This window comes from Salmo salar, chromosome ssa14, assembly GCF_905237065.1.
Source record: "Salmo salar chromosome ssa14, Ssal_v3.1, whole genome shotgun sequence".
Lineage (NCBI taxonomy): Eukaryota > Metazoa > Chordata > Actinopteri > Salmoniformes > Salmonidae > Salmo > Salmo salar.
Window position 1 is genome coordinate 29,332,061 of NC_059455.1, and position 72,089 is coordinate 29,404,149.

The 72,089-nt window shown below is 42.8% G+C and overlaps 2 protein-coding genes across 3 annotated transcripts; both read left to right on the top strand.

Moving 5' to 3' along the window:
- The first annotated feature begins 2,348 nt into the window (after positions 1-2,348).
- On the top strand, positions 2,349-13,108 carry dusp22b (dual specificity phosphatase 22b). The gene is made up of 7 exons (XM_014140192.2): positions 2,349-2,604; positions 4,249-4,282; positions 4,464-4,546; positions 5,212-5,261; positions 6,448-6,522; positions 12,160-12,331; positions 12,589-13,108. The coding sequence occupies exons 1-7, from the start codon at positions 2,584-2,586 to the stop codon at positions 12,739-12,741; spliced, it is 588 nt and encodes a 195-aa protein (XP_013995667.1). The 5' UTR covers positions 2,349-2,583; the 3' UTR covers positions 12,742-13,108.
- A 4,532-nt stretch (positions 13,109-17,640) lies between these two features.
- On the top strand, positions 17,641-26,898 carry LOC106569154 (interferon regulatory factor 4). Of its 2 annotated transcripts, XM_014140189.2 has the most exons (9): positions 17,641-17,790; positions 18,252-18,451; positions 18,840-19,026; positions 19,849-19,934; positions 21,713-21,884; positions 22,345-22,437; positions 24,499-24,885; positions 25,366-25,478; positions 26,232-26,898. In XM_014140189.2, exons 1-9 carry the CDS (start codon positions 17,781-17,783, stop codon positions 26,604-26,606), a joined length of 1,623 nt encoding a protein of 540 aa, XP_013995664.1. In that variant the 5' UTR covers positions 17,641-17,780; the 3' UTR covers positions 26,607-26,898. The 2 variants fall into 2 exon arrangements, with proteins under 2 accessions (XP_013995664.1, XP_013995666.1); XM_014140191.2 differs by lacking the exon at positions 22,345-22,437.
- Positions 26,899-72,089: the final 45,191 nt, after the last annotated feature.

Here is a 72,089-nt window from a genome sequence, read left to right on the forward strand (position 1 = left end):
AAATAAAGGCGAAATAAAAAAATAAAAAAATAATGATAAACAAAAATGTTGAGTGAGTGGCTTTTACCCAAAATGAGTATGTATGTTGTGAAATTAGAATACTTTGTTTTGACACTAGAGAAAACAACTCTATGTCCATTCCTTCATTCATGAGTTGAGAGATTGTCACGACTTCCGCTGAAGTCGGTCCCTCTCTTTGTTCGGGCGGCATTCGGCGGTCGACGTCACCGGCCTTCTAGCCATCGCCGATCCACTTTTCATTTTTCATTTGTTTTGTCTTTGTCTTACACACCTGGTTTCAATCCCCCAATTACTTGTTCATTATTTAACCCTCTGTTCCCCCATGTTTGTTTGTGAGTAATTCTTTATTGTATTGCGGTCCGTATTGTGTGGCCTTGTATTTACGACGTGTATTGTGATATATTTTGAGTAAAACTGCTTTCTTTACTCTTATCTGCTGTCCTGCGCCTGACTCATCTCACCAGCTACACACAGACGCTTTACAGAGATCTTTGACTGTATGCCTATTGCCTATACAGTGGGTTCCAAAATAACTGGCAACCCTGACTGGCAATGCACAAACAATACTTTAAAAAATATAAACAAAATAATTATAGAGATAAACTCAAAATACCAACATGTGAGAAATACTGTACTTTATTAATGTTTCAATGGAACCCACCAAAATAATGTATTTATTTAATGATTTTTTGAATGATTTTTAAACAATGTGCGATGTTTAACAGTGAGAATCGCAGAATGGTGAACTTACTAAATGACTGAGAGTTTGACTGTGTGTTATTAGGTTGCTTCTTGTGTAAATATTTTCCGTCTGGATTTTAATTATTTTTTATCAATGTCCTCCAAATCAAGGTTTCACAATTAATGGCACCCTTAAAGATGATTGTAAATAACAAAATTAAACCAGGAATTAAATTCTACTTATTTAAGTTTATCTAGTTTATTGAGCCATTACATCACTTCCTGTTTCATTAGGGTATAAAAATGAGGTAACACGCATGCAATATCCCTTTGTCATCCAACACCATGAAGAAGACAAAAAAACTGGCAGTTCAAAAGAGACAGGTGGTCATAGACCTTCATAAATCTGGTAATGGCTGCAAGAAGATCCACAAATGATTGAATATACCACTGAGCACTGTCAGGGCAATTATTTAAAAAATATAACAAATATGGAACAGTTGAAAACCTCACGGGTAGAAGACGGAAATGCATTTTGCCCCCCAGGATAGGGAGGAGGATGGTGAGAGAAGCAACAAAATCCCCAGAATCACTGTGAAAGAATTGCAGGCCTTGGTGGCGTCTTGGGGTCACCAGGTTTCAAAAAGCACCATCAGACGCCACCTCCACAACCACAGGCTCTTTGGAAGGGTTGCCAGAAGAAAGACCTTACTGACCCCAAGACACAGACGCAAGCGCTTGGAGTTTGCCAAACGTCATTTAAATTATGACTGGAAGAAGGTGCTCTGGTCAGATGAGACCAAAATTTAACGGTTTGGTCAGATACAGCATCGGCATGTTTGGCGTCGAAACAGAGATGCATACAAGGAGAGGCACCTCATACCCACGGTGAAATATGGTGGTGGGTCAGTGATGTTTTGGGCCTGTTTTAATTCCAGAAGTACAGGGGCACGGGTTAAGATTGATGGCATAATGAATTCCACCAAGTATCAGGCAATTTTGGCTGACAATCTGGTTGCCTCTGCCAGAAGGCTGGGACTTGTCCGTAGGTGGACTTTCCAACAAGACAATGACCTGAAACATACTTCAAGATCCACACAGAAATGGTTCTGTGACAACAAAGTCAAGTTCTGCCCTGGCCATCTCAGTCGCCGGACCTCAATCTAATCGAAAACCTGTGGGCTGAGTGGAAGAGGGCAGTTGATAAGCACAAACCCAAGAATGTGAAGGATCTTGAAAGGATCTGCATAGAGGAATGGTCCAAAATCCCTCCAAATGTGTTCCTTAACCTTGTCAAACATTACAGGAAAAGACTCCATGCTGTTATCCTTGCCAGAGTTGGTTGCACTAAGTACTAAATGAGGAGTGCCAATAATTATTTAACCTTGATTTTGGTGAAATGTATTTTGTATTAAATAATTGTATGATTTTGGTTGGTTCCATTGAAACATTAATAATGTACAGTATTTGTCACATGTTGGTATTTTGATTTTATCTCTAATTATATTTTTTATATATTTTTATATGTGTTGCCAGTCAGGGGTGCCAGTCATTTTGGAGCCCACTGTAGGTGAAGCCTACCCATAGAGTCTATGGCATAGACTGTATAAAAATGGTGAATATAAAAATAAGCGTAGGCCTGCCATCCTTCATTTACAGAGACCATGCCTCTCTAGATAAGCAAAAACTACATATCCCAGGAAGCATTGAAAACATCGGGAGCTTTAAGGAACAGCGCTGCTGCAGACTGTGTGAGTCCTCGATCGTTCGCAATTTGGGGAGCTCTTGGGAAAGCCGTTGGAGACCTACTTCTCGAGACAAGAGTACAACAATAAATGCCGTAATTTCCATTTGTTGGTTTTACAGAATTCTTCGTTTAGAATGGGTAATGGGCTCAATAAGGTATGTTATTCGTTGATATACAGCCTATGCATGCGCTCCTAAAGCAAAGTTTACGCATGGTCGCTGAGTAGGCTACAGTAGTTCTGTAGACAGGGGGTTTCAATGAATATAGAATGTCAATCAAACGCGTGTAGTCAAATGTGTTTAATGCGTGTGTTCTATTGGTGTTATAAACACGTATTACATCTAATTTATATTGAATCGGTGCACAATTGCATAATACAATATTCCACTTCAGGCCATCTGCCGTAAGAGTGTCTGTTTGTCGCTGTATGTATGCTACTGTACACTGTACACTTTAATGACTCTAGCTGTCTATCAAAGTAGACACACCCGGTGTGTAGGCGTTGTGCTTTTACATTCCAACTCCTTGGCTACACATTGGACAGATTTCTGTTGAAAATGATCAAAGCATGCTACATTTGGTGATATTACTTGGGTGTAATGCATTGCTGTGTCTTATCACATACTGTAGGCTACATGTCATCATGGATACTTTAGCAAATGACCTTCTCAAATGTTGGCTTGGTACTTGGTGTACACAACAGGTGTCATCAACTGTTTTCAATTGGAAAAGCTTTCTGCACCTCTCATCATTGTTATTCCAGCTGGGTTTGAGATGGGGGAGGAGAGGTATGAGGGACACAGGCACACACACACACGCACACGCACACACACACGCACACACACAGTGGATGAAAAAGTACCCAATGACTCAAGTAAAAGGGAATGTTACGGATAGCCAGGGTCACACTCCAACACTCAGGCATAATTTACAAACAAAGCATTTGTGTTTAGTGAGCCTTCCAGATCAGAGGCAGTAGGGATGACCAGGGATGTTCTCTTGATAAGTGTATGAATTTGACCATTTTTCTGTCCTGCTAAGCATTCAAAATGCAACGAGTACTTTTGGGTGACATGGAAAATGTATGGAGTAAAAATTACATTATTTTCTTTAGGAATGTAGTGAAGGAAAAGTAAAAGTAGTCCAAAATATAAATAGTAAAGTAAAGTACAGATAACCCAAAAAACTACTTAAGTAGTACTTTCAAGTATTATTATGACATTTCCAGCTACAATAGTCATTTACAACATTAACAATGTCTACACTGTATTTCTGATCAATTTTATGTTATTTTAATGGACAAAAAATGTGCTTTTCTTTCAAAAACAAGGACATTTCTAAGTGACCCCAAACTTTTGAACGGTAGTATACACACACACACACACACACACACACACACACACACACACACACACACACACACACACACACACACACAGAGATCCTACATTAACATGTCTTATTATCACTATTATTTTGTGTGGCATCAGAGTGAACTGTGTCGGTTATGTGAGCTCACTCGCCTCTGGTATTTGGTGTCAAACTAAATATACAGTCTCTGCACCTCCATGTTGTCTTTCCTTGAGAACACAGGCTATATATTTGAGTTTCGTCTTTGCTGTCAATAGTGGCACAGGAGTATAGGCCCAGGGGCTTGTGTTTTAAGTAGTAATATGGTTGCTTAGCCTAGTTATTTGTGTAATGAATGAAATGCTTGTTGTAATTATGTCAGGTTTAAGAACACTGGTGAATGTAAACAACAGGTCACACAATAATATTCAATGTTTATCTTCCCATAGGTCCTGCCTGACTTGTACTTGGGAAACTTCAAAGGTAAGTGTTTCTTCCCAGCTATACTGGTCAAAGGCTTGAGCTAAGGATAAGACCAATGAAGACACCCCTTCACCATTTTCCCTTCCAGTACATTTCAGTGGCACATTCATATTTGAGAACATTCTATGAATATTTAATAGATGATTCATGTGTTTGTCATTCAATACTTGTTTTCCTTTAGATGCGAGGGACAGGGAACAGTTAGCAAGGAACAACATCACACACATCCTCTCCATCCATGACAGTGCAGCCCCTATCCTGCCGGTAAGAAAACAATTCCCAGTGGACCATTCGCTAGATCCAATTTAGATGGATGTTAATGTTACAAATCAAGATCCAATTTAGATGGATGTTAATGTTACAAATCAAGATCTGCATCCAAAAATGCAGACACAGTTTGGTTAAGTAAATAAATTGACAGTCCCCATGTCAGTCCTCATGACTGCTACAGCAGTATGGGAATGTGGCTTAGTGTGTAATATTAGACTAGGCCCCATCCCAAACAAAACAGGTTCACATTACATCAATAGAAACCATTTGTTGGAGCCTGTATGAGCTCTGTGGGAGGGTGTAGGCGGTAGAGAGGAGTATTCATTTTAGTTTCTGACCCAGTGCTCTGGCTCTAGCTTGTGTGGGATTTGGTGTTCTCATATTCTACTACTCCCTATAGAAACTAGGACAGTCTGTCCCATTTCTTTACTTCCTCACTACAGCTGCAGTCACCACATCAGAAACACAGTCTATAGGATAGGACCTGGTGTGTAAGCTTACATAATGGTTTTTATTGTTTGCAGACACACTTGTAAGACTGAGAGCATTATGTAATAGTGTGTTGTTTAGAGTGGTGTTTACAACGATCCTGCCGGCATGCTTTGCCTATTAGATTGTAATTGTGTTAGAGCATATAACAGTTGTCTGTTTTCCTGCAGGAGATTACCTATCTATGCATCTCAGCAGCAGACCTGCCCACACAAAACCTGTAAGTACCCCAACACACAGCACCACACAGTACACAAGGCTACCATACAGAACAGAACAGAACAGCACCGGACTGAAGCAGACTAGACCAGTCAGATCCATTCTATCCAGCACACACACTCTGTGTGGGCGTCTCTAGTTCATGTTCTCCTGATATGAAAATGATATGCTTCACATGCTCACCAGTTGACTGTGAATCAAAGCACTGAATAAATCACCAGCTAACTAGGCGATTCAGCTTCTTATTTCTCTAATGAGAAATCATGGAATGCTTTTTACTCATTAAGATTTAGACAAAAAACATGCAGAGATGTACTGAGCACCGACATATCAACATATACATACATAAATAGGTGGATAGATCGATGCTGTAAAACATGCACATATGCACACACACATTTCCTCTGGTTGAGTGCATAGAGTGCAGGTGGCCTGGTCCTCTATGCCGGAAGGAACAGGAAGTCTCTGGTTCTCTATGAGTTGCCTCGTCCGTCTGCACTGCGCCTCTATTTTTATAACACTCCCGAAAAAGACGCACGCACTCACGCACACACTAACACCCAGGCACCCAGATGTCACTGTCAACTCCCCTGTTACTCCCACACCTTGCCTCTCCAGCAAGGTGTGTGAAACCTGCAGGTGAAATGTTAAACTGGCCCTGGCTAGCCAGAGACGGACAGACACCACTTGCTCATCCTGGTCCTGTCAGGAGGATAGATGGATGGCCCTAGGGCCTAGAAGAACACACCCATGCTCACCCCTACGGCCCTCCCCTCACCCATACCCTTCACTGCTCGCACACCACAGGTGGCTGATGGCACCGTAATTGGGGAGGATGGGCTCATAGTAATGGCTGGAATGGAATAAATGCAATAGTATCGAACACATCAAACACATGGTTTCCATGTGTGTTTTTCCACCTTTCCATTCACTCCATTCCAGCCATTATTATGAGTCGTTCTCCTCTCAGCATTATGACTCGTTACCCACTCATCCCCCCACTTTCTATGACTGGGGTGGAGGGCCCGTTTTACAGCTTTTTTGGCGACTTTAATGTTACTTGTCCTATATGCTTTGTCTTCCACAACAGATACAATGTTGTTACCATTGTGGGAATGGTAACTGGTTTGTTATTGTGTTATGACCTGCTTATGACTGTACATAACCTGTATGTGTGTCCTTCTCAGGACACAGCACTTCAAACAGAGCATCATGTTCATGCACGAGTCCCGGCTGAAAGGAGAGGGCTGTCTGGTCCACTGGTGAGTCATAAACTTCTTCATTTGTCCATCTGTTACTGTATCTCTGGGTTAATCTGAGTGCTCACAAGTGAACCCATGTGTGACTATGGTAAGCAGCACATAGACAGATAAGACAGAAGGCTATTCTTGAACTTCCCCAAAAACAATCTTGATTTGAATGTATTGTGTTGTTAAATTATCTGAGGTATCTCTGGTGAGGGTCTTCTGAGAAATACAGAAGACCCTTCCTTTATATACATGTTCTAATGTTGCCTCCACAGCCTCTATCTTTGACTTCCAATTCAAGTAAATGTATTGTCTATTAATATGACCTGCTGATGTCCATGCCCTTTATCTCTATCATGGCCATGCCAGCCCCTATCCATCTCTCCCTCTTAAATTTAAAGTCCCCATATTTGGGGACCCTATTTGATTTGTTTTATTCAATTCAGGCTGGTATGAGAACGGTAGCCCCTATCTGCAAAACCAGGATGTCTGCGGAAAGCTGAGTATCTTGGCTATTGATCGGCGCCTTCAAATCTTTGGTGTGACTTATTACCATATATGGGCATACGAATTTATAACGGCAGGCCGAGCCGATAACCTCATTTCAAGATGGCTGCTACCTACATTCCGGTTAGCGTTGTGAAGCATAAAGGAAATAAACACGGAATACGTTGATAAACACCGAAAGCCGGGACTCCACAGATCATAAGGATATCTTATTCATCTGCCTGTGACCTACCATTATTGATCACCAGTGCAGAGAGTCAAAATGTTTATTTTACACAACGTTTTCATCAAACAAATCATAATCGAATCAAACTTTATTTGTCACATGGGCCGAATACAAGTGTAGACCTTACCGTGAAATGCTTACTTACAAGCCCTTAACCATCAGTGGACAAGTAACACCCCCTGTATATAGCCTCGTTATTATTATGTTATTGTGTTACTTTTTATTATTTTTACTTTAGTTTATTTTGTAAATATTTTCTTAACTCTTCTTGAACTTTAGCATAAAATGCTTCTCAAGGGGTAAAAAAAGGTAAAAACTAAGAATATCGAACAGAAACCTAAAAAGAAAGCAACTATGAATAAGTATACCGACATAGAAGCTTTGAATAAAATACTGGAGTCGGACTCGGATCAAGGGGAACGAAAATTTTGACTCGGCCGACGAAGATTGCTTTCTAGAAGGATTGGATCCACTTTTAGATCTGTAAGTAAATTATTTTCATGACTTTATATATTTACTATAGGTATTTCGTTTTTTACAAATTGTCTGCTTTTTGTGCTTTGGATTTAGTTACCATAGGCCTATGTAACAAGTAATTTCAATGTTATATATTTCCAAAGTAGTTATTGTCTATGTTTCATATTAGTTCACTGTTTGCTGTTTGCTGTTCTAAGTTTCATCCTTGTAACTTTGGAGAGGCCACTTAACTCTCATGGCCATTGTTTATTTGTGGTTGTCACCTCTGCCTTTGTGTTACTGTTTGCATTGTGTGTCCTTCACACCTTCTATATGAGAGTCACTGTACAGATAATGTTTAGGCTTGGTGTTTTTACTTTACAGTAATGTAGTTTTGTAAATTTTAGTCAACTGTAATTCTGTGTCTTACAACAATATATCCCTTTATTTTATTCACCACAGAGTGGAGGATGCAGAATATTTGGATGGTGACTTTTGGGAGCTACACCTCCCCTGAAAGCGCCCCCGACAGTCAAGGTTTTCACCCCCCACTGCTGTGTCAATCACCCTGTCTGATGATTCTACAACCACTACTCTGCAAAGACCCCACTCCTCTTCAACCACCCCCACTGCTGTGTCAATCACCCTGTCTGATGGTTCTACATCCACCACTCTGCAAAGACCCCACTCCTCTTCAACCACCCCCACTGCTGTGTCAATCACCCTGTCTGATGGTTCTACATCCACCACTCTGCAAAGACCCCACTCCTCTTCAACCACCCCCACTGCTGTGTCAATCACCCTGTCTGATGGTTCTACATCCACCACTCGACAAAGGCCCCACTCCTCTTCAACCACCCCCACTGCAGTGTCAATCATCCCATCTGATGATTCTACAACCACTACTCCGCAAAGACCCCACTCCTCTTTTACCACCCCCACTGCAGGCCCTGGCACCAGTTCCCTCTGTGCAAGTTCATCTGGAGGTGCGGGGGCAGGGAGGAGATCTAGGCCTCAATAAAGAAGAGGGAGAGACAGAGGGAGAGGCAGTGGAAGCAGCACAACAGAGGGAGAGGAAAGTGAGGACAGGTGGCATACGGTCTTTGAAGATGATGAGGAACCAGAACAAATTTGGTTTAAACCCAAACGACTGAAGGCCCACAGTTGGTTAGTGATGAAACATACTGCCCCTTACCGCTGTTTCAGCTCTACTTTATCACCTCTGTACTGGGAACACTAATTAGTAATACCAACAAGTATGGGGACAAGAAGCAGCAGGGGGGAAGGAAGATGTCCTGAAAACCTGTCACCTTGGGTGATATGCTCAACTAAACTTCCTTGGTGATTTACATGGGACTGGTAAAGGTATCAAGACTAGTTGACAACTGGAGCAAGTCCCCACTCAATCGGTTTGAGTTCCCCACCTCCATCATGAGTGAAACCTGATTTTTGGCCATCAACCGTACTATTCACATGAGTGACCCACAAAAGGATCAGGAGAATGACCAGAAGGGGACTGCAGGGTATGATCGTCTTGCAAGAGTCAAGCCCCTTTATCATGACATGGTGGAGTCATGCAAAACTTACCTCCAGCCTGCTCAAAATCTATCTATAGATGAGTGAATGGTTGCCTCAAAGGCTTGAATTGGCTTGAAGCGATATATGAAAAATAAGCAGACCAAATGTGGCTACAAGCTCTTTGTGCTAGCCAATTCAACCCCTGCCTATACGTGGAACTTTTTCCATCTAAACTCAGCAAAAAAAAGAACTGTCCCTTTTTCTGGACCCTGTCTTTCAAAGATAATTTGTAAAAATCCAAATAACTTCACAGATCTTCATTGTAAAGCGTTTAAACACTGTTTCCCATGCTTGTTCAATGAACCATAAAAAATGTATGAACATGCACCTGTGGAACGGTCGTTATGACACTAACAGCTTACAGACGCTAGGCAATTAAGTTATGAACACTTAGGACACTAAAGAGGCCTTTCTACTGACTCTGAAAAATACCAAAAGAAAGATGCCCAGGGTCCCTGCTTATCTGCGTGAACGTGCCTTAGGCATGCTGCAAGGAGGCATGAGGACTGCAGATGTGGCTCTCAATCAGATCTCAATCCCATTGAGTATGTCTGGGACCTGTTGGATCGGAGGGTGAGGGCTAGGGCCATTCCCCCCAGAAATGTCCGGGAACTTGCAGGTGCCTTGGTGGAAGAGTGGGGTATCATCTCACAGCAAGAACTGGCAAATCTGGTGCAGTCCATGAGGAGGAGATGCACTGCAGTACTTAATGCAGCTGGTGGCCACACCAGATACTGACTGTTACACCCCCCTTGTTCTTTGTTCAGGGACACATTATTCCATTTCTGTTATGCAGTTGATGGACTTCCCCTTACTTGGCGGTGGGTACAAGCTCTTTGTGGACAATTTTTATTCTAGTCCCATAGTTTTCATAGACCTCTTGATAAAGAAAATAGGGGCTTGTGTCACCATTCGTCCTAACAGAATTGGTTTCCCCAAGACCAAGGTAAACAACTGTCACGGTTGTGTGGAGAGACGGACCAAGGCGCAGCGTGCTTTGAGTTCCACATCTTTATTTTTTGTGAAACTTACAAAACAAAAAGGAAACAAACAACGAACCGTAACATAAGAGGTGCAGCATGCACTAACTCAAAATAAGATCCCACAAAAACCAGTGGGGAAATGGCTGCCTAAATATGATCCCCAATCAGAGACAATGATAAACAGCTGCCTCTGATTGGGAACCATACCAGGCCAACATAGACATAAAACAACCTAGATAATCCACCCTAGTCACACCCTGGCCTAACCAACATAGAGAATAAAAGGCTCTCTATGGTCAGGGCGTGACAACAACATGAAAAGACAGTGGAGAGGGGGGCCATACGTTGGATCAGGACTAACAAGCTGCTAGGGAAGTAACTATGCTCACCACACAGCATAAGGCATTCAATGTTTCAAGGAGCGTGAAAAATGCCAATGGGTGATGGGTAAGGAAGAATGTCCCCATTCCTGTTTCTGTGAAGGACTACAATGCCAGCATGGGCGGTGTCGACCTATTTGATGCTCTGATAGGCTACTACCAGGTCCTCCACAAGACCAGGAAGTGGTATAATACTTTTTTTTTTACCACTTCGTGGACATTGCTACAGTATATACTTTTATTCTCCACAAGCAGATGGCCAAAGCAAAGGTCAAACCCCTCTCTCCCAGTTGGCCTTCCAACAGCAGCTGGTGTTGGATTGGGGGCCCAAAGCAACCTCACAACCATCACAATACCTCCCCTCCCCTCCTCAAAGTGAGTGCCACTATCCAACACACATGCCAAAAGACAAAAGGAAGATCTGCAAGCATTACACAAAAGAGGGTGGGGGGGGGATGGGAGAGGGACTGCTTCAAAGACTATCATGACATGCACAAGCTATGGTGAAAGTGAAATCTAATCACCTTCACCTGGGATGTAAAACCAACACGAATGCCATTTGTAAATAGTTCAGCTTATTTCTTTTTCAGATTTTTTTTTTGTGAAAGACACGTGTGTAACCAAGTTTGTGTTTGATGAAGACATTTTTATATATTTTTTTATGCATATCTATTGCTTTTATATTGTTTTTGTAAACAGTTAATTTGTATGTGGGACCAATACATTGGATATGCCTAGGCTAAATGTTCAGGCACTTTGGAGAGGCTACAAAAACACTTGGAATCCCCTGTATGTCCCCCGAAACCACCACAATGTTTGAGAGAGGATGGTGTTTAAGAAATTTAGTTTTTATAAAGAACAATAACTTTTAGGCACCCCCAGTGTGCAAAAACAGTGCAATTACCACATTCGGACACTTTGGAGAGGTTGAAAGGGCACTTGAATGTACCCTGGGTACCCCATAACACCACCACAACGTCTGATTGAGGTTGATATGGTAGACATTGTGTTTCTATACTGAACAAATAGCATTTAAGGATTGCAAATATGTACTAGCACTGGCATGATCTAATTTACAGACATATGCCACTTTGGAGAGGTTTAGGGACACTTGGAAACGTCCACACCTGACACCACTTACTAAAACATCTGCCCATTTCTAGTTGTTAGGTCTATCAATCCCATTTGCTTTCTGATATTGTTCACATGTTGTGGAAGCATCTTATGTGTTTTCAGCTCTAGTCATCAATTATTCACTTATAGCTTGTCAATAAAAAAAAGAAAGGTTATTTTGTGTGCGCTTGATCTTGTGTATTCTGAACTATGTAACTCCTATCTATCTTCTGATCATTTCCTCATAATCTCCCAGATGTCTTCTTTCCAAATATGCCACGTTTTTGCATGTCAGAATCATGTAATTACACATAAATAGCAGTTACTTTTGGGTAAGTCTATTTAGGCGGGAATCTACATTTTGCCATTACATTTAAGAGGTTAACCATCCATTCCTCTCTCCATGCAGTCTGGCGGGTGTGTCTCGGAGTGTCTCCCTGGTGGTGGCCTACATCATGACAGTGACAGGGCTGGGCTGGCAGGAGGCTCTGGCTGCTGTGAGGGTGGCTCGGCCCTGCGCTGGCCCCAACCTGGGGTTTCAGCGCCAGCTCCAGGAGTTTGAGACCACTCACGCAGACCAGGTCAATACAGAGGGGGATAGAGGGAGGACAGGGGGAAAGATGTCAGTCTAGGTACAGGTGACAGTGTAAGAGATGCAGGCACTCTTGGAGGGAATGGAAGTTCAATAAAAAGGAGTTTCTTACCATAGAAAATGTATGTGTTATGCATTAAAGCCTTCAGAGAGAGGAGTAGCCTTGTAGTTACTTGAGGAAGAGTATACAGCTGCCTCAACAGACAAGAATATTGACATACTGTATGTTGCTGTCTGTCTCTCCAGTACAGGGAGTGGCTTCGGCAGGAGTACAAAGAGAGTCCCTTCAATGACGAGGATGACATCCGCATCCTGTTGACAAGGAGTCTCAAACCCAACGGGGTGGCGATGGAGGTGAATATTGAGCCGCCCACCCCTCCAGGATTGCAGGGTACCTGAGACCCCTTATCCAGGTCTTAAGTCTTGCATTGTGGGATGATACCACTCTGGCCCCAAGAGGGGGGGTTCTCTCTCTGTCAGTACGCCGTTGGACCAGTCTCTCTCTCTGTTGTTGTCCCTTTGTTGGAGAAGACTGGGGGAGGATGGGCCGATTGATGCACCATTTTGAGAAGGTTTATTGATGTTTTATTATGGCTAATACTACTGGTTTCATTACCCCTATTTTATGTATATAGCTATGTATACCACGTTCTGTATTTGTACTTGTTTTTCTAAATCTTGAAAATGTATAATATTGTTACCATGTCATTTGTTTCTTCTTGAAGCCATGTCAGCTTTTTGTGCAATAATAAAAGGATTCAAGTCACTGTGTGATTAAATGGTTATTAACTGCTGTGTGTGCTGTCAGATACCATGTGATGACAGAAAGACATTCTCTGTGCTCTCTGTTTCGGGTCTATTTCCTGTTTGTGTCTAATGCAAAGGAAGCCTTGCATGACAGCAGTAAAAACAACCTTTTCAGCCACCTTTCACTGTCAGCATCGGAGGGATAGAGAGGGCTGGGCATGAGTGCAACTAGTTCTGAAAAGTAACTACATTTAATTTGTCTGTAGCTTACCCATCAGCTTACCTATAGTGTAGACCTCCAATAGATATATCATACAGTCTATGAAATAGACCCAGTTGATATTTAAGGTTATGCACATTTCATAACCACTGGAGGGCAGCAGTATTGCCATAGTAAAACCAATTTAGGCTATATTGTAGGCTATTTGTTAATTCAATTAATCTACTCTTCTCCACTAAAATATACCATATCAGTGTAATACTGTAATCACCTATCAGGAGGGTTGACTAAATTAAATAGAAATTCAATTAAAAAGATATATATTTTATGTAGTTGCCTGTGAGCACTCCAGAACGTCACGTTTCGTTTGTTCTTTATTGGTTGTTTTGTGCAGTTCACTTCAAATAATATGTCGAACCGATTTCATGCTGCGCTTTGGTCTGAATGTTCTTACGACGATCGTGACAGAAGATCCCACCACAACAGGACCAAGCAGCGTGCCCAGGAGGAGAGAGTATCCTGGACTTGGGAGGAAATCCTGGCAGGACAGGACCGCCTTCCTTGGCGGCAGACGCAAGGACAGAAGGGAGGACAGCGACGATGCCAGGGTTCACAAGGGGTTCACAAGGAAAGCCCAAAGGACAGCCCAAATTGTTTTGGGGGGGAGGGGGGCACACGGGATGGTCGGCGGTGCCGAGGAGCGAACCAGAGCCAATCTGGGAGAAGAGGGAGAAATTGAAGGAGAGTGAACGGAGAGAGTCAGAGACCGTCAGTGAGTTAATGGAGAAATTGGAGAAGAGAGAAATGAGAGGGTTGTTATGTTGGTGTATGATGCACGACATTTGCCCTAAGGAGCGTGTTATCTGTTCGATGCCACCTGAGTCAGCTCTCTGTACTCGTCCTGAGGAGCGTGCTAGCAGTCTGGTAAAAACTGGGCCGGCTCCATGCACCAGGTCTCCAGTACGCCTCCACAGCCCTGTACGTCCTGTGCCAGCTCTCCGCAATCGCCTTGAGGAGCGTATCATTTGTCTGGTACCATGTGTGCCGGCTCTACGCACCAGGTCTCCAGTACCCCTCCACAGCCCAGTACATCCTGTGCCAGCTCCCCGCACTCGCCGAGTGAAGTGTGTCATCGTTCCGGTACAATTTGTGCCGGCTCTACGCACCAGGTCTTCAGTGCGCCTCCACAGCCCAGTACGTCCTGTGCCAGCTCCTCGCACTCGCCCTGAAGAGCGTGTCACCAGTCCGGTGCAACCTGTGCTGGTCCCACGCATCAGGCCTCCAGTGCGACCCCCCCCAGGCCGGCATGTCCTGTGCCTGCTCCTCGCACTCGCCCTGAAGAGCGTGTCACCAGTCCGGTGCAACCTGTGCCGGTCCCACGCATCAGGCCTCCAGTGCGCCTCCCCAGTCCGGTACGTCCGGTGCCAGCTCCCCGCACTCGCCCTGAAGAGCGTGTCACCAGTCCGGTGCCACCTGTACCGGCTCCACGCACTAGGCCTCCAGTGTGCATCAACAGTCCAGAGCTTCCGGCGACGGTCCCTAGTCCAGAGCTTCCGGCGACGGTTCACGGTCCAGAGCTTCCGGCGACGGTTCACGGTCCAGAGCATCCGACGACGGTTCACGGTCCAGAGCTTCCATCGATGGTCCATAGTCCGAAATCTCCTACGACGGTCCACAGTCCGGAACATTCTAAGACGGTCTACAGTCCAGAGCAACCTACGACGGTCCACAGTCCGGAGCCTCCTACGACGGTCCACAGTCCGGAGCCTCCTACGACGGTCCACAGTCCGGAGCCTCCTACGACGGTCCACAGTCCGGAGCCTCCTACGACGGTCCACAGTCCGGAGCCTCCTACGACGGTCCACAGTCCGGAGCCTCCTACGACGGTCCACAGTCCGGAGCCTCCTACGACGGTCCACAGTCCGGAGCCTCCTACGACGGTCCACAGTCCGGAGCCTCCTACGACGGTCCACAGTCCGGAGCCTCCTACGACGGTCCACAGTCCGGAGCCTCCTACGACGGTCCACAGTCCGAAGCCTCCTACGACGGTCCACAGGTCGGAGCCCTCCTTTGCGCTGGTGCCCAGTCCAGGCACGGCGTCTAGTCCAGCTCCAAGGCCGGAGCCTTCCTCTGTGCCGGTGCCCAGTCCAGGCACGGCGTCCAGTCCCGCTCGATGGCAGGAGCCTTCCTCTGCGCCGATGTCCAGTCCAGGCATGGCGTCCAGTCCCGCTCAAAGGCCGGAGCCTTCCTTTGCGCCGGTGCCTAGTCCAGGCACGGCGACCAGCCCAGCTCCAAGGCCAGAGCCTTCCTCTGCGCCGGTGCCCAGTCTGGGTGCGTTGTTCAACCCAGCTCCATGGCCGGAGCCCTCTTCTGCGCCAGTGCCCAGTCCAGGCACGACGTTCAACCCGGCGCCATGGCCGGATCCGGGGTCTGGGCGGGGGTTACGACCTGCACCGGAGCAGCCACCAACGCTAGATGCCTCCCCTATTGAGTCAGGTTTTGTGGCCGGAGTCCGCACCTTTGGGGGGTACTGTCACGCCCTGACCATAGAGAGCCTTTTATTCTCTATGTTGGTTTGGTCGGGGCGTGATTAGGGTGGGTAATCTAGGTTGTCTATTTCTTTGTTGGCCTGGTATGGTTCCCAATCAGAGGCAGCTGTTTTTCGTTGTCTCTGATTGGGGATCATATTTAGGCAGCCATTTCCCCACTGTGTTTTGTGGGATCTTGTTTTGTTTTTGTGTAGTTGCCTGTGAGCACTCCAGAACGTCATGTTCCGTTTGTTCTTTATTGTTTTTTTTGTGTGGTTCACTTCAAATAATATGTCGAACCGATTTCACGCTGCGCTTTGGTGTGAATTTTCTTACGACGATCGTGACATTAAGTTTTCAGACCTTTTACTCAGCATCTTGTTGAAGTACCTTTGGCAGCGATTACAGCCTCAAATCTTCTTGGGTATGACGCTACAAGCCTGCACACCTGTATTTGGGGAGTTTCTCCCATTCTTCTCTACAGATCCTCTCAAGCTCTGTCATGTAGGATGAGGAGCGTCGCTGCACAGTTACTTTCAGGTCTCCACAGTTCGATCGGGTTCAAGTCCCGGCTCTGGCTGGGCCACTCGAGGACGTTCAGAGATTTGTGCTGAAGCCACTCCTGCGTTGTCTTGGCTGTGTGCTTAGGGTTGTTGTCTCGTTGGAAGGTGTCTGAGGTCCTGAGCGCTCTGGAGCAGGTTTTCATCAAGGATCTCTCTGTTCTTTGCTCTGGTCATCTTTCCTTCGTGCCTGACTAGTCTCCCAGCCCCTTCCCACAGCATGATGTGGGCACCACCATGCCTCACTGTAGGGATTGTGCCAGGTTTCCTCCAGACGTGACACTTGGCATTCAGGCCAAAGAGTGCAATCTTGGTTTCATCAGATCAGAGAATATTGTTTCTCATGTTCTGAGAGTCTTCAGGTGGCTTTTGGCAAACTCTAAGCGGGTGGTCATGTGCCTTTTACTGAGGAGTGGCTTCCGTCTGGCCACTCTTCCATAAATGCCTGATTGGTGGAGTGCTGCAGAGATGGTTGTCTTTCTGGAAGGTTTTCCCATCTCCACATAGGAACTTTGGACCTCTGTCAGAGTGACCATCAGGTTCTTGGTCACATCCCTGACCAAGTTCTTCTCCCCCGATTGCTCAGTTTGGCTGGGCGGCCAGCTCTAGGAAGAATCGTGGTATTTCCAAGCTTCTTCCATTTAAGAATGATGGAGGCCACTGTGATATTGGGGACCTTCAATGCTGCAGAAATGTTTCCGTACCCTTCCCTATGCCTTGACACAATCCTGTCTCGGAGCTCAACAGACAATTCCTTTCGACCTCATGACTGGTTTTTGCTCTGACATGCACTGTCAACTGTGGGGCCTTACATAGACAGGTGTGTGCCTTTCCAAATCATGTCCAATCAATTGAATTTATGGGGTATTGTTTGTAGATTGATGAGGAAAACAACTAATTGAATACATTTTAGAATAAGTCTGTAACTAACAAAATGTGGAAAAAGTCAAGGGGTCTGAATACTTTCCAAATGCACTGCAAACTCAAGAACAATTATATTTTAGGATTCATAATACAGTAGACTATTTAAAGCATAAACATAGAATGGTAACCCAATCTATTGACATAATGACGATTTTAGGGAGTTTCTGTTTTGATATTGAGCGCAGGTAATTGTTCCATTCCATGGCGGTGTTTGCATCCTGTGTTTGCCAGTCGAGAGGGAATCCCCATCCACTTACTGTAGGCTACTGTATGTAGGTTGTTCTCCGATAAGCTTCAAAGAAATGTAGCGCATAGTGCCGAACGCATAAAGTGAAAAGGCTCCTCCCAGTCAAGACACCGCCATAAAGATGTGACAATATTTAAGAATAGGTCATCCCATGCTCTCTCTTGAGAACAGTGTCCGTGAGATCGATTTCATTACTTTTCAGAGACGCTCACATGGTTAGAGGTAAGGAGTTTATTCTCATTCATAGTGAACATAGGAGAGGGTAAACGTCCTGAAACTGACGCAGTGATGTTGATGCACTTAACACTAGGCTATTACGTTATTAAGTTTATGCATGTGATTATAACATTGTTTTTCAGATTGCAATTATGAGCCTACAAAATATTAATTAAATTGTCTTTGAATCAAGATGACCAACAAATCCAGAAGTGTTTAATTCTTAAATTATTTAATTCTTACTTATTGTTTGTGATTTTTTTGTTGTTGATTAAACATATGTAATAATCTCAATGATTATACTCTCAAATTATCAGTGATAATATTTGATAAAAACATGATTTAACTAATAACATTAACCACCATCACTCAACACCAAATGACAATGTATTTTTCTTTTGCATTGCATGACCGACTAATTGGTCCCACATCATGCCCATCCTTCTATTGCATGTGTTTTTCGAAAGAGATGAATTTAGAGGGGGACTGCGGCCTGTCAGTGATTTGTGGCAATGGGAAACTTAGACAGTGGCTGATCGATCAGATTGACAGCTGCATCTATCCCGGACTGGTTTGGGAGAATGAAGAGAAAAGCATTTTCAGGATTCCGTGGAAACATGCGGGCAAACAGGATTACAATCGTGACGAGGATGCTGCGCTCTTCAAGGTGCGTTAGGACCCACACCTTCACTTTACCCGACTTCTCCTATTGTTTTTCTTCTACTTTTAAGTTACTATTTACAACTCGTGAATATTGAATATAGTGTGTAGGAACCCCATAAAGTATACCTAACTCAATCATATTCATACTTATTTATCTCCAGACCTAGTCTAGTTGGTCTGGTGTAATTTACAGTATTTGCTATAGACTACCTGTTGATTTTTACTACAGTATAGCAAGTGATGATCTTTGTTCAAGGCAATGAGTATTTATTCAAGGCAAAGACCATGACATGTTGATTTTGATGCAGGCCCATAATGCCTTACTTATTGGCATGTAAATTGAAATTGAATGCAGAGAGGAAGTCAAATCATGATGTTGTTGATAATTGCAGGCCTGGGCATTGTTCAAAGGGAAACATAGGGAAGGAGTGGACAAACCAGACCCCCCTACATGGAAGACCAGACTGCGATGTGCTCTGAACAAAAGCAATGACTTTGATGAGCTGGTGGAGCGAAGCCAACTGGACATATCCGATCCTTTCAAAGTCTACAGAATCATACCGGAGGGAGCTAAGAGAGGCACGTTTTGTTCATGTTATTGTAGTATTACCAAAGTCAAGTCCATGTCATGAATGCCTACTGTTCTGACTGTACTGTACCATAGTGAAGTGATATAGGCTACTGGCAGTTGATATCAGAGATTTCATGTGTCAAAGGTAATAAGGCACTAGGGTTCAAGTTACACCTGCATTGCCGTAACAAAACCGTAACTTGTGCTTCTGAGAAATGTTGTAGTCTGCCCATCCCTAGAACACCCACCTGCTTACATAGAGGGTGAGCCCAAACTCATGTTGTCTGACTGAACCTAGCCGAGCAGACATATACACACAGCCAGCAATGTTTCATTTTGCCTCCATCGTCTGATGAGGCAGGAAGCAGAGAGGAAGCCGATGTGTGTACCAAAAAGGCCTTGACGCTTTTTTTAGAAGGCTTCAGTTACCCAGTGCAGAATGCACAGCATACACACTTAACCTCCAGCCTTTGTTATGCAAGCCTGAAGGCTCCACCATCAGAAGAACCCTTTGTCACTCTCATATGGCAGTGTCAGTTAGGATTGACTCTTCGAGACCAAACCTGCAACCTAGGGGTTGAGACACTTTACACGTTGTTATCGCATGGCTCTATAGTTTCTGTATTCAACTGTTTGAAGAGGCTGAATAGCCTTGAGCTCTGTTGAAAAGGCTCTAATTGTAAGGATGACAGTTGACAGATGAATACAATTTCATTTGATTTGACTTCTTATTGAGGACATACATATTTCTGGAGGGACCACCACATAATGTTGCATTAGAACATAGATTTCTATGATGTGATGTCTAATGTTAAGTTTCTGTAATGTAGGGATCAAGATGGCAGAGACAATGTCCCACATGAGATCAGTCAACAGCTACCCTATGCACTCTCTATACCCATCTCTACAGAGCCAGGTAAGGTAATGTGTTTACCCCTGCAACAGGTACAGTTGAAGTTGGAAGTTTATATACACCTTAGCCAAATACATTTAAACTCAGTTTTTCACAGTTCCTGACATTTAATCCAAGGAAAAATTCCTTGTCTTAGGTCAGTTAGGATCACCACTTTATTTTAAGAATGTGAACTGTCAGAATAATAGTAGAGAGAATGATTTATTTCAGCTTTTATTTCTTTCATCACATTCCCAGTGGGTCAGAAGTTTACATACACTCAATTAGTATTTGGTAGCAGTGCCTTTAAATTGGTTACCTGGGTCAAACGTTTTGGGTAGCCTTCCACAAGCTTCCCACAATAAGTTGGTTGAAGTTTGTCCCGTTCCTCCTGACAGAGCTGGTGTAACTGAATTAGATTTGTAGGCCTCCTTGCTTGCACACACCTTTTCAGTTCTGCCCACAAATTTTCTATGGGATTGAGATCAGGGCTTTGTGATGGCCACTCCAATACCTTGACTTTGTTGTCCTTAAGCCATTTTGCCACAACTTTGGAAGTATGCTTGGGGTCATTGTCCATTTGGAAGACCCATTTGCGACCAAGCTTTAACTTCCTGACTGATGTCTTGATGTTGCTTCAATATATCCACATATTTTTCCTACCTCATGATGCCATCTATTTTGTGAAGTGCACCAGTCCCTCCTGCAGCAATGCACCCCAACAACATGATGCTGCCGCCCCGTGCTTCACAGTTGGGATGGTGTTCTTCGGCTTGCAATCATCCCCCGTTTTCCTCCAAACATAACGATGGTCATTATGGACAAACAGTTAAATGTTTGTTTCATCAGACCAGAGGACATTTTTCCAAAGAGTACGATCTTTGTCCCCATGTGCAGTTGAAAAACCGTAGTCTGGCTTTTTTATGGCGGTTTTGGAGCAGTGGCTTCTTCCTTGCTGAGAGGCCTTTCAGGTTATGTCGACATAGGACTCGCTTTACTATGGATATAGATACTTTTGTACCTATTACCTCCAGCATCTTCACAAGGTCCTTTGCTGTTGTTCTGGGATTGACTTGCACTTCTCGCACCAAAGTACGTTCATCTCTAGGAGACAGAACACGTCTCCTTCCTGAGCGGTATGACGGCTGCGTGGTCCCATGGTGTTTATACTTGTGTACTATTGTTTGTACAGATGAACGTGGTACCTTCAGGCGTTTCGAAATTGCTCCCAAGGATGAACCAGACTTGTGGAGGTCTACAATTTATTTATTTTTTCTGAGGTCTTGGCTGATTTCTTTTGATTTTCCCATGATGTCAAGCAAAGAGGCACTGAGTTTGAAGCTAGTCCTTGAAATACATCCACAGGTACACCTCCAATTGACTCAATTTATGTCAATTAGCCTATCGGAAGCTTCTAAATCCATGACATCATTTTTTGGAATTTTCCAAGCTGTTTAAAGGCACAGTCAACTTAGTGTATGTAAACTTCTGACCCACTGGAATTGTGATACAGTGAGTTATAAGTGAAATAATATTTCTTTAAACAATTGATGGAAAAATTACTTGTGTCATGCACAAAGTAGATGTCCTAACCGACTTGCCAAAACTACAGTTTGTTAACAAGAAATTTGTGGAGTGGTTGAAAAACGAGTTTTAATGACTCCAACCTAAGTGTATGTAAACTTCTGACTTCAATTGTACCTTCAAAGATCTTCACAGCTCTCTCTCCCTGCTGGGTGTGGATCAGGAACCCACCACTACCTGACTAATAGCTGTCTCCTCTCCCCTTGGCCTGTCCCCAGGTGTCTGGCGGATTCATGATTCCTCAGGAGAGGAAGGAGTGGAGGGAGTACAGCCACGCACTGGACCAGCCTCAGCCTCACCAGCCACCCCACATTGAGCTGCAGTACAACCAGTGCCACTACCCACAGCCACTCAGCCGACCCTGGCACACTGGGCCACACACAGATAACGGTGAGACATGGCATGACCATGGGGAAGACACTGATTATAGGAATGAAAATATCATGGAGAGATAAGACTCCACAGTACATGTCCTTCAGTACAAGTACAGAGGAGCCATGTAGAGATGAAGCCATGTGAACACCATACTTCACTAGTTCTCATGTTAACTTGGTTTCAGATAGTGAAAGGCTATAGTATAGGTCAGTGTTCTGTATGACAGATTTGACATATGTTAATCTGAGTGACGCACACACACACAAGTTGTAAAAACAGCTACGGTTTGACAGTGAAGGCTTTGGTGACCACCAGTTCTCCAAAATAATGAGGGCTTCATTTAACAGTCTTTAGTCAGGTTCCTCCTGATATGAAATTATTTAGACAAGGTCTAGTAATTCATCCTCCATGATATGTACACTAAAAACACTCATTCATTGGTTAATAAAAGTATTTATTTATCTTCTCCCCTCAGGTTATCAGTTCACTGGCTCCTTCTGTTCCTACTCTTCCTCAGAGTCTCACCCCACAGCATTTAAAATGGACCACAACATGTCTACCCTTTCTGGTACATGCTATTTTATTACCTCTAGATTACTAAGTTACTACTGCTGCTACTGCTACTACTGCTACTACTCCTACTTCAGCTACGACTGCTCTTACTACTGCTGCTACTACTTGTACTACTACTACTGCTAACTATACTAATACTACTGCTACTACTACTACTGCTACTGCTACTGCTACTACTACTACTACTACTACTACTACTGCTACTACAGCTAACTATACTAATACTACTGCTGATACTACTACTACTACTACTACTACTGCTACTACTACTGCAACTACAGCTAACTATACTAATACTACTGCTGATACTACTACTGCTACTACTACTACTACTACTAGTACTGCTACTACTACTACTACCATTGCTAGCTAGTCTTTTCATTTCCTTCAAGATATCATGGAATTATTCCCGCACACCTTTTTCAGTTATTGTGCACACTGCATGTGTGTATTGTATTGTAATTCCACACCACTGACCAGTGTTAATGACAGACACAAAGAGAAGATTAGTACGATGTATTGGAGCGTACTGAATTATTATCTCGTGTTACCAACCACCTGACTGATGTCTTGAGATGTTGCTTCAATATTGCCACATCATTTTCCTACCTCATGATGCCATCTATTTTGTGAAGTGCACCAGTCCCTCCTGCAGCAATGCACCCCCACAACATGATGCTGCCACCCGCATGCTTCACAGTTGGGATGGTGTTCTTCGGCTTGCAAGCCTCCCCCTTTTTCCTCTAAACATAACGATGGTCATTATGGCCAAACAGTTCTATTTTTGTTTCATCAGACCAGAGGACATTTCTCCAAAAAGTACGATCTTTGTCCCCATGTGCAGTTGCAAACCGTAGTCTGGCTTTTTTATGGCGGTTTTGGAGCAGTGGCTTCTTCCTTGCTGAGAGGCCTTTCAGGTTATGTTGAAATAGGACTCATTTTTACTGTGGATATAGATACTTTTGTACCTGTTTCCTCCAGCATCTTCACAAGGTCCTTTGCTGTTGTTCTGGGATTGATTTGCACTTTTCGCACCAAAGTACGTCCATCTCTAGGAGACAGAATGCATCTCCTTCCTGAGCGGTATGACGGTGTTTATACTTGCGTACTATTGTTTGTGCAGATGAACGTGGTACCTTCAGGCATTTGGAAATTCCTCCCAAGGATGAACCAGACTTGTGGAGGTCTACAATTTTTTTCTGAGGTCTTGGCTGATTTCTTTTGATTTTCCCATGATGTCAAGCAAAGAGACAGTGAGTTTGAAGGTAGGCCTTGAAATACATCCACAGGTACACCTCCAATTGACTCAAATTGTGTCAATTAGCCTATCAGAAGCTTCTAAAGTCACAATGACATTTTCTGGAATTTCCCAAGCTGTTTAAAGGTACAGGCAACTTAGTGTATGTAATCTTCTGACCCACTGGAATTGTGATATAGTGAATTATCAGTGAAATAATCTGTCTGTAAACAATTCTTGGAAAAATTACTTGTGTCATGCACAAAGTAGATGTCCTAACCGACTTGCCAAAATGATAGTTTGTTGACAAGAAATGTGTGGAGTGGTTGAAAAACGAGTTGTAATGACTCCAACCTAAGTGTATGTAAACTTCTGACTTCAACTGTATGTTGTTGATATTTTAGATGGGTGACTGCAGGGACCACTACAGTTACAGTAACATACGCAGTATTAAATAAAATAATTGTATTGTTTATCAGTGTTGAAAATACAGAACTGGCTCCTTTTGCATTGTCTGTAAATGGAACAGTATTTAATGTTTAGCTCGGCTGATTAAGAAAGTCGTAAAGTTCAGCAGTTTGCTAACTTCCGTCATTCACTTTCTTTCTATATACACTGTTTGCAAGAGGAAACTGACTTTTAGCCATTGAAAGTGATTTCAACTTCCCCAGGCATCTTCATATCAGAAACACATTCAGATGTTTATTACGACTAAACACATGGAAAGAATGCGTTTGTTTTCAGACAGCTGTCAATCTTTTTTGGAATACTTTTACTTACTGGTTAATTCTCTAACATCTTCCCCCCTCTTTCCTCCAGACTTCCGACTGCACGTATCCCTGTTCTACCGTGAGTCTCTGGTCAAGAAGGTAACCACCTCTAGTCCTGAAGGCTGCCGGATCACTTCTTCCTCCTCATCTTCCTCTCCGTCCTCCCCCTCCCCCGAGGACAGGCTGTACAGTGGTGCAGAGACGGTGCAGTTCCCCTCCCCTTACCCCCAGTCTCAGAGGAGAGGGGCAGAGAAGCTACCCAACGTCCTGGAGAGGGGCGTGCTCCTGTGGATGACGTTAGATGGGCTCTATGCCAAGCGGCTGTGCCAGAGCCGAGTGTACTGGGAAGGCCCGCTGGCACCCTACACGGACAAACCCAATAAATTGGAGAAAGAACAGACCTGCAAGCTGTTTGACACCCAGCAGTTCCTCACTGGTGAGAAACAGTATTTTGATTGTGAGCTGATGATGGTGCTGAACATTGATGATGGTGGTGAGGATACCTACTGTAGAATGTGAAGTCACTCTCCATGCTGTGGTATCAGTGGGTATGCGACCTGTCATGTTCTCAGCGGCGGCCTGTCAGTGGAGTGTCCGTGAAACAGCCCCCGCCCACCTCCTGTGGTCCACCACTCAGTCTCTAGCTGCAGTTTACATGTGAACCACTCATTTTTTAACACCAACGACTTCCTTGCAAATGACTGGAAAAAGCTTTCTCTGACTCCTTTTTCTCATTCTGTGAACCTTTTATTTTTAGCATTTTCCATGCAGTGATACTGAATCACAATACCCATCTCTCTCAAGCTGAACGTCCTTCCTTCATGAGCAAAGTAGATGTTTTCAGCTGTTAGGGGGCGAATTGGTGAATTGTGGGTGAAATAAGGTGATAAACTCATTGTACACTCCCTCCATCCAGAGCTGCAGGGGTATGCCCACCATGGCCGTCCCATACCCAGGCACCAGGTGGTGCTGTGTTTCGGAGACGAGTACCCGGACCCCCAGCGCCAGGCCAAGATGATCACAGCACAGGTACAGTACATTACAGACTCTAGCTATCTTGTTATGGTTGGAATCAACAGTGCATTACAATAACAGTCCAACATGATAAAGGCTGAAATAAAAAGAAAACAAAATATAGCCTGCCTAGCCTTGTTACTCATGATGATAAACAAAGGACTCTATCAACACGTCCAAATCGGTTCTTCCCCCACTCTCTTGGCCCTAACCCATCGATGTTTGCAAATCTGTAGGATCTGGATAGGTATAAGAAGGGCAGTGCGTATTGCTTATACCTTACACATTTTCAGAAACTGAAGGTTAGGCCCAAGGGGGAGGGGAAGGGAGAGATTTGGTATTTGCTATTCTTGGTTACCCAGAAATAAATTCTTGCGAAATATGGTCAGCTTCCTTATTTACTTCTGGGTCAATACGTGTTAACAATTGAGAGTTCCGTTGTACCGGGGAGGAAGCAATGTCTCCACCCTCGTAAAGGAAAGTCTCCCCCTCCACTAATTAACTACTGCGCACACAGGCTTGAAATCACCCCCCCCCCCATGTATATATATTGAAGCGCCGCCTTCGCCCAATTGTGATTATTTCAAATGGTGATGAAAACCCAAACACAGAAACTACTGCTGCTAGTTATCTCAGCCATTCGATTACAGCCCTGACAGATTCTCTCGGTTTACACACAGAATCTGCCCAAGAGAGATTAGGTAAATGGGAGCAGTCTTTCTTCCTTTTCATTCATCATTCATGGTGTGACCCCTGCATGTGTTGCAGGTGGAGCCCATGTTTGCCAGGGGCATGTTATACTTCAGCCAGCAGAGCAACAGTCACTGCCTGAGTGACTATGAGCTCCAGGGACACACAGAGATCTCCCTTCCGGCTCCAGGAGTCTACCAGAGGACCCTTCAACAGAGCTCCCCTCTAGCTCCAGGAGACTACCAGAGGACCCTGCAACAGAGCTCCCCTCTAGCTCCAGGAGACTACCAGAGGACCCTTCAACAGAGCTCCCCTCTAGCTCCAGGAGACTACCAGAGGACCCTTCAACAGAGCTCCCCTCTAGCTCCAGGAGACTACCAGAGGACCCTTCAACAGAGCTCCCCTCTAGCTCCAGGAGACTACCAGAGGACCCTTCAACACATGCAGGAGTAACACACAAACAGGCCCCAGGAGCCATGGACATGAATGTAGATAGACCAATGAGCTTTACATCGCTTCTCCTGAATAGTGTACAGTATACTCAGGTCTTGGACTAAAATACCTTACTGTAATTTCAACGTAAGACTGGACTGTGCCTCCATCGTCAGTGTCAGCAGTTTGACCCAATGATCAATGTTAAAAATGGGGGCGCTGAAAGAATCTACCCTAGTTTGTACAGCCTTACAATTATTTTTGTAATCAACCATTTTTTTTGCTGTTCTATTAAATGATATGAAAAAGTGAATACCTATCACAAGAGGTGGCGTGTAGGCCTATCACAAGAGGTGGCGTGTAGGCCTATCACAAGAGGTGGCGTGTAGGCCTATCACAAGAGGTGGCGTGTAGGCCTATCACAAGAGGTGGCGTGTAGGCCTATCACAAGAGGTGGCGTGTAGCCCTATCACAAGAGGTGGTGTGTAGGCCTATCACAAGAGGTGGCGTGTAGGCCTATCACAAGAGGTAGCATGTAGGCCTATCACAAGAGGTGGCGTGTAGGCCTATCACAAGAGGTGGCGTGTAGGCCTATCACAAGAGGTGGCGTGTAGGCCTATCACAAAAGGTGGCATGTAGGCCTATCACAAGAGGTGGCGTGTAGGCCTATCACAAGAGGTGGCGTGTAGGCCTATCACAAGAGGTGGCATGTAGGCCTATCACAAGAGGTGGCATGTAGGCCTATCACAAGAGGTGGCGTGTAGGCCTATCACAAGAGGTGGTGTGTGTTACTCGTATTCCTGTGACATCTGTGGGTGCTGATGGGAAAGCTCCTGACCTGTGATAGTGGTGTGGGGGGGAACCCCACTGCTTAGCCTCTCTCGCTCTCCCCTCTCTCATTTTCTTTCAACGAGAGGGGGATGCATGTGTATTTGTGTGCATGTGACATGGTGACAGTGTATAGGATGTGGTTTGGGGTAGAGGGTGTAGGGTGGGTGATGGGGGACCAATGTGAAGCAGAGAGGGACTGTCTGAAGCAGGAAGCACAAGTCACAGGTGCACAGGAAGAAGAGTAGCCCTCAAGAGAAATTAAGACTCGAGAAGGAAGAAGAAGTGAAATGTATATGAATGAAGAATACAAATGGATCATTGATATATTGAAGTGTGTCACACAGAGAATTTCTGTGTAGTATATTTTCACCATTTATCAAACAATCTATGAAAGGGGTTCACTCCACTTAAGGCCAGGCACTGAATACAATTCCCTTGACATATTTTGATTATTTATGAACAACAATAGGTAACTTTGATGCAACCTAACTGAATAACTATTATTGTATTCTTATATTTTCTTGATTATCAGGCTCCATAATCTTACTTTTTGTGACAACACAAGTCAAAGTTTTCCATTCATATATTTCTATTGTCTACTACTTCCCCATCTCAAAACTGATTGAAAAAAGGGTAGCCCTGGCATACAGTGCATTCGGAAAGTAGTCAGACCCCTTTACCTTTTCCACATTTTGTAACGTTACAGCCTTATTCTAAAATGTTTTAAATTATTATTTATTTCTTATGAATCTACACACAATACAAAACAGACCCTTTGCTATGACACTCGAAATTGGCACACACCTGTTTACAGTCCCACAGTTGATAGTGCATGTCAGAGTAAAAACCAAGTCATGAGGTCGAAGGAATTGTCCTCAGAGCTCAGAGAGGATTGTGTCGAGGCACAGATCTGGGGAAGGGTACCAAAACATTTCTGCAGCATCGAACGTCCCCAAGAACACAGTGGCCTCCATCATTCTTAAATGGAAGAAGTTTGGAACCACCAAGACTCTTCCTAGAGCTGTCCGCCCGGCCAAACTGAGCCATCAGGGGAAAGAGCCTTGGTCTGGGAGGTGACCAAGAACCCGATGGTCACTTTGACAGAGCTCCAGAGTTTCTCTGTGGAGATGGGAGAACCTTCCAGAAGGACAACCATCTCTGCAGCACTCCACCAATCAGGCCTTTATGGTAGAGTGGCCAGAAGGAAGTCACTCCTCAGGAAAAGGCACATGACAGCCCACTTGGAGTTTGCCCAAAGGCACCTAAAGGACCATGACAAACAAGATTCTCTGGTCTGATGAAACCAAGATTGAACTCTTTGGCATGAATGCCAAGCGGCACGTCTGGAGGAAACCTGGCACCATCCCTAGGTGAATTATGGTGGTGGCAGCATCATGCTGTGGAGATTTTTTCAGCGGCAGGGACTGGGAGACTAGTCAGGATCGAGCGAAAGATTTAATGGAGCAAAGCACAGAGAGATCCTTGATGAAAACTGCTCCATAGCGCTCAGGACCTCAGACTGGGACGAAGGTTCACCTTCCAACAGGACAACAACCCTAAGCACACAGCCAAGACAATGCAGGAGTGGCTTCAGGACAAGTCTCTGAATGTCCTTGAGTGGCCCAGCCAGAGCCCGGAATTGAACCCTATCGAACATCTCTGGAGAGACCTGAAAATATCTGTTCAGCGACGCTCCCCATCCAACCTGACAGAGCTTGAGATAATCTGCAGAGAAGAATTGGAGGAACTCCCCAAATACAGGTGTGCCAAGCTTGTAGTGTGACACCCAAGAAGACTCAAGGCTGTAATCACTGCCAAATGTGCTTCAACAATGTACTGAGTAAAGGGTCTGAATACTTATGTAACTGTGATATCAGTTTTTTATTTTTAATACATTTGCAAAAAAACTTTTTTGCTTGTCATTATGGGGTATTGTGTGTAGATTGATGAGGGAAAAAACAATTCAATTAATTTTATAATAAGGCTATAACGTAACAAAATGTGGAAAAAGTCAAGGGGTCTGAATACTTTCCGAATGCACTGTACATGTACCAGTAATATACAACTCCAATTCGAGAGAAATTGTTGTTATCAGTTGTCTAGTGGTGGAGGGGAGGAAGCTGTTATAACAAATTGTTTCCCCTTGGCAGCTGGATGTGATGGAGGACACTGGCGTAGCACACACCACATGGGGCCCACGAACTTTGCCCCCCAAAATACTTTGAACATTATACATTTCCATGTCAGCGCTATGCCTGGAAATACCCTTGTCCGGAGCAAAGGATCCCAATATTAAACTCTCCAAAAAAGTGTTTAAAATTCCAAAAACTGTCAATAATGGATATTAACTGAAAAATGATCGTATGTAGTGTCTTGCAATAGCCCTGAGAATATTCTCTCTCAGAACTGTGATTCCTAAAAGATGTGTCTGGAGATTTGATACATTTGAACTCCTTATTCATTTCATCATGTAGTGCAACAAGACCACTCATGGTCTGTAAAGCTCCTTACTTTTGATAGATTTAAACTAACAATATTGGAATCACCATGGTCACAACCATAAACTGTCAACTCCATCTGCCTGGTATATGAATTGTAGTTCAAATATGTTGTGAGTGAGGCAGGCAAAAACGGGAGGAGAGAAGGACGGGAAATAACAGCTCTCCGAAAAATTGTTTCTCAACAACAACAAAAAAACTCACAGTGATGGGGTAGGAACTGAACTGGATACTGTGGGATGATGACATGCAGGTGTGTGAACAGGTGATTAGAATTCCGGTGATTGGGATCTGGAGAGTGAGCTGGAAAGTGGGCTGTGTTCCCGGGATCTAAGTGTTTGGGAGTGGGAGTTGGACGCAGACATTACAGTGTGGAACTTCTTCCGTCCCCTTTCTCTGTCTTAGCTAGCCACTGACTACACTTTAGCTGGCTAGTTAGCAGAGCAGTAGATAAAAACATATTTTAGTATTACTTAGCCTAGATAATTATTTGTACAGTATGTCGACTTTGGTGTCTATTTCAGACCTTATGGCATTTTTTAAGAATTAAAAGGGGAGAAGACCACTATAAGTCTGGCCATGTGGAGAAGTGCAGCTACAGTGAGGGCAACTTGCCGGTTTGGTCAGGGCCAGCATGAGGGATAAAGTTTATCCTGTGTCAGTGAGTGTAGGCATGAGGGATACAGTTTTCCTGTGTCAGTGAGTGTAGACATGAGGGATAAAGTTAATCCTGTGTCAGTGAGTGTAGTCATGAGGGATAAAGTTAATCCTGTGTCAGTGAGTGTAGACATGAGGGATAAAGTTTATCCTGTGTCAGTGAGTGTAGACATGAGGGATAAAGTTGATCCTGTGTCAGTGAGTGTAGACATGAGGGATAAAGTTTATCCTGTGTCAGTGAGTGTAGACATGAGGGATAAAGTTGATCCTGTGTCAGTGAGTGTAGGCATGAGGGATAAAGTTTATCCTGTGTCGGTGAGTGTAGGCATGAGGGATAAAGTTTATCCTGTGTCGGTGAGTGTAGACATGAGGGATAAAGTTGATCCTGTGTCAGTGAGTGTAGGCATGAGGGATAAAGTTTATCCTGTGTCAGTGAGTGTAGGCATGAGGGATAAAGTTTATCCTGTGTCGGTGAGTGTAGCTCTATTAAATTAAGTTTGAGCATCTTAGCAATACAATGTGTTCTATACTGCTGACAACATTCTACAAGGATAGAGCCACTTATTCAACTATATAATCATGAACCAGATCACCCCGGATACCAGTCAGATGAGTGATAACTCAGTTCTAGGATGTTGTCATTGATGAGATTGAATCTAAAATCTATTGACATTCAGAATGGACTTTGTTTAGACATCCAGTCTGTATTGTAGTTTCATGACCTGAGACAAATCTTCAGAGGCACAGTATTTATTTATTCAGAGTGCTACATGCAATCACACAGTCTTGATTTATAGGATCCTTGCCACTATATGATTGATATGTCAAGTAATAAAATCCCAAGTTATTAATTAAACGTTTATGGAAAAACTGCACTTGTCCTCGTGAAAATGACAGTTTATTAAATATTCTATAGCTGTAATGTCATCAATCAAATACATTTTATTTATATAGCACATCCTTCCTCTTGGCAGGTCTCTATAGGTGACCAGGGGATTCTCTCTACCACATACGAATGAATGCCTCTGTGGAGCTCAAAAGTATAGCTATGCAGCCAAATGTGGCAGTTCACAATACTGGCCGTATGGATGTGGAATGCGAGTGGAGGAAGCCAGCCGTGCCCAACCAGGTGCAATCAGTGTAGGACCTACAATGCATTTGGAAAGTATTCAGACCCCTTGACTTTTTAAACATTTTGTTATGTTACAGCGTAATTCTAAAATGGACTAAATTGTATTTTTTCCCCTCATCAATCTACACACAATACCCCATAATGTCAAAGCAAAAGCAGGATTTTAGAATTCTTGCAGATTTATTCAAAAAAAAGTAATAATAGCATTTACAGAAGTATTCAGACCCTTCACTCAGTACTTTGTTGAAGCACATTTGGCAGTGATTACAGCCTCGAGTCTTCTTGGGTATGACGCCACAAACTTGGCACACCTGCATTTGGGGGGTTGTTACCATTCTTCCTTGTGGCCCCCCTAAATGTGGAGTATGAAATCATTTTTAACATCCGTTATTAGACAGTGGCAACGCGGAACACTAATGATTATGAACATGGTCTTTTGCCTGCTAATGCCTGTAATGCAGTGAAGAAAACGATATGACAACAATAACGTCCAATGTAACTGGCCCCTCTAACAGTACAACTGCCCCCCCCCCAAGTTGAAATGGTCTAGAACCGCCACTGGTTGTCTTGGCTGTGTGCTTAAGGTCGTTGTCCTGTTGGAAGGTGAACCTTCGCCTCAGTATGAGGTCCTGAGCACTCTGGAGCAGGTTTTCATCAAGGATCTCTCTGTACTTTGCTCCATTCATCTTTCGCTCGATCCTGACTAGTCTCCCAGTCCCTGCCGCTGAAAAAATCTCCACAGCATGATGCTGCCACCACCATAATTCACCTAGGGATGGTGCCAGGTTTCCTCCAGACGTGACGCTTGGCATTCATGTCAACGAGTTCAATCTTGGTTTCATCAGACCAGAGAATCTTGTTTGTCATGGTCTGAGAGTCCTTTAGGTGCCTTTGGGCAAACTCCAAGTGGGCTGTCATGTGCTTTTTCCTGAGGAGTGGGTTCCTTCTGGCCACTCTACCATAAAGGCCTGATCGGTGGTGTGCTGCAGAGATGGTTGTCTTTCTGGAAGGTTCTCCCATCTCCACAGAGAAACTCTGGAGCTCTGTCAAGGTGACCAGCAGGTTCATGGTCACCTCCCTGACCAAGGCCCTTCTCCCCTGATTGTTAAGTTTGGCCGGGCGGCCAGCTCCAGGAAGAGTCTCGGTGGTTCCAAACCTCTTCCATTTAAGAATGATGAAGGCCACTGTGTTCCTGGGGACGTTCAATGCTGCAGAAATGTTTTTGTACCTTTCGCCATATCTGTGCCTCAACACAATCCTGTCTCTGAGCTCTACGGACAATTCCTTGGACCTTATGGCTTTGCTTTTGCTCTGACATGCACTGTCAACTGTGGGACCTTATATAGAAAGGTGTGCCTTTCCAAACCATGTACAGTCAATTGAATTTACCACAGGTGGACTCCAAGTTGTAGAAACATCTCAAGGATTTCAATTTCAAGTCTCATATCAAAGGGTCTGAATACTTATGGGGTATTGTGTTTAGATTGATGATGATTTATTTTTATATCATCACCATCCCTATTTTAGAATAAGGCTGTAACGTAACAAAATGTGGAAAAGGGAATGGGTGTGAATACTTTCCCGAATGCACTGTATACCCAGCCGAAGACTACAACCCTCTGTCCAGAGAGCTCACAGAGGAGGATCTTTAGTGGCTAAGGAACCGTCTCTGGGGCAGGTTCAGTGGAATGGCATAAAACAACTGACACCCTCCCTGTTGTCCCTGTCTGTACCGGACATTGTTAAAAAACAAGGGCACCTGGGGTATGCGGGCACCAACTTCAACTGGCACACCATGAGGAGACGGACAGCAATTATGGAGCAGTGGTTATGGAGCTCGTTACTCCGTTGCTGCTGAAAAGGATCCTCAGATCAGTCATTAAATGGGGTGCTGTCTGTAAAGTGGGGCACAGATAATGAAGAGGAGGGCATCAAGGCATTCAAAATGGCTACAGGTATGGATGTGCAGGAGTCAGGGCTTTGGGTCAAGGGGTCTGAGATCCTGGGTACCTCACTGGATGGTCTGGTGGGGACCACAGCAGTGGTGGAGGTCAAGTGTCCCTATGGCGCAAAGGACCTTACCATTGAAGAGGCAGTGAAGTCAATGAATTTCTGTATCAAGGAGGGAGGGTCTTACCGCCTCTGTGAAGACCATCCTTACTGGCACCAGGTCCAAGGGTCAGCTCCACATCACTGGAAGGGATACCTGCTTCTTTGTTTTATGGACTACCAAAGCCTACATCACCATCCCCATCCAGCGTGATGACCTCTGACAGACTCATATTGATCCTCCTGTCAGTACCTGTTTTTTCCAATGGTCTAAAAATATTCCACATAGTTCATACACACACACTACGCTCCCAGAATAGGTTATATTACGTTCAAGTTTTGCTCAAAGCAGCTAACTAAAGTAACGCACTGTAGTTTGGTTTATCATAGGCACAGTGGGAATTTACATATGTGATGTTCAAATTATTTCTTACCCCATGTGTTTTACTTGCTGAAGGCCCCAGTCATCCCTGCTTGTATCTGACATTGTTGAAAAACAAGTGAACAATGAATAGAAATCATACACACACACTAGGCTTCGAGAATAGGTTATATTACATAGAAGTTTTGCTCAAAGCAGCCAACTAAAGTAATGTACTGAAGTTAGCTTTATCATGGGCACAGTGGGAATTTATATCTGTGATGTTTAAATGATGTCTTACCCCCAGAGTGAAAGATGGAGAGATTACATCACTTCCATCAGATCTCCTTGCTGAGGGTAGTGTTGATCATGCACTGCTTCCTGTGGGGTGAGCCTGATGTTCCGTATTTCACGTGTCATGTCTAAAACATTTGGAAAAGGGGACATAAGGTCAAAATTTCGATGCATCGACAAATTCAATGTTTTACACAATATTGTATCACATTTGATGAGTTACTGACCTGTCCGTCCACAGGCTCGATCTGCTGTAGTCTCTACAACTGGACGCTCGGATCACACTGGCACAGGATGTCCATGCACCGGATGGCCCGAGGGATGCACTCCTGTTGGACTAGAAAACAAAGGGACATTTGGTCAGTGGTGGGTCTTTTTAAAAGCTGTATCAACATCTTTATCTGGACAGAAAATGCATTGTTTATCATAACACAAACCCACCTTGGACATTGTGACAAGTGGTCCCTCAACACCCAATCGTCATGCCTCATTGTTTGTTCTTGTTTCCCAATCAACAGTCTGGATCTTCCTCTTCTGCCATGGTGGATGAGCTTGCTACTGTTTCTGATAAATATAGGGCAATTTCTCTTTCCCACTGGAAAATGGCAGATGCAGACCCAAGTTTTGTCATCGGGTTTCTGATCCACCCATCTGAAAGACAAATATATGTATATGTTTACTAGCTCGCTAAGTTGATTACTAAAATGGTAACATCTATATTAAAATACAATAACCCACAGACTTGACTATAGTAAAGGTAAAATAGACTGGGCTTTGGTCAATCTGCACATCTAAAATCCTACTACTGTATGTGGATGGGACATTTCTGCTTCGATGGAGGAATTATCTGGAATGCTCAAAAAGATGACCAGGACTGTCTAGGGTACTATTTGCCCAAAGAGATGGCGTATTGCGATGGGCTATATAACTCTACTTCTGATTCTAATTCTCAAGAGGAAAGTTAAAACCGTCAGCCGTGAGGTCACTAATGAGGACTAACAGTGATAGCGGGAACGTTTGAAAGGTACTGACATGCAGCGATGGAACATAAGGATTTTGTGCACTGGCCAGCAAACCACGATTTATACTAGCCCGGGTAACATTCAGGTCCTAACTCTGTGCCATGCAATGTTTGTAAAGGCAAAATTTCACTGCAGTGTCAGGCTAGTTTGCCACATTTTCTGATAGCCATTTCACTGCTGTGTCAGGCTAGTTGACAAATTGTCTACTAGCCCAGTATGAAGAGTACTAGCCTTGGGCTAGCTTAATTTCCATCCCCGCTGACATGTATAACTGACTTCACAGGTCATTTGATTAATCATATATAACAGATGCACACGTGGAACAAAACTATTTGTGTTTTGTATTGGAAAGTATTGTGGCCACCTGTCCTTTGTGAGCTAGCTATTCGGCTAGTTAATGTTAGCTCACAATTCGCATAGTCACACTTTTCCACATGTTGACATGCTAGCTAATGTTAGCCCTCCAGGGTAGGGATATTTAGCTAACGGAAGGTAGTTATGTTAGCTCATCGTTCGTGTTGTCAGACCTTTCCCCAGACCCCACGGGTGGTCACATGCTAGCTAGTTCACCAGTGCAGGGATATTTAACTTTAGCTAGTTAGCGTTAATAGCTCATTCGCTAGCAAGTCACCGCCTGTCGGAAAAGTCTGACTACACCACAGAGAGATACGGTGCAACGTTAGCTAGCTAACGTTCAGTAATGTAGCCAACTAGCCAACCAAGGTGCTTAACTAGCTAGCCCACCAGAAAATATTTAGCTAGTCATATAAGAATTTAGTCAACGTTTGGTGGTTTGTTGCTATTTGGGTCAAAGACATATAAGGTATTCAAAGCAGCAAAGAAATTAAACAGCCATTACAATTCCCTAAAAGGCTTTTTTATGTTAAAGTGTCACCTATGCCCTTGTATTAGTTATATTCAAGAATAATTAATTTTTATTGTGATTCATATGAATGTACCCTAGTAAAATGTAATTCAGTTTAACACAAAATATATTTTATGCCCTTTTTCCATAATCACAAGGTTATATATCCATGTTTAGACTGGCAGAAATATAACTACCCATAACTTTATTTTGAATACCACATATTTGATGTGTCTCATGTACAACTCAAAATTTGTTGGTTTTTTCCAAAATCATCCTGCTTTACACTGAAAAAAATTCACAAATCTATGAAAATATCTTTCACCTTATCTTTTGAGATTTGTTTTTGTCTTTGAGTCAACAAAGTGAAGTTATTGTATTTTATTGTAAAATACAGGTGTTATACTGTATGACAATATTTTGTTACCCTGAATGACACATACCACAACGGCCCACAAATATTGATTAAATGTGATTCCTTCAGCAATAACAATAATGATCCTTTGAACTATTATTAGTAGCAGCAATAGTATTTTTCTTTTAGCTATTTTTTAAGTTATAAAATGGTGCAGAAAACAGGATAAGATGTTTAAAATGTGCAGGCTAGCTGAACTTAGATCTCTTCCACACAAGAGAGAGTGAAATGACCCATACGCCACACACATAAAGAACATGGGTTTTACTATGCAACATAGTTTAACTGACTGTAACGGCTGTCTGTGGAAGTAGACCAAGGTGCAGCGGAGTTAGTGTTCATCTTTGAATTTTAATAAACGTAACACTATACACACAAAACAAGAAAACCGACAGCCAAACAGTCCTGTCAGGTGCAAAACACTAAACAGAAACAATCCCCCACAAAACCCAAAGGAAAAACAGGCTCCTTATGTGTGACTCCCAATCAGTAACAACGAACTACAGCTGTGCCTGATTGGGAGCCACACACGGCCCAAAACAAAGAAATACCAAAAACACAGAAAAATGAACATAGAACGCCCACCCAATGTAACACCCTGGCCTAACCAAAATAAAGAACAAAAACCCCTCTATGGCCAGGGCGTTACACTGACACATGAGGTACAATTTAATTCACATAGGATTAAATCAGCATTGAACATTTCAAACAAAGCATTCATTAAAAAACATTCCATAAACATTGTGCAAAAAACTGTAGTTTTGCTTAATCATCACGAAACAGTGGATATCTTTCTCAAAGTAACATCATGACATTAGTGTGGGGTGCCACAGGGTTCAATTCTTGCTGCTGGTGATTCTCTGATCCGCCTCTACGCAGATGACACCATTCTGTATACTTATGGCTACTCTGGACGGTTCTGACTTAGAATATGTGGACAACTACAAATACCTAGGTGTCTGGTTAGACTGTAAACTCTCCTTCCAGACTCACATTAAGAATCTCCAATTCAAAAGTAAATCTATAATCGGCTTCCTATTTCACTCATGATGCCAAACATACCCTCGTAAAACTGACTATCCTACCGATCCTTGACTTCGGCGATGTCATTTACAAAATAGCCTCCAACACTCTGCTCAGCAAATTGGATGTAGTCTATCCACAGTGCCATCCGTTTCGCCACCAAAGCCCCATATACTACCCACCACTGCGACCTGTATGCTCTCGTTGGCTGGCCCTCGCTTCAAATTCGTCGCCAAACCCACTGGCTCCAGGTCATCTATAAGTCTTTGCTAGGTAAAGCCCCGCCTTATCTCAGCTCACTAGTTACCATAGCAGCACCCACCCGTAGCACGTGCTCCAGCAGGTATATTTCACTGGTCATCCCGAAAGCCAACTTTGGTCACCTTTCCTTCCAGTTCTCTGCTGCCAATGACTGGAACGAATTGCAAAAATCACTGAAGCTGGAGTCTTATATCTTCCTCACTAACTTTAGCATCAGCTGTCAGAGCAGCTTACCGATCATTGCACCTGTACACAGCCCATCTGTAAATAGCCCACCCAACTACCTCATTCCCATACTGTTATTTTTTTGTTGTTGTTGCTCCTTTGCACCCCAGTATCTCAACTTGCACATTCATCTTCTGCACATCAATCACTCCAGTGTTAATTGCTCAATTGTAATTATTTCGCCACTATGGGCTATTTATTGCCTTACCTCCCTAATCTTACTACATTTGCACACATTGTATATAGATTTTTTCTATTGTGTTATTGACTGTACGTTTGTTTATCCCATGTGTAACTCTGTGTTGTTTGTGTCACACTGCTTTGCTTTATCTTGGCCAGGTCGCAGGTGTAAATGAGAACTTGTTCTCAACTGGCCTACCTGGTTAAATAAAGGTAAAAAATTAAGATAAATTTAAAAAATACATCACACCAGGCATTTGAAAGAACATGCATAAAAAATAATTCCACCAATATCAAAACAAAACATTTCTGTGTTCTGAACATCAGAATATTAACCAAATCCATTGTCTGAACATCAAATGGAATTCATCAACGTTCTCAAACTGAACTCATCATTCAATAACATCTTTAAAACTTGGATTTCTTTTTAGATTGCTTGTATATGTCGTTTTCTTGTGTAGGTCTATGTAGTATTCTGTAGCCTAACTGGTGTGTAACTTGGAAAGTGCCCCAAATGTGAAGCAGCTATTAACTAATATAATTCATAATCCATTTTTAATCCATAATTGTGTGTGTAATATTATATTAAGTAATATAATCCATCAGTTAAACCTTAACTGCAGTGCAATAAAACATGAACTACAGTGCAACTTAATGTTAAGTGTTATCCACCAAGCTTTATATCCTATTACAGTGGGGGGGGAAGTATTTAGTCAGCCACCAATTGTGCAAGTTCTCCCACTTAAAAAGATGAGAGAGGCCTGTAATTTTCATCATAGGTACACGTCAACAATGACAGACAAAATGAGAATTTTTTTTCCAGAAAATCACATTGTAGGATTTTTAATGAATTTATTTGCAAATTATGTTGGGGGGGGGGTGTACTGTTACGACTTCCGCCAAAGTTGGTCCCTCTCCTTGTTCTGCCGGCGTTTGGCGGCCGAAGTCGCCGACCTTCTAGCCATTGCTGATCCTCTTTTCATTTTCCTTTGGTTTTGTCTTTTCTTGTATCACACCTGGTTCCAATCCCATTCATTACATGTTGTGTATTTAACCCTCCGTTCCCCCTCATTGTCCTTGTCGGTGATTGTTTGTTTGTAAACTTTGTGCAAAATATGTACTTGTGTGCGACGGGTTTTGTACCCACGTGTATTTTTTTTTTTTTTCAGAGTTTTTGAGCACCTATTAAACTGCTCCGTTTTATACCAAGTTCGATCTCCTGCGCCTGACTTCCCTGCCACCAGCACGCACCCTTACAACTGTAGATGCCGTTGTCTAATAAGGAGAGGGTTGCACGGCACAGACAAAAGATTAAGTTCCAGTTCCTAGGGAGGAAAGACTAGCCAGAAGAAAAGCAAGTTTTTTTTTCAAGGTTTCATGCTACTGTCAGCAACAGAATAGTATATACAGTGGGGGGGGGGGGAAAGTATTTAGTCAGCCACCAATTGTGCAAGTTCTCCCACTTAAAAAGATGAGAGAGGCCTGTAATTTTCATCATAGGTACACGTCAACTATGACAGACAAAATGAGAAACAAAAATCCAGAAAATCACATTGTAGGATTTTTAATGAATTTATTTGCAAATTATGGTGGAAAATAAGTATTTGATCACCTACAAACAAGCAAGATTTCTGGCTCTCACAGACCTGTAACAACTTCTTTAAGAGGCTCCTCTGTCCTCCACTCGTTACCTGTATTAATGGCACCGGTTTTAACTTGTTATCAGTATAAAAGACACCTGTCCACAACCTCAAACAGTCACACTCCAAACTCCACTATGGCCAAGACCAAAGAGCTGTCAAAGGACACCAGAAACAAAATTGTAGACCTGCACCAGGCTGGGAAGACTGAATCTGCAATAGGTAAGCAGCTTGGTTTGAAGAAATCAACTGTGGGAGCAATTATTAGGAAATGGAAGACATACAAGACCACTGACATACAAGACCCCCCCCCCGCGGTTCCAGCAGCGGTCGACACCGGCCTCGGGGACGACCCGGAGGGCGAGGCGCAGGGCGATCCAGACGAAGATGGTGGAACTCCTGCAACAAAGATGGGTCCAACACATCCTCGACCGGAACCCAGCACCGCTCCTCCGGACCGTACCCCTCCCATTCCACGAGATACTGAAGGCCCCTCACCCGGCGCTTCAAATCCAGTATGGAGCGAACGGAGTACGCAGGGGCCCCCCCGATGTCCAGAGGGGGCGGAGGAACCTCCTGCACCTCAGACTGCTGGAGCGGACCAGCCACCACCGGCCTGAGGAGAGACACATGGAACGAGGGGTTAATACGGTAATCGGGTGGAAGCTGTAACCTATAACAAACCTCGTTCACTCTCCTCAGGACTTTAAATGGCCCCACAAACCGCGGACCCAGCTTCCGGCAGGGCAGGCGGAGGGGCAGGTTTCGGATCGCGATCTGCATTAACCTTCTGGCGCTTCACGGCCTGCTGAAGGTGGACACGGACGGCTTCCCATGTCTCCTCCGCGCTTCTGAACCAGTCGTCCACCGCAGGAACCTCGGTCTGACCCTGATGCCAAGGCGCCAGGAGCGGCTGGTACCCCAGTACGCACTGGAAGGGAGAGATGTTAGTAGAGGAATGACGGAGCGAGTTCTGTGCCATCTCGGCCCAGGGCACGAACTCTGCCCACTCCCCCGGCCGGTCCTGGCAATAGGACCGCAGAAACCTGCCCACATCCTGGTTCAATCTCTCCACCTGCCCATTACTCTCGGGGTGAAACCCTGAAGTAAGGCTGATCGAGACCCCCAGACGTTCCATGAACGCCTTCCAGACCCTAGACGTGAACTGGGGACCCCGATCAGACACTTTATCCTCAGGCACCCCGTAGAGCCGGAAGACATGTGTAAACAAGGCCTCCGCAGTCTGTAGGGCCGTAGGGAGACCGGGCAGAGGGAGGAGACGACAGGACTTAGAGAAACGATCCACAACACCAGGATTGTGGTGTTACCCTGTGAGAGTGGAAGATCAGTAAGAAAATCCACCAACAGGTGCGACCAAGGCCGCTGTGGAACGGGTAAGGGGTGTAGCTTACCTCTGGGAAGGTGCCTAGGAGCCTTACACTGGGCGCACACCGAGCAGGAGGAAACATAAACCCTCACGTCCTTAGCCAAGGTAGGCCACCAGTACTTCCCGCTCTTCCCCCCTGGCGCTCGAGGGCGCCAGGCTGCACTGCATTACGCGCTCCTGCCACCATCAGTTACGCACACCTGCCTTCCCTCGTCACACACTTCAGCAATAATGGACTCACCTGGACTCACTCAATCACCTGTTTATTACCTCTCCTATATTTGTCAGTTCCCCAGCTCTGTTCCCCGCTGCTGCATTGTTTGTCATATGTCTGTGTTACCCGTGTGCTGACGCAGTTCCTGTCTTGTTCTATGTCTGTTCCCGATGAAATATTTGAATCCCTGTACCTGCTTCTCATCTCCAGCGTCATTCCTTACACTTATTTAATAGTTTGCAACACAAATATTTCTGGGTCAAAAGAAGGGTAAGAGTTGAAGGATTTAATATTATATTTATACGTATTTATCTGTTTATGTTAAATGAATGGCCTTCGGACACCAAATTTACACTTCTGGTCTTTGACCCATTAACCAAGGTTTACAGGTTACTGTCAATACTGAAAATATTTTGTACAAAGTAATGATTTGGAAACAAAGTTGGACACTGACCGATAGGTTGTTACTGTATGAAGCAGGTATTATGAAGTGATTATTGTAATGTCAAATGTACATACAGTGACTGTCAGGACAGGATTGTCAGGAAAGCATCACCATTGTCATGTTTCACTGGTGGGAAGAAACCACACCTCTTCCCCATGACTCGAAACTGGTGGGCAGGCTAACGGGAAGGAAAACTATCTGTGGTTTCCATGTACTGTAGGGCCAGCCAAGACAGGAGCTTTCAGGTTGGTTCCCTTCCCACTCTGAGCTAGCGTCACACAGGGAGATGCTTCCTTGTTACAAGTCCACATACATGCAGTTCACATGCTACTGATAGTCTATTGATAATTTGATGAGCATCTATACATGGGTTATCTGACTAAAGTGTTACCCAGGTGGACAATGCTCACTACAGCAGTAGACATAACATTACATAAACATACAATAACATGAAATTAGTCAGTTCTGTACATTGAAGTGTGAGTAAGGATGAGGGTCCTGTTTTTTCTCTCGCTCTCACTGTCCAGTTTCGGTCCCTAAGGTTGAGTTCCTTCACACTTTAACCACTACTTTCACTGTGGGCCGTCAAAACCAAACTCACTGTTGATTTTCTGTGATTTAGAAACCCCAATCCCCACCCCCTCTTCCAATCACTCTCCCTCATTCTCTGGGCTAAAATAAAATGTTATTTAGATCATATTTGTACTACACTTAGGGAATTACCAAGTTGTATGAACTTAAATGAACCAGAGCCATCTGACTGATGTAGACTCATATTGCTCTTGTAAAAGTCCGTTTTTGGGTCTGACCCCCAGTCGCTGTTGCTTGATGTGCGTGTACGTGTGTGTGTGTTTGCGTGTGTGGGGTGGACCACTAGCACAGCTCTAAGGGCTTGACATTTGAGGAGACAGGAGAACACATGTGACTCCCCCACCTACATGCTTGGTAATAACCCGGTCACATCAGTGACTTACACACACACACTAATTAATGTACAGTAAAACAATGCATTTGGAACATCCCAAGCAATACATTTCAAAAGTTGCCATATTACTGAATCAAAAGAAAAAGAAACCGACTCTCCAAAAATAACTGAAAATCTTAAAGAAAAAAACATCAATCTATGATGATGGAGCATGAGAGGATTTGATTGAAATTCGAACATACTTGAGATAAATGCACCATATCTAATTTTATCTACAACCACATCTGATTATATCCAGCTAGTCTACAGAATATGATTGAAGGCAAGCAGACTAACAAAGGGGAGAGGGTGCTTCCCCCCTTTGCAGGAAGCAAAGACTGAGGCTTGAGTTTTTCCATCTATGAGCTGCCCTGACAACTCTCACCTCAATCAAGGTTACTGAGAAGGACAGACAGACAGGATACAGAGCATTAGCACCAGAGACCAGTCCCACCATCATAACACATCAGGCTTTACAGAGAAATGACACTGTCTGTACAGTGTGGGCGACTCAGTCTCTAACTAGTCTCTAACCAATGGCTGTTAAAACGTCTTAAGTATCCACCCCTTCTTTAAAATGTTTGCCTAAAATGACGTACCCAAATCTAACTGTCTGTAGCTCAGGAACTGAAGCAAGGATATGCATATTCTTGATAGCATTTGAAAGGAAACGCTTTGAAGTTTGTGGAAATGTGAAATTAATGTAGGAGAATATAACACATTTGTCCATCATCTTTGAAATGCAAGAGAAAGGCCATAATGTATTGTTCCAGCCCAGGTGCAATTTCGATTTTGGCCACTAGATGGCAGCAGTGTGTGTGTGTGTGTGTGTGTGCAAGTTTTAGACTGATCCAATGAACCATTTAATATCTGTTCAAAATATTGTATCAAGACTGCCCAAATGTGCCTAATTGGTTTATTAATACACTTTAAAGTTCATAATTGTGCACTCTCCTCAAACAATAGCACAGTATTATTTCACTGTAATAGCTACTGTAAATTGGACAGTGCAGTTAGATTAACAAGAATTTAAGCTTTCTGCCCATATCAGATATGTCTATATCCTGGGAAATTTTCATGTTATTTACAACCTCATGCTAATCACATTAGCCTATGTTAGCTTAACTGTCCCGTGGGGGGGACATCGATCCTGTAGAGGTTTTTAATAATGCTAATAACTCAAATCTTAGAGAAACAGGTCATGGTGGAAATACAAGATAACCACATACTGACTTTTGATTGCTTTAGAAATAGATTGTTAATGCAATGGCAAATATCCTCATTCGAACTATGAAATTATGTGGTAAAATGCATGGGAATGTTTTGGTATAACATGTTATTTTAACCAGAAAATCCCAATGTAATAAAATTAGGTAGGCTACGAAGGCTTGTTACCATGTAATTTCCATTTTACAATGCAATTTCTTAAACTATCATATAAACTGCTGACATAAATAGCGTAACCAAAAATGTATATCTGAGTGATAAAAAAATATACATCTTAATAGTGACCTGAATGGTTTACTGATAAAGACAAGGATTGCAAAAGAAATGAAGGTGATACAGATGATTCAGATTCTGTTTAAATACTGATTTCGTTTGTACATTACTGACCTCTGCTGGATATGACAGATGTCAAAAGATCTACGCTGAGAAACTCATAATTTTTTGTTAAAGAAATACCTCAATAAGAGCTTGTAAAAATTACTTGAATATCCATGCGTGCATGTGTGTGTGTGTGTGCATGTGTGTGTGTGTGTGTGTGTGTGTACAGCATGTCTGTGTATGTGAAGGAGGAAAGACATCTTACTGGGTGGCTTCATATCATTTTCATACCTCCATGGGTGGTCACAGCAGCACTAAAACACTTGGCAAATTACAGGGCTGCATGGGGACACTTTTTACCCTGCTGTATCCGCCATCTGGACTAGACCTTTAACTTAACCATATGAATGATTGGTGACTACACATACAGAGAGAAAGAGAGAGCAAGAAAGAGAGTGTGAGCGAGACAACCCTTTCACTCAGTGAGAGGATTTTTTTAATTTACAGGAACTGTAGGTAAAAAAAAAACAAGACTTCCTGAACTGTACAAGTAGGCTATACCAGCACACACACACACACACACACACACACACACACACACACACACACACACACACACACACACAGGACTTACAGCAGAATAAGAGTGAGGTCTGGACACTCCAACCGAAGGTTCAGCTGGAAGCCCAGTCAGTGTCTACAATAGATTATCAGGGTTTCTGGAAAGCCAGGACAACCAAACCAAAACAACCCCTGGGGCTAGGAATCTGTCTCTGTCACATGCAGGATGTGCCTTCTTCCAAACACACGCCCGCACACACAAGCATTAAAGTACACATGCACACAAATGTTCACCATAATGTTCAGGGCCCAGTCAACCAACAGGATCTTAATTTAGTTGTGTTGATCCTGCATCGCCATATAAGTGTTGATCCCGGATCATCACATTGGCTCGGGTTTGAATATTAAATTAATTAATGGTGTGGGGCAGGTAGCACTGCAATTGTTGATGATGTCACAGGGCAGACTATTGTCTGATTGGTTGATGGACTTCTTGATCCAGGGATGACAAAATAAAGATGACCCAGGTACATGTACCTCTTGGATGAATGTGGGTGTGTGTCAGAACCCTTGTGTCACTAACCTCTGTGTGTTTAGCGTCGGTGAAGGGCGAGACACTTCTCACGGTTTCACATCCAGGGTGCTGACAAAATGACCAATCCCCTCTAACCCCAGAACAGTCTGACTGGCCCCAGAGTCAGAGGGGGTTGCTGACACCTCTTGACCCCATTACCCTGCTCATGACCTCTGAACCCTGAGTCGGACATTACATGCCCCCTGTCAACACCTACCAGCCAATCACAGATGTCCTGCTCCCATGAAGCAGTGGGTGATGGGTAACAGCACATAAATTACATGTGTTGAGTTATGCATTAATGTGAGCTGTTTGACATCACTGCAGTGGTTATCAAACCGGTGGTTAAAAGTACCTTTCTTACCTTCCTTCATCCAATCACAAATGTTGCCCTTGTAGAGCGAGCTCTGAGTGGCATTAGAATAGTCTCCGGCACTTTATGATGAAGTCACTAAAAACAAACAAAACTTTATCGCTACAATTAACCACCTTGCATTGTTATGCAGACGCTGATTGTTTATTTGACCCACTTCAGATAACAATGAAAGCAAACCACTCCACTGCAACGTCAGGAAAGCAATAACAGTTGTCGGAAGATAATAAAAACAGTAATGTAATGGGAAAGACGCAAATGACCACAGGCCTCTGTGTATACAGATGGAATGATAGTCAAGCAGAACAATACTGTAGACTAGTCTACCTGGCAGAGAGAAGTGCAGACTGGGGCCGGCTCCTGCCTGTTTAGAGTTTGGAAGGGATGGCAGGGGCTTTTGGAGGAGGATGTTTCTGTAAACACTGTGGGAAAAATATGTGGGTCCATTGAGGCCAGTGGAGAGCTTGGAGAGAGTTACTAGGTGATATCAGAAATGTATTCATTAAAATAGAAGATTGCTCTTTGGATAAGGTGGGAGGAAAATTGGCAGAATATTAACCAAAATGAATCTCCAGAACGCAGTTACTGTCCTTACAGTACACTATAAGGACCGTAACCCTACATTGATTCTACCCTTTAATTGGTCAGGAAGTATTTCATCCTGCTTTTCTACAGTGGTGTTATAGATGAAGACTGGTGCAGTACACAGTATCACCAGCAGGGAGTGATACAGTATGGGATTAGTCAGCTGTAGTAAAAAAGACAATTGGAGAGAGAGAAGAAACAAGCACCCCTGCGGCAGAATGACCACCATGAGAGCCTACGCTGAGACCGCCAGAGCCCCACAATCAACGCATTTACACAGCCTCTGATCTCTGCTAATGACCCATAGCCCTGCGTCTGCTAACACCCTGACCTCCAGCACACAAGCCCACACATAATCATCTACACGCACACTCACACACAGTACTCTAGTTACGGTATTAATATAACTAACATTTCCAGTATAATAAAATTGTGACATTTACATTCAAATATCACATTTCTAATCTAATTCCTTCAATTAAACATCTCTTTAAAATAAGATGCCCGATTACATATCACAGATATCGGCATCTGACGCTTGAAATGAATTTTAGCCCAATGGTTGTATATTTGTTCTTGGTCCACGAGTCAAGTAAAACTACTCGCATGTGACCATGAAACAGAGAGAGAAAGGAAGGACCATGAAATCAATCAAGAAGAGAGGTTCTCCTGTCAACACCAAAGCTCTGCTCTGGGCCATATTTGACAGAATTGACATGTAGATTTGTGAGGAGGAAATCCCAACCCAACAACTTCAATAGACTGATTCATAACTGTTTAAATGTGTAATAACCACAGAAATACATACACCTACGGACACTACCATTCTCTTCCTCTCATACAAGTGTGTGTGTGTCTCTGTGTGTGTGTGTGTGTGTGTGTGTGTGTGTGTGTGTGTGTGTGTGTGTGTGTGTGTGGAGGGGGGTCAGAGTGACAGCTCGCGGGTTGCGGGTCGTTTTGCGTGAGAGGGGCCTGGGTCGAGCTCAGATTCTGTGTGGTCTGGCTGTGTGGTCTCCAGCTGATGGGCAGGCCGGGGAGGAGGATGGGAGAGGGAAAGAGCCCCAGTGTGTGTGTGTGTGTTTACTTTATCCAGAGCCTGGCCCAGGCACTTGGCAGCCTCAGCCCCAGCGGACAGCCCTGCTTTTAAGCCACTCAGCAGCAGCAGCAGCCCCTGGTACTGGCTCTGCTGTACAGAGGATAAATACACAAAGTTCTACACACCAACGACTCACTCATATGGCTCTTCTCAACATAGCTTTTATTCCTGGACCTATGGGGCCTTAGGGCCGAGGCTTTGGTGCAGCATGTACAGTAGTGTATAATGTATGTACTGTGTGCCTATGGTATTAGAGAGAGATTCTGGGGTAGAATCTGAAGAATAATTCCCTTCTCTAATAGGGTTAGATTGCTGTGTTAATGTCATGTACTGTATACAGATCATGGCCAGTCAAGGACATAATAAGGGACCCTCATTTCTTTCCTCTCTCTTTTAAATGTCCTTCTAAATGTTCTTAGAGAAAACCACTCATTCTTTGCTCTGTGAAAATGCTTAGTCATGTAGAATCATATGGATGATAATTGCTGATGTACCACGAAGCACCCTGTTCTGGTTGCAGTCTCACTTTTCACAAAGCCAAATCTCATTCCAGAAATCAATCTAGCGAAACAGGTGACAATGATCAATATGACCCCAAGACATCATTCAACCCTTTTTTCCCCCTTATTAGTCCCCCCCACCCCCTATCCTCCTACTCCCCGACAGACACAAATTCACCTAATCGAACCTACCCCCCCAACTCTCTATGGAATCTCCGGGGAAGGCCCTGTAATGCTGCACTGCTGAGAACGCGCCACGAAAATATAAATACAACCTCGCCTTTCGCATTTCTACCGAGCAAATAAACAGGGCCACCCATATTTCCAATTAGAGCCAGCATAGTGTAGACGGCAGGAAATGTGGTAGGGAACAAGGAACAAACCTTTCTCCTCAATCCCCACCCCCCCCAAACAGTGTCCTGGATTAGGGTCAGGGACACGGGACTGTGACAGGAAAGACGCTGAGCAGAAGCAAGTAATACCTAAACCCCCGCCTCCCCCTCTCCATCATCCCCCGCTCCCTATTACCTGACCCCGTGCCTGACCCCAGTGCTCCCCGTAGCTAGCTGCTCCTGGGTGACGATAGCTGGGCTCTCCAGACTTAGCAGAGAGCTATGGTAAGTAAACAATGGCTTCCTGTGAAAGGGTCCACACGGTCACTCCAACATAGTCAACTCTGTCAGGATAAACTAAACAAATACAATGTATACAACGATTTCCATGGGATGAGAAGAATACGTTACATCCTGTGCATCCTAAACTATGAGAAAGGAGAGTACTTATTAAGTGAGAGATCTTTAGTCTGAAATGGTCAACAGAAGGGTGCAGGGGGAGCCTCTTTGTCCTCTTTTTCCCTCTACTGTTTCCATCGTCCCACACCCTCTCTGAAATATGCAGTAGGTAGGCTGTTAACATGCCTGTCTTGCTCTCTGTCTCCCCCAGTTCATTTCAAGAAACAAGTCCGACCTTTGCCTTATCAGCCCCATCAGTTTTATCAGGTTATCCCTCTCGGTTTTAAATGAGCCATTCTCACTGCATTTCCACTTGTTCTGGGAACGACTCCCCTCCTTCACCATTACAGAGGCTAAGCCTGGGACCACCCAAGCACTGAGACTTCGCTCCTGCTGAGTGTTGCAGAGACCAAGTCAGTGGACAGAGTCCTTACTGCTTTGATAAGAAAGACAACCGTTCTCCTAGGAGTATAGAGAGAGACAGTTCTCTAATGCTGCTGCCTGGGTTTGTCTGATAGACTGATGGATCAATATCACAATCTGATAGAGTTGCCTGGCATGGCATTCACCCTGTTTTAATGTAACGTGTCCCTGGCCCAAACCCATACCATGACTGGGTTGAAATAGTATTTGAAAACTTTCAAAAACGTTTATCGTTTACTTTAGCCTGCCTGGAGTGCCAAATGGGCGAGATTTGCACTTTTGCAGAATGTTCTGTTGGCTCCATTACAGCAGGCAAACTCAATCAAGCACAGCTTAAGTATTTGAAAGAAAACAAATAGTATTTGAACCCTGGTCTGCTGAGGTTAGTGGCAAGGCATCATGGGGCCAGTTAGTGAACATAAACATACAACTTAGCATAATGACCCAAGAGAGTCATGGAGTTCTGTCATTAAAGGCACGTTCACACCAAGCACGGCCACTAAATACCAACAGGGATATTACCACCATATTGATTAATGACCCTGACTCACACTGGAGGCAGACAGGACAAATCTGTTGATTTTGGTCCATTTTACCTATGATAGGGAGGGATAACTGGGAAATTAGATTTCCACATGCCTGTATCTAGATTCTAGAAGGACACTGCAGATCGTAGAGTGATTCTAGGCACTCTCTGGCCTTCAGTCCAGTTGCTGGATACTACCAGAATTAGCTGATAGAAGCCTCATAGAGGCATGGCATCTGTCCAGGCGTCCTTGTATGGCACTGTCACAGACACCCCCCAGTGGATGGGTCGGATCAGGCGTGGGGAAGAAGGGATTGTAGCCTAACCTCTTTATTCTTCAGCCCATTGTTTGGTGTTTATGTTTGATTGGTTTGTATCTGAGAGTCTCCCCCCATAGGCTCCTGCTCCTGACCAGGCAGCCACACAGGAAACAGGCAGTGTAAACAGCGGAGTAGGGAGTCTAACCCTTTACTCAGAGCTACAGGAACAGAATGTAAACAGAGAAAGAGATGTTTGCTGCGGTTCATTTTGAGCTGGCCCTGTAGAAGAACGGTTTGTCAGTCAAAGTAAGGAGTGTCATTTTCATTGCTTGCGTAGGTTATCATGGGGTATTATCTATTTTTAAATGCGGTTACTATGGTTACTGAGGGTAAAGTTGACTTTTCTGGGCCATGAGTGGGACTTTGTATACCGATGCTGTATGCATAGAGATGCCTTGAATCATAGGACTTTATGGCCGTACGTTTCTTGACAGAAAGATAGATTTTGATGGTGACATCATTTTGTCAGTATTGGATCATCGTAGATGATTTTCAGTATCAAAATGTGGATTTTGGTCTGTGAGAAGTCTGGATCCAAATCTGATCACAATGACTAGCCATAGAGATAGACAAGAGGGGGAACCATGCCATCATGTTCTTGGAAGTCCTCAAAGAATACAGTAGAAAACTTATGCTAAGAGCTCTGACTGAGAGAGCCCTTCACCACTGAGCCTGTTACATCACGCAGACATACTATAAGTTAACAGATAGACAGACCAATCAGAAATAACTATAGTCCATCTGATCTTACACTTTATACCATTTCAGACAGCTGTGTGAATGTGTGTGTGTGCGTGCGTGCGTGCGTGCGTGCGTGCGTGCATTGCCTCTCTCTGAGGTATAGAAATGAAAAGGACACAGTGCTGGCTCTTTGCACTAATATTGACCTTCCATTAAGCAAGACTTACAGCCTCTGTCCGGCATAGCATTAGGACCACCTCTAGCACTCTGGGAAACTTATTTTTCACAGAAACATGGAGGTTTTAACAATCCCGGTTAGAACAATAAAGCTGGGGCTCGGGCCTGGTATGGTACTAGAAAGACCCTGGTCCTGTTCCACAGGTTTACATGTCCCTGCTGAAACATCGCTGGGAACTAACCTTACACTCCCTGCAGACATATGGTTATGGTTACGTGAACATTGAGTGTTTTTTTAAAAACTTACAGTAGATTCATTTGCTGTGTGATAATGAGCTAGATTAGGAAAGAGGCCAGCTATTATTCAATGTGAGTGGAGTGATTGTGTAGGAAGGAATTTGTATTTTTTTATATACATTTGTTCTGATTCATCATTTTCACAGGGAATATTTCATTTTTTTCTGTAAGTGGGAAGTAGGTGAATGACAATAATGTGAAATGTGTTAAACCGTTACATTAAACTGTTAAATTAAACACCTGTAGAATAAAAAAAAGAGGTTCATGCTCATATTCTTCTACGAACCTTGACTCTGTTGTATAGCAAACATATTATTGAAAGAAATGATCCCACACATTAAATAAGGGCTTAATATAATGCAATTATTGGCCAGTCCAGTTGATGCACAGTATTCATCTACACATAATTCTGCTGATGCCCAGTAGGGGGTGTGTATGAACACTGTTATAAGACCACTGTGAGAACGAATCCCAGCATACAAACAGAACACAGTATAGCAACTCATACACATCACAATACAATAGTGTATAGAGTGAAAAGGTATACATATGACAGTGCCACTGACATTTTAGATGGCTAGGTCAATGGCCTTAGGCTGGTAGAGAATGCTCATCTTTACTCACACTACACACTATCACACGTTACCAGAGGACAGTCTCTGCTGTTCATTTAGATAATCCAACTCAACCCTGTAAAATCACCTACTTATACCCTATAAATCCTGACTTTATTTGTGTGTGTGCTGCCAATATCTTCTCTCTCATCTTTAGTGGCACTACTGTCCCTCTCTCCCTGGGAACAGCACAGCCATATTCACTCATTTACATGCATTAGAGTCTAGACAATCAGAACCTGACCTGGCTGCCTGTTTCTATCACAGCAGAGGGAGATCACACTAAAGTGGGTTGATCCATAGTGAAGCAGTGGATACGCTTTAACGGATGTTGTTGTCCTGGCAGTGTGGTGCCAGGACAACAACCTCTCCCTCAATGTGAGCAAGACAAAGGAGCTGATCATGGACTACAGGAAAAGGAGTGCAGAACAGGCCCCCATTAACATCAACGGTGATGTAGTACAGCTGGTGTCCACATCACCAACAAACTATCATAGTACAAACACACCAAGACAATCGTGAAGAGGGCACAACAACACCTTTTCCCCCTCATGACCCTGAAAAGATTTGGCATTGGTCCCCAGATCCTCAATTTATTTTACTGCTGCATCATCGAGAGCATCCTGACCGATTACATCACCGCCTGGTATGGCAACTGCTCGGCATCTGACCACAAAGTGCTTCAGAGGGTAGTGTGTACAGCCGAGTACATCACTGGGGCCAAGTTTCCTGCCATCCAGAACGTATATACTAGGCGGTGTCAGAGGAGGCGTCAAAAATTGTCAAAGACTCCAGTCACCCAAGTCATGGACTGTTCTTTCTGCTACCGCACAGCAAGTGGTACCGGAGCGCCAAGTCTAGGTCAAAAAGGCTCCTTAACTGCTTCTACCCCCAAGCCATAAGACTGCTGAACAATTAATCAAATGGCCACTCTGACTATTTATATTGGCACACTGCTGTTTATTATCTATGCATAGTCACTTTACCCCTACCTACTTGTACAAATTACCTCGACTAACCTGTACCCTCGCACATTGACTCGGTACCGGTACCCCCTGTATATAGCCTCGTTATTGTTATCATATTGTGTTACTTTTTATTTTATTTTTTTACTTTAGTTTATCTAGTAAATATTTTCTTAATTAACTCCATTTCTTGAACTGCATTGTTGGTTAAGGGCTTGTAGTAAGCATTTCACGGTAAGGTCTACTGTCACGACTTCCGCCGAAGTCGGTCCCTCTCCTTGTTCGGGAGGCGCTCGGCGGTCGACGTCACCGGTCTTCTAGCCATCGCCGATCCACTTTTAATTTTCCATTTGTTTTGTCTTTGTTTTCTACACACCTGGTTTCTATTCCCCAATTACATGTTCATTATTGAACCCTCTGTTTCCCACATGTTAGTGTGCGTGTTTATTGATTGTTCATGTCGGTACTTGTCGGCTGGTGATGTTTGCCGGGTTATGTATTTACGCCCGTTATTTTCGAGTGACCGGTATTTCTCCGCACCTTGAGTATTGTCGGTATACTGGTGCTGTCGTGGAATTAAATTCCTTGTACACTCATTTCTGCTCTCCTGGGCCTGATTCACTGCACCAGTTACCCACCGCCTGACATCTACACCTGTTGTATTCGGCGCATGTGACAAATCTAATTTGATTTGATTAGATTTTTATTATTGCAGGTGGGTAATAATAATAGTGATATCATATCAGAACGTCTGTGTGTGGATGCAGATGGTACCTTCGTGAAGCTAAGATATGAAACATGAGTCCAGCTTCTATTGTAACATCTTTTTAACAACATTTATTGTAAAGTGTTGGCTAGACAGTATTTATTCTGTCTTTGCCTTTATCTCATAGTTCCGGCAGTCAGGCTAATAAACAGAGGGATCTCCACCTCCGTACCATTTTCCTAATGAAAGATGTGTCAATGTTTTGGTTTCGTCCTTCCTATTGGTGTTGTTTGTGTCCCTCCATCGTAATACGTAGTGACTCATCTAACCTTTACTATTGGCCAACAGTCAAGCTCACCTGATGTTTCAACAGCTTACAGTACTCTTCCAACATAAATATCTTTCCTCTCTCCCCCCTCCCTCATCCACTCATATGGAGTCATACTGTTTAGTATAAACATCTCTCTCTCTCTTTTTTTTCTACCAGTTGGTGCTGAAACAGAGACACATATGCATGTATTTAGATGGCTTTCTTTTATTTATCCCTAATATTCTGAACCTGTTCTCTCAATATATTCTAGTGAGTCTGTTGATAAAACTCAGTCTAAAAGGTACACCATATTTAAAGGGATGGCTGCATATTTACTGTGTGAACGAGACACTGACCCTTGAAGGTAAAATCCACTCAAAAACGTTGGTATACTTTCAAGAAGCAAAGTGTCACTAGCTATATCAAAATGCAGCATTTTTCATGATCATTCCTTCTTGAAGGTCCTACATCTTGAAAACTTGACTACTGACATGCAAAACATATTGGGACTGTATCAACAGTGGACTAATTAAAAATGTACCAAAGGTTTTTGAGTGGATATTCGCTGTAAGGGTCAGTGTATTGTTCACACAGTAAATGTACAGCCACTCATCTCCTAATCACTGATACCTTTTTTATGCAATGTCATGTGGCCACCACCCATGTGAGCTTTCACAGATTATTCTATAGTAACTGCAGGTTTGGCTCCCTATCCAGGTTTTGCTCCCCATCATCTTCATCTTTAGCCCTCTCCTTTCCCTGCCACAGAGCTTCACTAGGCAGAGGGGTCTGTAACTGCCACTGTGGGTGTTGTTATGAGGCCGCCAGGGCGCTCTGGTAACCAGGAACAGTGGAACGTGAGTAAAGGACTGCCAGGTGTCAAGTATGTCAGGCACATCAATTGTGAGCGAGTAGCTGGTGGAACAGGGCAGGAATTGGCAAGGATGGGGACATCCTGTGTGTGTATGTCCGTGTCCGTGTGCATGTGCGTGCATATGTGTGTGTAGACCTGCCCTCCAGGTTGTCCGAAGGTGGCCACCAATGAAGAAGTCCAAACTTCACCTTCCTACTCTTAAATGCAGTCACACATACACAAATCTCAAAGTGCTTTCTCTCATCCCAACCCTCTCCTACAGTATAACCTCTATTTGACCTGGCCACGTTAGTTACGTTGCTGTCTGGCTCAGTAGCTTCCTCTACTGCTCTCTTGGCAAGGCTATACAGATCTCAGTCAACACCTCCTCAGTTCTGGGACGTCCACACAGTGTTCCGGGAAGACCCTGCAGCGCTAATATCCATGTGGTTGAGTTCAATGGCACACCTTGCATCTTATCTACCCCGGCCTTCTTTTGATACGCAGGAGCAACTCTGTCACAACAAGCTTATGTGAAGAGAAGACAACCGTTGGGGATTCTATTGACAGAACATACGTTCTGAGAATGGTCTCATTTTAGGTGCTAATAAGCTGTAACGGCAGTTCGATTTGACAGGGAACAAAGTGGAATGAAGTACATTGGGAATTTACAAAATGACTTGAGAAAATTTGGGACATTTCACTACATACAAAATCTAAATTTAACTCCTGGAAACAAACACATTGGTAACACGCACTGCACTGACATAATCAGTTTGAAACCATTTTGTTTTGCCAGATACTACCTCAAAATGTTTGACAAGTTGATAATTGATATACATTCATACTTAGGTAACACCTTTTTCTCTTTTCACTGACGCACATTGACAGTTGAACTTTACTGTACGAAGTAATCAACCACTGAAAGCCATCACTTTGTAAAGGCTATTGTTCCACCAATGTAACAAACAAACTCCAAAACCAAAGTACAAAATAACATGGGTAACCATAACCCGTCGCACACCGATACAAAATACACACGTAACATAACATCACAAACAATCACCGACAAGGACATGAGGGGAAACAGAGGGTTAAATACACAACATTTAATTAATGGGATTGGAAACAGGTGTGTAGGAAGACAAGACAAAACCCATGGAAAATGAAAAACTGATCAATGATGGCTAGAAGACCGGTGAAGTCGACCGCCGAGCACCACCCGAGGAAGGAGGGGCATCGACTTCGGCAGAAGTCGTGACAAGGCTATAAAACAGCACTTAGTCTCTCAAGTGTACTGTGTGTCACTATCAAGTGTACTCTGCGTTAAGTGGAGGAACACCAATACAAATGACCCTGACAGGCCTGTCATCAAGCACTCTAAGAAATGATTAAGATCTCTGCCCAAAGGGACACATAGGGACCCAGTGGCTTCCTTTTGATGTGGGCAATATAACTCAGTGAGTACACTGTGAGCTCTGACAGGAGAACAGGAAACCTCTGAAATTAGTACAGTATCAAAGAGGTAAATGATAAACGAGATAAGACCGGGATCAGAAGACATAGAAGGATAAGAAGGAGAAGTTAGAAATGGAGGGAGAGGAATAGAGGGGTCTAGGTCCCTCTTGTAGGAGCTGGGGAGCAGTGGAGCTAGGGGACAGTGGAACTTCGGGAACATGGTTAGTGTTAGGGCTGGCCTCCATGAAGCTGCTAGGGAACAGTGATAGGACCAGCCTCCATGGTGTGAAAGAGCAGAACACAGCTGTCAGGAGGTGTGGAAAGGCCTCGCTGGTGTTTTCAGCTGTGAAAACAGTTAACAAGAAGCCCCTCACACACTCATCACATACTACATCTCACTCTATTTCTCAAACACACATGCGGCACACAAACACACACCATAATAGTTTTATTCTTTGTTTTATTGCATTTCATAGAACACCAGACTATAGATAAGAAAACTTCTTCAGAAATTCTCATTAGCACATGTTGAGAAATTAAGTACGCCTGATATAGTCTGTTTTATCAATGAACAATGACCCTGAGTCAAAGGTCCCCATTTCCTCTAGCTTTAGGTGACCTTGAGATAAAGAAATCATTGCACATCATTGTATGATACCATCAGAATGAGAATGTTCAGCCATTGTCCTGATTGAACATATTAAACTCTACCCAGACATTGCTATCTTTATAAGATCATGGGAATTACTATACACTTTTACAACACACAGTAAAGTAGTTCTCTTTATGAGTATGCAGCAAACACAAATTGTAAACGTCATTATTTCCACTGTAACGCCAAGGAACACTTTTGACATATCCTCTATTGACGAAACAGTTCTTCAGCAATTCCGAAAATATTATTTTACAGCTGATAAACCTAGTATCTTACACACATTTATTGTACTTGGTTAATAATTACAGGTCAATGGCCAAATCAATCTTTCCTGTAGCATGCTATTATTAGTACTTATTGTGAATTTTCTTGCAATGACAAAGCTGTTTTTATGGCAGATGAAAGGTCTTTGGATATAAACAGTACAATATTTCAAAATAAATGTATTTCTCAATATGGTATTAGCAGGTATGTTCACCATACACATGTATGAATAAACAGGCAACATATGCAAGTCGTTTTTTCTGGTTTTACTGGCACATATACAGTAAATTCCTCACGAAACCAGAACGAAAAAAAAGACGATGATTTTGGGGATTTTCAGGAAATGCAATCAATATTTAACTTTGGAGAAAGATTTGTTGACATATCTTTGACATTTGTATCTAAAAGCATAATTGAGAAACACTGAATCAAAGTTAGCATATTTATGGAGTTTTGGCCTTACCTAGACCTCCCTAAAGACTCGATAATGTTTCATCTGTAGGTGCAAATAAGCAAATATTGGTGTCATATGAAGTTTTACAGTTTGCTCTGTAATATGGGTACTACTTCGACTTCAATAACAATTTTCTTACATTAGTTTATGAACCATTTTTGATTTGGCTAAATGTTCAATATATACTCTATGGGCATATCACAGTTCCAGAGTGCTATATCTGCTATATCCCCAGTCAGGATGACATCATAAAAGAGCAGGACAGACACCATTTCAAGACACACAAACACTACACACTAATAACAAATTGTGGATCTTAATGGAATCTGTATGGTGCTATAAAGAACCCATTCCTAGGGTTCTATTATGAACCATAAAAAAAGTGTTCTATATAGCACCAACAGAGGGTTGTAAACATAGCAAAACCCTTTCTTGGTGGTATATAGATTTTTTTTTGTTCATGCTTCTTTATAGAACCTTAGGAATGGGTTCTTTATAGTGCCATACAGATTCTATTAAGCTTCTTTATAGAACCTTAGGAATGGGTTCTTTATAGTGCCATACAGATTCCATTAAGCTTCTTTATAGAACCTTGGGAATGGGTTCTTTATAGTGCCATACAGATTCCATTAAGCTTCTTTATAGAACCTTAGGAATGGGTTCTTTATAGTGCCATACAGATTCTATTAAGATCCACCATTTGTTTTTAGTGTGTAGTGTTTGTGTGTCTTGAAAAGGTATCTGTTTGAACAGTGGGAAAAATGCTTGGAAGAGGTAGACGTGCTATATTTTGTAAATTCTTTATATGCTTTGAAGGAAAGGTTTTTGTTGTTTAAACAACCTTTTAGCATGGTCTATATTTTAACCTCTAAGGTTCTTTTTAGATCCTTTTGATCAACCATACAGGATTCTTTATTCTGGTTAGTCATTTTCTATTGTTAAAATGTTATTGTGTTAATTGACAAGTTGAATCAGGTGTGCTAGCTCTGGAACAGCTGGGGGTCGCTGAGCAGAGAATTGAGAACCAGTGACTTAGTGAACCATTCTCAGTTGACACAAGGCCATATGTGAGTCTTTCACCAGCCACCTTCACTGGCCATAGTCATATAAAAAATGTAATGGGCTATCACAACAGATTAGATTAACTGGAATGACACACACTTATGGTTGCAGGGGCTCAATGGGTTCTTTGGGTCAGTATGGATCCACATAGAACCATTACCCTTCCCAAAGAACCCTTGAGAGTGTAATTAAGATCACGTGCGGCCAATTACTAGCCATGGCCAACACACTTAAAACTCTTAAATTTACAAGACAACCTACTGACTGTTGAGAATGAAGTTGATGGTAAATGTATACAGGTACATACTGTACAGTATATGAAATGGCTTGAATAATAAAACAACGTTTTGGGCCCAATTAACACACATGCACATTTAAAATATATAAGGGAAGATGCATTTTTTTTAACTAGGCAAGTCAGTTAAGAACAAATTCATATTTTCAATGATGTCCTTGGAACAGTGGGTTAATTGCCTTGTTCAGGGGTAGAACAACATTTTTGTACTTTGTCAGCTTGGGGATTTGAACATGCAACCTTTCAGTTACTAGCCCAATGCGCTAACCACTAGGCTACCCTGCCACCCCATTGAATTCAATAAAATGCCATCTTCACACTCACCTATTCAAGTTTTGTGACTTTAACCCCAAACCGTTATTACATAAGTTAGACATGTCTTAAATAAATCAATTGAAAGGATTTTTTAAAATACAAGAATGAAAGAACAAAAAGTCCCACTTTTACAAACCTGGATGAAGTTACGTCATAATTGTCCACTAAAAGCTAGAACACAATTCCTGCTTGTAAACGATAAACGCCACCTGTTCTGAATCAGCATCCACGGAAAATAGACCCGTAAGGTAGCCGCCCTGCCCAACTGTCCCACTATTAGATCAAACAGTAACAGAAAGACAGTACCCTCCATTATTGCTGTGTCAACTCCCTAATGACCACCTAAAGAGAGACACATGCTAGCCATCACAGGTGTTGTGCAAGAACTGCCTCTGCCTCTAACCCTATTACAGGGGCTGAGGCACTGGCTTACTGGTGCTCTTCCATGTCGTCCCTAAGAGGGGTGCGTCACTTGAGTGGGTTGAGTCACTGACGTGGTCTTCCTGTCTGGGTTGGCGCTCCCCCCCTTGGGTTGTGCCGTGGCGGAGATCTTTGTGGGCTATACTCGGCCTTGTCTCAGGATGGTGTCATGACTGTCCTGATCAGGTCAGGGTACAGGAGACCACCACCCTACAGATTATCTCCCAAAACCCCAACAGAGGAGGAGAGATCTAGGGGTCTGAAGATGTGGGGGTTTTATGACCCCTCACGCCATAATAAACCTTAGGCCACAGAGAAATTCCTTTGTCCTCACAATGGAATTCTGGCCTCAGAACATTAAACATGCAATAAAGGGACTTTGGAACAATGGTTTCCGTCAGCCACAACGGTGGTCATGACGAGAGGTGGAATATGAAAATGTATGTAACTTTTGAATTGTTATTAAAGGTTAAGAGATGACGTTATTATGAAAACATTGTACCTTTAAGAGTTTTCCCAGTATATGCCTGATGTTTATACATTGTACGTTGTGTGGAAAATATCCAAATCAAAGAGAATGTTTTGGTAAAGATGAGATGTGAAGGTAGTGTCTAAAATAGGATTTTAGTCAAATCTAGGCCTTGCCCCTTAACTTCGTCCGCCCAGAGAATTGCCCTAAAGGCGGTTACGCCCACTTCTGACCCAAGGGTATAAGACAGGAGAGTGAAGAATTAACATATGAGACTAATTGACCCCAAGCTGCAGCGAAGGTCTAACAAAGTCAACGAACCCCAAAACGAAACACAAGGTTGAAGACAAAGAAATCTTTTTCTACACGAGCTACGGACGAGTAGCTGTGTCTAAGCGGGTGAATTCAAGCCGAACCACCCAGCCTCCACTCTCCATTGAATCGTGGTATATACACCGTTCGAGTCCGAAGCTGTGAGCTCTGAGCTACAGAGCTGTCTGTCCTCAGAAGACCCCTTTCAGATCAAGGGCGAGGGATCAGACCACTTAGCCAAGAAGGACACTGACATCTTGTTGGACAACCAGAGAGTTGCGCCGGAGAAGTGCGTCATTGAGAAGCCTAAACGACACACGCGGAGCTTCCCACCTGAGACCTCCAACACGTAATTACATCCTTATATTCTGACCCATAAGAGCGGCAGTTCGGGGCAAGGCTAGGTTTAAATAAGCATGGCTGACAAATGAACCCAAATGTATATTTCTCTCGTGTACTTTCTTGGTTTCTCTCTCTTTTAAATCCCCATTTTGGGTAACACGCGCCATAGTGTGTTGGCCCGTTATACTAAGTCCTAATCAATAGCTAGACTGTGTTTTGTGTATGTGTATTTTTATCATCATTTTAGCTTGCTAGTAAATAAATAATCAACTAAGATTGGTGTGGTAAACCCGTGCAGATTCCCGGATTATGCGACGTTCAGAATGAGACTGTAGAGGAAATTGATTAATTTAGCGACTGTTGTAAAATCGATATTCTGATATCCTTTGAGTTAATTTGGGAAATAGAAACTCAATCAAAATACTGTTCCCATGGTGCCCCAGGTTGATGAGTTAATAATTGCTTGATTCATTGCTTAATTCATTTAATCACGCAATTAGAAACCGTTAATCATTCGATGAGCAACAGTCGTCACATTAACTAATACAACATCACGACAATGGTATGTTGGTGGTTGAAGTTATCCCTCTAGTGGTGTGGGGGCTGTGCTTTGGCAAAGTGGGTGGGGTTATATCATGCCTGTTTGGCCCTGTCCGGGGGTATCATCGGATGGGGCCACAGTGTCTCCTGACCCCTCCTTTCTCAGCCTCCAGTATTTATTCTGTACTAGTTTATGTGTCGGGGGGCTAGGGTCAGTCTGTTATATCTGGAGTATTTATCCTGTCTTGTCCTGTGTGAATTTAAGTATGCTCTCTCTAATCCCATCTTTCTCTCTTTCTCTCTCTCGGAGGACCTGAGCCCTAGGAGCAGGATGACTCCTTGTTGTCCCCAGTCCACCTGGCCGTGCTGCTCCTCCAGTTTCAACTGTTCTGCCTGCGGCTATGGAACCCTGACCTGTTCACTGTGATTACACAGTGTGTGAAAGCCTTGTGAAGACTTACAGAAAACGTTTGACCTGTGTCATTGCCAACAAATGGTATATAACAAAGTATTGAGATAAACGTTTGTTATTGACCAAATACTTATTTTCCACCATAATTTGCAAATAAATTCATAAAAGATCCTACATTGTGATTTTCTGGATTTTTTTTCTCATTTGGTCTGTCATAGTTGTCGTGTACCTATGACGAAAATTACAGGCCTCTCTCATCTTTTTAAGTGGGAGAACTTGCACAATTGGTGGCTGACTAAATACTTTTTTGCCCCACTGTATGAAAAAGCAGAGGTTTCCAATGAATTCAACTCTTTTTTTTTACTTCTGTTGCCAGCAAGCTGGTTAGCAAGTTGTCCACCAGTTCTGATTTGTATGGAAATGACCAAGTCAATAAGTATTATGCCGTGTTAGGGGTTCAGCTATACTCTTTTTATTTTGCAAAGGTAGCAACAGACAAAATAGCCAGTATCCTAGCAGAGCTTAAATGCTCCAAAGCCACAGGCCTGGATAATATTCCTCCAAGGTTTCTTAGAGATTTTGCTGAGCAAATTGTCCCTTATATTACGCATATTGTTAATCTCTCTATTGAACAAGGCATCTTTCCCAGGGCCATGAAACAAGCTAAAGTCTGACCCTGGGAATTATAGGCCTGTATCTATCCTCCGTATAACATCAAAGATCCTGGAGAGAGTTGTACATGAGCAAATTTCTGAGTATGTCAACAAACACAGTCCAATGTATGATTTTCAGTCGGGTTTTAGAAAAACATACTCCACTGAATCCTGTCTACTTTACTTGACTGACTTCCTCAGGAAAGAGATTAATGAGGAAAATATCTGTGTAATGGTACTGCTTGACCTACAGAAGACCTTTGATACAGTTAACCACTGTTTCCAAATCTCCAAACTGGAGGCACTGGGGTTAAGCAGTAACCCTCTAGACTGGGTAAAATCCTATTTGTTAGGTAGGGAGCAAGTAGTTGAGGTTAATGGTTCACTGTCTAAGGCAAAACCAATGAGTTGCGGCGTTCCGCAGGGGAGCATGCTTGGACCTCTACTGTTTTTACTGTATATAAACAATATGAAAGATGCTTGTTCTTGCCGTATTTTCCTTTATGCAGATGACTACACTTCTGGTGTCTCACAAAAGTAAAACTATGTTGGAGAGCATACTTAGCACAGAGCTTACTAACATCAGCAAATGGCTTGGAGATAATAAGCTATCTCTGCACATAGGTAAAACTGAGGCAATTATTTTGGGGTCCAGACCTAAATTGTGTAGGTCCTTTGAAATCAGAGTGTTGTTAGGTGGTGAGGTGCTGACTATTAAAACCTTTGTTAGCTACCTGGGATGCATCCTTGATGGAAGCTTTGGAGGTGTGAGCATGGCCACTAAAGTGCTAGGGAAGGTTAATGCCCAGATATCTAACTGATTACTTTCCCCGTGTTAGGGATGCACACAATCACAGCACCAGATCAGGTGTTGCTAATGTGTGCTCATACAGGCTCAGGAGTAATGCTGGGAAAGGTACTTTCTTGTATACTAGAGCCTCAGAGTGGAATGAGTTTTCTTTGCCCATAAAAACATAATGTACCCTATGATGTAACTGCAATGATGAGATAGATGTTCTTCTTTGTTTTTATTATCTCGCTGTCACTGTGTTCAACCATGTTGGATCTTGCCTAGCCATCTTGTTTCAAGAGAACCACAATGGAAATAAGTCCCTGAATTTATTGTGTTATCCTCCATGATTTTACTCATGTGCATGTATGGCTTTTTCAAGTTGTATGTGTGCTTGTTTTTAAAATGGTTGAATTAATAAATAAAACTAAACTAAAACACTAGTCAAGCAGGGAGGTGGGTGTGACTCAGGACTCAGTCATACACTTTTTATCCCGCAGCCCACATCGCGGGCCAGACAGGAGTCACTCAGGAAAACAGCAACCCCTCAGCATGGCAACAATACTGGATTCAAGTTTCTCCAGTTACTCACCAGTTGCCCCATTAGGTAGGGAATGCATAAGAACAATAGAGAAGGATTTCTGAGGTGTCAGTGTATGTGTGCTTCCTTGCCTATCTTTAGACTGTTTGGCTCTGTGTTGTGCCTGGTAGAATTTAAATGCAATACAGACACACAGCTCCTGTTCATGTGTTTGTTATGAAACCAATAGCGAGACACTTTGTCCAGGGGTCCTAGGATTAGTGGTCTGTAACCTGAATGAATGTGTGCATTTCTGTGAAAAATGTGTGTATGTGCCTAGTTGTTGAATGTACTTTTGCCCAGGGAGACAGCAACCTTACCTTGGTCCAGGGCCAGCTCTGTCTGTCTTGACTTCTTGGTCTGCCAGTCGAAGCAAATTATTATTTGTTCAGATGGTGATGAAACATAAATATGTACAAAAAGGTAAAATATCAAAGGCATGTCCAAACTAAAGACTCAAAAACAAATGAAAGGCCTCTTGGCCACCAAACAAAACCAGCAGCCTCACGGCTTGCCAGCTGGTACTCTCAATGATGATCTTTATTGGCAGCACCTGATGTGCTTATCAAACCTTGGCTCTGCACCTAGACCCGGTTGCTGCCACCTAGGGGATGGAGTGTGGAAGTGTATCCTGGGTAGTGTGTTTGTCTATGTCCTAACACTAACCTTCCCCCCCATATCATAACATGTTGCTCTTACCCCTATGCACCCATATACACACACTTGCATGCAAAACACAACTAGGAAAATGTAAATACCAGACCAAATATAACTTTACATCAGTATACTACATAATGAGGGCATGTTGACTGTTTTCAACCTCTGCCAGGAAAATCATAATGATAGGCTCTTCATAATTGGAGTCAAAATAATATTTCCCAACATAAACTCTTACGAGCTGTTTGAATTTGACTTATTTGTTTACTGAAGTTTAAATGGACTCCGTCGTCAAGTACAGAACTCCTTCCTCTCCCACATCTATACTCAATGAAGATACTGACAGAGATAAGAGTGCAGAACAACGTTAATGACATAGACATCAATTTAATGCAATTACAAGCATGGCGTTTATGGTGCAGAATTTCCCGCTTTAAACACAGAGCTAGCCAATATCTGAGTCTGAGAATCAGGTATCAACACTGGAAATACTGATGGCTTTCTACTTTAGCATGTAAGCTGTTTTGTAATGTGTGTGGTCTACAGGTTTTATTTACATTTCCCAGCTAGCAAGCACTTATTGGACCTTGTGACTATGAGCCAGCAAACAACCGTAGGTGAGCCGATATCAGACCTTTGTCTGACTAACCGACAGTCAACATGACACTGTTAGTAGATGGGCAAAATAGGCAGTGGCCTGCTGATTTTGCACGTCTTTGGACACTGTACACTTGCTGTCAGGGTTATCAATCCTGACTGGCACTGAAATAAATAATACACTATAAGACCAAAGTATGTGGACAACTGTTCGTCGAACATCTCATTCCAAAATCATGGGCATTATAATAGAGTTGGTCCCCCATTTGCTGCTATAACAGCCTCCAATCTTCTGGGAAGGCTTTCCACTAGATGTTGAACCATTGCTGTGGGGACTTGCTTCCATTCAGCCACAAGAGCATTAGTGAGGTTTGGCGCTTATATTGGGCAATTAAGCCTGGCTCGCAGTCAGCGTTCCAATTCATCCCAAATGTGTTTCATCAGGGTTGAGGTCAGGGCTCTGTGCAGGCCAGTCAAGCTCTTCCACACCAATCGACAAACCATTTTTGTATGGACCTAACTTTGCACACAGGGGAATTGCCAAGCTGAAACAGGAAAGGGCTCCAAACTGTTGCCACAAAGATGAAAGCACAGAATTGTCTAAAATGTCATTGTATGCTGTAGTTAAGATTTCCCTTCACTGGAACTAAGGGACCCATCCCGAACCACAAAAAACAGCCTCAGACCATTATTACATTTTTTTTACACAATTTCTACGCGCTACGCGGTTCAGCACTCGGTGGTCCTGTTCAGTTGACCGGAGCAGTTCTGACAGGGCAGAAATTTGATAAACTGACTTGTTGGAAAGGTGCCACGTTGAAAGTCACTGAGCTCTTCAGTAAGGCCATTCTACTGAAATAGCAGAATCCACTAATTTGGAGGGGTGTCCACATATCTTTGTACATATAGCGCATCTTTACTTGACCTAAAAATATATTTTATGACTTGAAACTTGAACTTTGCATCCTAAAGCACAAATAGTCCTATTATAAACATGTCTACTTACCATATTATATGACCACTTCTGTCAATCATAAATGAAAGCTGATCCATGAATGTGTCATGCTCAGCGGTAAAGGCTATGAATCAGTGATATATAATCTGATCAACTATGACTCTGACTAGGCAGATGATGTTGCTGTCATTAAAGTCAGCTGTGTAGTTCAGTTGAGATGACGTCGGTATGTTTTGCGCAGATAAATAGGGATAACATACTGTTGTTGTATGTTGAGATATGAGTTGAAACATTCAAATGGTACAGTAGGAATCAGTTTGAAACACCCACCACAGTTGCCATGAGTGACTCTCCTGCTGCCATGAATGGACAACAGAGTTCTACAGAATGTACAATACAACTACATTAGTTAACAATACACAGGACAGTTCACCGCTTTGATCCTTTAGTTAAACCTCTGAAAGTGTCTCTCATTATGTGTCTCGTTATTTTCCTTTTCAAACAGTCCCCTCTCCCATTGGTGTGGGGACGACCATACAGTGTGCTATTTTTCTAAAGGTCAATTTGACAAAAGAAGGTATCTTCTATCTTTTCATAAAACAGAACAGGTATAGCATGGATCATAGTCCCTGCAAATATGAATATTTAGCTCCTTTCTTCTTCTCTCACCGTGATTCACTGTGCGTGTTTTGCAAATAAAGCATGCAGTTTCCTTCATTTTGGGATGACATGAACATATACCTTTTCTGCAAATGCTAATTGTTTGTGTATATTGTAATTTAAAGATAAAATCATACAAGTTTTTGCTGCATTTGATTCATCAAACATTTTAAAGGTCCAATGTAGACATTTCAATTTCAACAAATCATTTCTGGGTAACAATTACAGTTGAAGTCGGAAGTTTACATACACATAGGTTGGAGTCATTAAAACTCATTTTTCAACCACTCCTCAAATTTCTTGTTAACAAACTATAGTTTTGGCAAGTCGGTTAGGACATCTACTTTGTGCATGACACAAATAATTTTTCCAAAAATTGTTTACAGACAGACTATTTTATTTATAATTCACTGTATCACAATTCCAGTGGGTCAGAAGTTTACATACACTAAGTTGACTGTGCCTTTAAAGAGCTTGGAAAATTCCCCAAAATGATGTCATAGCTTTAGAAGCTTCCGGCTTCTTTAGGCTAATTGACATCATTTGAGTCAATTGGAGGTGTACCTGTGGATGTATTTCAAGGCCTACCTTCAAACTTAGTGCCTCTTTGCTTGACATCATGGGAAAATCAAAAGAAATCAGCCAAGACCTCCGAAAAAAATGTGTAGACCTCCACAAGTCTGTTTCATCCTTGGGAGCTATTTCCAAATGCCTGAAGGTGCCACCTTCAACTGTACAAACAATAGTATGCAAGTATAAACACCATGGGACCACGCAGCCATCATACCACTCAGGAAGGAGACGCGTTCTGCAAATCAATACCAGAACAACAGCAAAGGACCTTGTGAAAATGCTGGACGAAACAGGTTAAAAAATATCTATATCCACAGTAAAACGAGATCTATATCGACATAACCTGAAAGGCCGCTCAGCAAGGAAGAAACCACTGCTCCAAAACCGCCATAAAAAAGCCAGACTACAGTTTGCAGCTGCACATGGGGACAAAGATTGTACTTTTTGGAGAAATGTCCTCTGGTCTGATGAAACAAAAATAGAACTGTTTGGCCATAATGACCATCATTATGTTTGGAGGAAAAAGGGGGAGGCTTGCAAGCGAAGAACACCATCCCAACCATGAAGCATGGGGGTGGCAGCATCATGTTGTGGTAGTGCTTTGCTGCAGGAGGGACTGGTTCACTTCACAAAATAGATGGCATCATGAGGCAGGAAAATTATGTGGATATATTGCAGCAACATCTAAAGACATCAGTCAGGAAGTTAAAGCTTGGTCGCAACTGGGTCTTCCAAATGGACAATGACCCCAAGCATACTTCCAAAGTTGTGGTAAAATGGCTTAAGGGCAACAAAGTCAAGGTGTTGGAGTGGCCATCACAAAGCCTGACCTCAATCCCATAGAAAATATGTGGGCAGAACTGAAAAAGCATGTGCGAGCAAGGAGGCCTACAAACCTGACTCAGTTACACCAGCTCTGTCAGGAGGAATGGGCCAAAATTCAACCAATTTATTGTGGGAAGCTTGTGGAAGGCTACCCAAAACGTTTGACCCAAGTTAAACAATTGAATGGCAATGCTACCAAATACTAATTGAGTGTATGTAAACTTCTGACCCACTGGGAATGTGATGAAAGAAATAAAAGCTGAAATAAATAATTCTCTCTACTACTACTATTAAGCACTCTCTCTACTAAAGTAGTGATCCTAACTGGCCAAAGACAGGGAATTTTTACTAGGATTTAAATGACAGGAATTGTGAAAAACTGAGTTAAAATGTATTTGTCTAAGCTGTATGTTAACTTCCAACTTCAACTGTATGTGCCTTATTCTGATTGTTTTCAATTAAAATAATTATCTATTATCTAAAATTAAATATCTGCTTTTTATGTAAATCAACAAGAAGGATCTTTTAAGTATAATAAACTTCACTTTTATTGTGTTACATACTCAAATATATGAAGTGCAAACATCTATCTGGATCTCAAAAATGTCTTTCATTCAACTTCATTTTATCAGGTTTAGAACAGTTTTTTTTGTTGACCTGCTTAAATCCCTCAAGCCCCAGAACTAATGTTATAAGTTTGATATACTTAATGTAATCAGTTACAGAACTAATGTTATACGTTTAATTTGCTGAATTTACTCAGTATCGTAACTGATATTCTATGGTTTATCTACATATGTTTTTTGCTCAGTTACTTATGGTACTCAGGTTAGTAAAATGTATTTAAATTGGGTTCCTACTACTCAAATATATACTCACAACTATATTTAAAAAGATGATGCAAATAGTTACCTCAATATACTTGAGATAATTTACAAAAAAAATATTATTTCAATACAAGGGAATATGCAAAAAGAAACAACAGTGTTCAACTTCAAACTTCAACACCTTTATTTTGAATAAAATAAATGTTATCATTTCATAATTTCTTTTTACCAGACCAAATATAACTTTACATCCGTATACTACATAATGAGGGCATGTTGACTGTTTTCAACCTCTGCCAGGAAAATCATAATGATAGGCTCTTCATAATTGGAGTCAAAATAATATTTCCCAACATAAACTCTTACGAGCTGTTTGAATTTGACTTATTTGTTTACTGAAGTTTAAATGGACTCCGTCGTCAAGTACAGAACTCCTTCCTCTCCCACATCTATACTCAATGAAGATACTGACAGAGATAAGAGTGCAGAACAACGTTAATGACATAGACATCAATTTAATGCAATTACAAGCATGGCGTTTATGGTGCAGAATTTCCGCTTTAAACACAGAGCTAGCCAATATCTGAGTCTGAGAATCAGGTATCAACACTGGAAATACTGATGGCTTTCTACTTTAGCATGTAAGCTGTTTTGTAATGTGTGTGGTCTACAGGTTTTATTTACATTTCCCAGCTAGCAAGCACTTATTGGACCTTGTGACTATGAGCCAGCAAACAACCGTAGGTGAGCCGATATCAGACCTTTGTCTGACTAACCGACAGTCAACATGACACTGTTAGTAGATGGGCAAAATAGGCAGTGGCCTGCTGATTTTGCACGTCTTTGGACACTGTACACTTGCTGTCAGGGTTATCAATCCTGACTGGCACTGAAATAAAAAAATACACTATAAGACCAAAGTATGTGGACAACTGTTCGTCGAACATCTCATTCCAAAATCATGGGCATTATAATAGAGTTGGTCCCCCATTTGCTGCTATAACAGCCTCCAATCTTCTGGGAAGGCTTTCCACTAGATGTTGAACCATTGCTGTGGGGACTTGCTTCCATTCAGCCACAAGAGCATTAGTGAGGTTTGGCGCTTATATTGGGCAATTAAGCCTGGCTCGCAGTCAGCGTTCCAATTCATCCCAAATGTGTTTCATCAGGGTTGAGGTCAGGGCTCTGTGCAGGCCAGTCAAGCTCTTCCACACCAATCGACAAACCATTTTTGTATGGACCTAACTTTGCACACAGGGGAATTGCCAAGCTGAAACAGGAAAGGGCTCCAAACTGTTGCCACAAAGATGAAAGCACAGAATTGTCTAAAATGTCATTGTATGCTGTAGTTAAGATTTCCCTTCACTGGAACTAAGGGACCCATCCCGAACCACAAAAAACAGCCTCAGACCATTATTACATTTTTTTTACACAATTTCTACGCGCTACGCGGTTCAGCACTCGGTGGTCCTGTTCAGTTGACCGGAGCAGTTCTGACAGGGCAGAAATTTGATAAACTGACTTGTTGGAAAGGTGCCACGTTGAAAGTCACTGAGCTCTTCAGTAAGGCCATTCTACTGAAATAGCAGAATCCACTAATTTGGAGGGGTGTCCACATATCTTTGTACATATAGCGCATCTTTACTTGACCTAAAAATATATTTTATGACTTGAAACTTGAACTTTGCATCCTAAAGCACAAATAGTCCTATTATAAACATGTCTACTTACCATATTATATGACCACTTCTGTCAATCATAAATGAAAGCTGATCCATGAATGTGTCATGCTCAGCGGTAAAGGCTATGAATCAGTGATATATAATCTGATCAACTATGACTCTGACTAGGCAGATGATGTTGCTGTCATTAAAGTCAGCTGTGTAGTTCAGTTGAGATGACGTCGGTATGTTTTGCGCAGATAAATAGGGATAACATACTGTTGTTGTATGTTGAGATATGAGTTGAAACATTCAAATGGTACAGTAGGAATCAGTTTGAAACACCCACCACAGTTGCCATGAGTGACTCTCCTGCTGCCATGAATGGACAACAGAGTTCTACAGAATGTACAATACAACTACATTAGTTAACAATACACAGGACAGTTCACCGCTTTGATCCTTTAGTTAAACCTCTGAAAGTGTCTCTCATTATGTGTCTCGTTATTTTCCTTTTCAAACAGTCCCCTCTCCCATTGGTGTGGGGACGACCATACAGTGTGCTATTTTTCTAAAGGTCAATTTGACAAAAGAAGGTATCTTCTATCTTTTCATAAAACAGAACAGGTATAGCATGGATCATAGTCCCTGCAAATATGAATATTTAGCTCCTTTCTTCTTCTCTCACCGTGATTCACTGTGCGTGTTTTGCAAATAAAGCATGCAGTTTCCTTCATTTTGGGATGACATGAACATATACCTTTTCTGCAAATGCTAATTGTTTGTGTATATTGTAATTTAAAGATAAAATCATACAAGTTTTTGCTGCATTTGATTCATCAAACATTTTAAAGGTCCAATGTAGACATTTCAATTTCAACAAATCATTTCTGGGTAACAATTACAGTTGAAGTCGGAAGTTTACATACACATAGGTTGGAGTCATTAAAACTCATTTTTCAACCACTCCTCAAATTTCTTGTTAACAAACTATAGTTTTGGCAAGTCGGTTAGGACATCTACTTTGTGCATGACACAAATAATTTTTCCAAAAATTGTTTACAGACAGACTATTTTATTTATAATTCACTGTATCACAATTCCAGTGGGTCAGAAGTTTACATACACTAAGTTGACTGTGCCTTTAAAGAGCTTGGAAAATTCCCCAAAATGATGTCATAGCTTTAGAAGCTTCCGGCTTCTTTAGGCTAATTGACATCATTTGAGTCAATTGGAGGTGTACCTGTGGATGTATTTCAAGGCCTACCTTCAAACTTAGTGCCTCTTTGCTTGACATCATGGGAAAATCAAAAGAAATCAGCCAAGACCTCCGAAAAAAATGTGTAGACCTCCACAAGTCTGTTTCATCCTTGGGAGCTATTTCCAAATGCCTGAAGGTGCCACCTTCAACTGTACAAACAATAGTAT

Excerpts from the sequence above, each read along its gene's own strand:
- dusp22b (XM_014140192.2), top strand. The coding sequence starts at position 2,584 with ATGGGTAATGGGCTCAATAAG. Across the intron at positions 4,547-5,211 it reads GTGCAGCCCCTATCCTGCCG|GAGATTACCTATCTATGCAT; the intron begins GTAAGAAAACAA and ends GTTTTCCTGCAG. Across the intron at positions 6,523-12,159 it reads GAGGGCTGTCTGGTCCACTG|TCTGGCGGGTGTGTCTCGGA; the intron begins GTGAGTCATAAA and ends CTCTCCATGCAG.
- LOC106569154 (XM_014140189.2), top strand. Across the intron at positions 21,885-22,344 it reads TGGGCCACACACAGATAACG|GTTATCAGTTCACTGGCTCC; the intron begins GTGAGACATGGC and ends TTCTCCCCTCAG. Across the intron at positions 25,479-26,231 it reads CCAAGATGATCACAGCACAG|GTGGAGCCCATGTTTGCCAG; the intron begins GTACAGTACATT and ends CATGTGTTGCAG.